The sequence below is a fragment of the Felis catus genome, chromosome D3 (genome assembly GCF_018350175.1).
Source record: "Felis catus isolate Fca126 chromosome D3, F.catus_Fca126_mat1.0, whole genome shotgun sequence".
Lineage (NCBI taxonomy): Eukaryota > Metazoa > Chordata > Mammalia > Carnivora > Felidae > Felis > Felis catus.
Window position 1 is genome coordinate 39,174,323 of NC_058379.1, and position 72,089 is coordinate 39,246,411.

Genomic DNA, 72,089 nt, shown 5'->3' on the forward strand with positions numbered 1-72,089 from the left:
TTTTGGAGTGGAAAAACAAAGAGAATGAGCCCAAAGCTAACTTAGCTTAAACGATGAGAAATTAATCTGCATAAAATGTCTAAGAATTATTAGTAGTAATGTCAACAAGAATTTTTTTTACTTTAAAATTTTTTTTTAAATGTTTGTTTATTTTTGTGAGAGACCGAGTGTGAATGGGGGAGGGACAGAGAGAGAGGGAGACACAGAATCCGAAGCAGGTTCCAGGCTCTGAGCTGTTAGCACAGAACCCCGTGCGGGCTCAAACTCACGAACCACGAGATCATGATCTAAGCCAAAGTTGGATGTTCAACCAACTGAGCCACCCAGGTGCCCTGAACAAGAATTTTAATTATCTACTTGTCTAAAGTGAGGATCAGTTTGTACTGTGTAGGTTGCGAAGAAAACTCATTTATTTTATTACAGACATAAGTTTTAAGGGTCAGGGAGATAAGCCAGCAATAAAAGAAAAACAAAAATTAACAAACACGAAAAACCCTGTATCTGATAATTCCATAACTGGAATGTTTATTTGTGATTGACAATTATGCATCTATACCTAGATGTTATTTAAAACTTCAGCCGTGGGGCAATTAGGTGAACATGTCGGAGAAGTAGGAAGATCCTTACTTCCCGCTTCTCTCAAACAAAGAAGCATAGAAGCCAAAGGACTTTGAACACCAGAGCCTTGTAGGAAAACAGACTGAATCTACCTGGAGGAAAATGGGAAAGCTGGAAAAAAGATAGGTGGGTGACTGCGAACTGGGAGAGAGAAAAAAAAAAAGGCTGCCTGGGCACGGAGGGGAGGGACCCCCTTCTACGGAGAGACAAAGGGAAGAGAAAGAGCGGCTAGGGAAGTGTAGGATTGTAACTGGATGGCAGAAAGACCCGGGACTGAGACTGAAAGGGATCTGATCTCTAACTGCAGGGCTTTCTTCAGCCTGGGGCCAGCTCCCTATTCGTGCACGTAGGGAGGAGGAAAGCCAGGAGCCTGGTTGCGTCAGTAGGTCAGAGGGTCAGTCCGCTTTTGGAAAAAGTGGTTCCCTCCCTGGAGGGCTGCGCGATAGTACAAAGCCTGCCTGCACCTGCCACCCCCCCCCCCCCCCCCCCCCCGGGGCGCGGTGGCTGGGCCGAAGTTGCAATGTGCAGGAGGAAAAGATGGGCGTCTCCCCGGAGTGCTGTGGGAAAAGTCAAGGCCTGCCTGGATCTGTCTGCATCTGTGAGGACGGCGGCTCAGTCCGCAGTAGGAGAAGGCGGTCCTCCCCGAAGTGCTGTGGCACAGACAAAGCCAGCCAGGACCACATATCGCCGCACTGAGAGGCGCTCCCCAGGGCCAGAGCTCATGGAGCAGGACTTTCAATCCTAGCCAAGCGCAGGGTCAGGGGAGTTGGCGGAGCCAGAAGGACCGACCCGAGGTCGACTCAAATGGAGTCCACTGGGTCCAGTCCTGTGGAGAAGAAACTGGGGGATCGCTGTCTCTCCCCCCCCAGACCGAGCCTCAGGGATCAGTCTCAGGGCCCATAGTGGGGGTGGGTCCAGACTACACCAAACCACGCCCCTTTGCACTGGGTAACTGCCTATCCACCTGAGCGGCACAGACCCTACGGACAGCTCCTCCCACAAGCAATGCAGCATTACTTGGATTAACTCTAGGTCAATTCCCGATGTATAGGTGTATTTCTCCCCCCCCCCCCCCTTCATTTCTCCTCCTTGTCTCTTCCCTCCCCTAGGCTGGCTACTCTGGTTATTGGTCTGTCTAAACGGACATATTTAATCCGTTGTCTTGACACATGTTCTGCACCTCCTTCTTCACACTCTTTTCTCTCTCTCTGGAATAATCAAGCCATGTGGTTTTTCTGTTTGGGTAACTTTATCTTCGTTTCGTTTTCCCCACCTCCTTCTTTGTTTTCCTTTCGCTTTCTGGATTAAGGCTTTTAGTCTCTCTGCCTGGTCAGTGTTTATTTTTTCTTTTCCCCCTGCTCCTGTCATTTCTCTCTTTGTACGTGCTCTTCCGTCAGCACCGCCTCCACCCTCTTCTTCACTTGTAGTCGGTGGTTTGGGGTTTTTTGTGTTTAGTCTTTAGTGTTTTTGTTGATTTGTTTGTGTGTTTGCGTGTTTTTCTCTCCTGTTTGTCCGTCTGGTTTCCTTTACAGGGCTGCTCCAAGGAACAAATCAAAGCACCCCGGGGTGGAGGGTCCAAAATATCACTACGAGTAGGGTAATAAAATAACCAGAGTTTCCGACTTCAGCGAGGTCACGATCTCGCGGTCCGTGAGTTCGAGCCCCACGTCGGGCTCTGGGCTGATGGCTCGGAGCCTGGAGCCTGTTTCCGATTCTGTGTCTCCCTCTCTCTCTGCCCCTCGCCCGTTCATGCTCTGTCTCTCTCTGTCCCAAGAATAAATAAACGTTGAAAAAAAATTAAAAAAAAAAAGATAACCAGAGTCACAACAACAGACAACAAGTAACAATCCCTGAAAAAACACCTCCTGAAGGGCCAGGCCCTGGACAGGCCCTCCTTTAATATAGCAGTGCTCACGGGTGCAGAGCACACAACAAGCTTTTAAAACACATAAGGGACAGAAAGGGACAGAAAACTAGCCAAAATAATGGAAGGGAAGAATTCTCCTCAAAAGAAATTCCAGGAAGTGGCGACAGGTAATGAATTGATCAAAACTGATTGAAGCAAGATAACACAACAAGAATTTAGAAAAATAGTCATAAAACTAATTGCTGGGCTTGAAAAAAGCATAGAGGAAGCAGAGAATCCATTGCTACAGAGATCAAGGGACTATAAAATAGTCATAATGAATTAAAAATGCTATAAATGAGGTGCAAAATAAATTGGAGGCAGCCACAGTGAGGATTGGAGAGGGAGAGGGGAGAATAGGTGAATTAGAAGATAAGATTATGGAAAAAGAGGAAGCCGAGAAAAAGAGAGAGAAAAAAATTCCAGGAGTATGAGGGGAGAATTAGAGAACTAAGTGATGCAATCAAATGGAACAATATCCATATCATAGGAATTCCAGAAGAAGAAGAGAGAGAAAGGGGCAGAAGGTGTACCTGAACAAATCATAGCTGATCAACTTCTCTGATCTGGCGAAGGAAACAGGCATTGAAATCCAAGAGGCACAGAGAACTCCCTTCAGACTTAACTTGAATCGATCTTCTGCATGACATATCATAGTAAAACTGGCAAAATACAAGGATAAAGAGAAATTTCTGAAAGCAGCTAGGGATAAACAGGCTCTAACTTACAAAGGTAGACACATAAGAATAGTAGTAGACCTATCTACTGAAACTTGGCAGGCCAGAAAGGAATGGCAGGAAATCTTCAATGTGAGGAACAGGAAAAATATGCAGCCAAGAATCCTTTACCCAGCAACTCTGTCATTTAAAATAGAAGGAGAGGGGCGCCTGGGTGGCACAGTTGGTTAAGCGTCCGACTTCAGCCAGGTCATGATCTCGCGGTCCGTGAGTTCGAGCCCCGCGTCGGGCTCTGGGCTGATGGCTCGGAGCCTGGAGCTTGTTTCCGATTCTGTGTCTCCTTCTCTCTCTGCCCCTTGCCCATTCATGCTCTGTCTCTCTCTGTCCCAAAAATAAATAAACGTTGAAAAAAAAATTTAAAATAGAAGGAGAGATAAAGGTCTTCCCAAACAGACAAAACTGAAGGAATTCATCACCACTAAACCAGCCCTACAAGAGATCCTAAGGGAGACTCTGTGAGTGAAAGGTTGCAAGGACCAGAAGGTACCAGAGACACCACTACAACCATGAAACCTACAGATAACATAATGACTTTAAATCCATATCTTTCAATACCACTGAATGTAAATGGACTAAATGCTCCAACCAAAGACATAGGGTATCAGAGTGGATAAAAAAAAAAAAAAAAACAAGACCCATCTATTTGCTGTCTACAAGAGACTCATTTTAGACCTGAGGACACCTTCAGATTGAAAGTGAGGGGATGGAGAACTATCTATCATGTTACTGGACATCAAAAGAAAGCTGGAGTAGCCATACTTATATCAGACAAACTAGACTTTAAATTAAAGGCTGTAACAAGAGATGAAGAGGGCATTATATAATAATTAGAGGGTCTATCCATCAGGAAGAGCTGACAATTATAAATGTCTATGCATCGAATTTGGTAGCACCCAAATACATAAAATAATTAATCACAAACATAAGCAGCATTATTGATAAGAATGTGGTCATTGCAGGGGACTTTAACACTCCACTGACAATAATGGATAGATCATCTACACACAGGATCAATAAAGAAACAAGGGCCCTGAATGATACATTGGATCAGATGGACTTGACAGATATATTTAGAACTCTGCATCCCAAAGCAATGGAATATACTTTCTTCTCGAGTGCACATGGAACATTCTCCAAGATAGATTACATACTGGGTGACAAAACAGCCCTTCATAAGTATACAAGAATTGAGATCATACCATGCACACTTTCAGACCTCAATGCTATGAAACTTGAAATCAACCACAGGAAAAAGTCTGGAAAACCTCCAAAAGCATGGAGGTTAAAGAGCATCCTATTAAAGAATGAATGGGTCAGCCAGGCAATTAGAGAAGAAATTAAAAAATATATGGAAACAATGAAAATGAAAATACAACAATCCAAACACTTTGGGATGCAGCAAAGGTGGTCCTGAGGCCTATCTCAAGAAACAAGAAAAATCCCCAAAACAAAATCTAACAGCACACCTAAAGGAAATAGAAGCAGAACAGCAAAGACACCCCAAACCCAGCAGAAGAAGACAAATAATAATGATCAGAGCAGAAATAATATAGAATATAAAAAAAAACAGTAGAGCAGATCAATGAAACCAAGAGTTGGTTTTTTGAAAAAATAAAACTAATAAACCTCTAGCCAGGCTTCTCAAAAAGAAAAGGGAGAGGACCCAAAGAGTTAAACTCATGAATGAAAATGGAATTATTACAACCAATCCCTCAGAAATACAAGCAATTATCAGGGAATACTATGAAAAATTATATGCCAACAAACTGGACAACCTGGAAGAAATGGACAAATTCCTAAGCACCCACACACTCCCAAAACTCAAATAGGAAGAAATAGAATCATAACCAGTGAAGAAATTGAATCAGTTATCAAAAATCTCCCAGCAAATAAGAGTCCAGGGCCAGATGGCTTCCCTGGGGAATTCTACCAGACATTTAAAGCAGAGATAATACCTATCATTCTCAAGCTGTTCCAAAAAATAGAAAGGGAAGGAAAACCTCCAGACTCATTCTGTGAATCCAGCATTACTTTGATTCCCAAACCAGACAGAGATCCAGAAAAAAAGGAGAACTACAGGCCAATATCCCTGATGAATATGGATGCAAAGATTCTCAACAAGATACTAGCAAATTGAAGTCAACAGCATATAAAAAGAATTATTCACCATGATCAAGTGGGATTCATTCCTGGGCTGCAGGGCTGGTTCAATATTCACAAATCAATCAATGTGATACATCACATTAATAAAAGAAAATATAAGAACCATATGATCCTGTCAATCGATGCAGAAAAAGCATTTGACAAAATTCAGCATCCTTTCTTAATAAAAGCCCTTGAGAAAGTTGGGATAGAAGGAACTACTTAAACATCATAAAAACCATTTATGAAAAGCCCACAGCCAATATCATCCTCAATGGGGAAAATCTGAGAGCTTTCCCCCCTGAGATCAGGAACATGACAGGAATGTCCACTCTCACTGCTGTTGTTTAACATAGTGTTGGAAGTTCTGGCATCAGTAATCAGACAACAAAAGGAAATCAAATGCATCAAAATTGGCAAAGATGAAGTCAAGCTTTCACTTTTTGCAGATGACATGATATTATACATGGAAAACCCAACAGACTTCACCAAAAGTCTGCTAGAACTGATACATGAATTCAGCAAAGTTGCAGGATACAAAATTAATGTACAGAAATCAGTTGCATATACACCAATAAGCAACAGAAAGAGAAATAAAGAATCTGATCCCATTCACAGTTGCACCAAGAAGCATAAAATACCTAGGAATAAACCTAACCAAAGATGTAAAAGACCTGTATGCTGAAAACTATAGAAAGCTTATGAAGGAAATTGAAGAAGATACAAAGAAATAGGAAAACATTCTGTGCTCATGGATTGGAAGAATAAATATTGTTAAAATGTCAATACTACCCAAAGCTATCTACACATTCAATGCAATCCCAATCAAAGTTGCACCAGCATTCTTCTCTAAGCTTGAGCAAGCAATCCTACAGTTGTATGGAACCACAAAAGACCCCAAATAGCCAAAGAAATATTGAAGAAGAAAACCAAAGCAGGAGGCATCACAATCCCAGACTTTAGCGTCTATTACAAAGCTGTAATCATTAAGACAGCATGGTATTGGCACAAAACCAGACACATAGACCAATGGAATAGAATAGAGACTCCAGAATTGGACCCACAAATGTATGGCCAATTAATCTTTGACAAAGCAGGAAAGAATATCCAATGGAAAAAAGACAGTCTCTTTAACAAATGGTGCTGGGAGAACTGGACAGCAGCATGCAGAAGAATGAAACTAGACCACTTTCTTACACCATTCACAAAAATAAACTCAAAATGGATAAGGGACCTGAATGTGAGACAGGAAACCATCAAAACCCAGAGGAGAAAGCAGGAGAAAACCTCTCTCACCTCAGCCGCAGCAGTTTCTTACTCCACACATCTCCAAAGGCAAGGGAATTAAAAGCAAAAATGAACTATTGGGACCTCATGAAGATAAAAAGCTTCTGCACTGCAAAGGAAACAATCAACAAAACTAAAAGGCAACTGACGGAATGGGAAAAGATATTTGCAAAAGACATATTGGATAAAGGCTAGTATTTAACATCTATAAAGAACTCACCAAACTCCACACCCAAAACACAGATAATCCAGTGAAGAAATGGGCAGAAGACATGAATAGACACTTTTCCAAAGAAGACATCCAGATGGCCAACAGGCACATGAAAAGATGCTCAGTGTTACTCCTCATCAGGGAAATACGAATCAAAACCACACTGAGATACTACTTCACGCCAGTCAGAGTGGCCAAAATGAACAAATCAGGAGACTATAGATGCTGGTGAGAATGTGGAGAAATGGAAACCCTCTTGCACTGTTATGGGAATGCAAACTGGTGTAGTCGCTCTGGAAGACAGTGTGGAGGTTCCTGAAAAAATCAAAAATAGATCTAGCCTATGACCCAGCAATAGCACTGCTAGAAATTTACCCAAGGGCTACAGGAGTGCTGATGCAGAGGGGCACTTGTACCCCAATGTTTGTAGCAGCACTTTGAACAATAGCCAAATTATGGAAAGAGCCTAAATGTGCATCAACTGATGAATGGATAAAGAAATTGTGGTTTATATATACAATGGAATACTATCTGGCAATGAGAAAGAATGAAATCTGGCCATTTGTAGCAACATGGATGGAACTGGAGGGTATTATGCTAAATGAAATAAGTCAGGCAGAGAAAGACAGATGTCATATGTTTTCACTCCTATGTGGATCCTGAGAAACTTAACCGAAGTCCATGGGTGGGGGGGGAGGGGAAATTACAGAGAGGGAAGGAGGCAAACCATAAGAGACTCTTAAATACTGAGAACAAACTGAGGGTTGATGGGGATGGGGGAGAGAGGAAAGTGGGTGATGGGCATTGAGGAGGGTACCAGTTGGGATGAGCACTGGCTGTTGTATGGAAACCAATTTGACAGTAAATTATGTATAATATAAAAAAATAAGGGCAATTAGGTTGCCAGGAGAAAAAATAAAATAAAACTTTAGCTGTGGAATGGAATGGCTAAGAATTATAGGCCGTATCGGGATTTACAAAATGATCTCAGCAGATATTTTATATTCTCTCACATTGGTGTAGGAAATCCAATTACTCTATGATTTATTTTGATTCCTAGAATTGTTGGAGGTGCACTTTACTAATTATCTTGGCCTGCCAACTCAGCACTTCTCCATGCTATGTATACCACTTTCTCCTGAATTATATATGTAGTAAAAAAAATTTTTTAAGTGCAATTAATTAATTAATTTAGAGAGCACAAGTAGGGGAGTAACAGAGAGAGAGGGAAAGAGAGAGAGCATCCCAAGCAGGCTCTGCACCATCAGCGCAGAGCCCAACGCAGGGCTAGAACTCACAAACTGTGAGATTATGACCTGAGCCAAAATCGAGAGTCAGGTGCCCAAACGACTGAGTCATGCAGGCGCCCCCTCATTTATACATTTCAAAAGCCTCACCCCAGGGACATGTGAACAACTTTCTCCTCCAAGTGTTGTAGACACTTCTTGGATATTGAATTCCAAAACGCAATTCTGATGAATCTAAAAGCAAATAAATTCTAATCATTTGAATTACACTTACAGTGTACTCTTTATATAATTTGCATCTCCTTTAAGGAACTTCTCACAATTGCTAGGCCAGGTTATTGTCTCCCGCATGTGGAAAAGAAACAAAAACAATTGTACCAGGAAACAAATAAATTTCTTAAGTGCTCATGTATTTACGTAGTATATACCCCCTAAAGGAAGGAGTGAATTTTCCTAAATGAAAAGACAAGTCAGAGTGGCTTCTGTACCACAGTGAAATTGTTTTTGGAACTCACATTTTAAACTAGTAACTCACTGGACAGAAACAGAAACCCCAGTCTTTGTTTATATCCTTTCTCTAAGCTGTAATGCTTCCCCCAAGTTTTTTGTTTTTGTTTTTCTTTTCCTATCAGTTGAATTCCTACCTAAACTTCAAGACCTGCCTTAAATGTTACCTCTTTGGCCAGTTTTCCCTGAGACCTCCTCAGTAGTTATTCATGCATCTGTATTCTATTAAAAAGATTTATGTTCTCCTTCACTGCCTCCTCTGAAGCATATGTACCTTCTCAGGGTTAACCCAGCCACAGATGAATGTCTTTCAGCTCAAGGTGAAGACGACTTCTTTATGGTCATGAACGAGAAACCCCAGATCCTAACATCATTCTAGGCAACTCATCTGTCCAAGCCTCTGTGACCATTGTAGACTCAAAATTCCTTGACTCACCCAATTCTGCTAACTGTTCCCTTTGTGGTGTTTCAGCCACCATCTCCCATGGCCATTCCCACACTCTTCTTGGAAGTACTAAACTTGTGTTTCTTGGTCACCAAAACTTTCCTTTTTGTCCTTTCCTTCCTTTATTTCCACTACATCTATACTTTGGTATCTTGAGAATTTATAGTTGTTGTTGGCTCAGTTCATTACTCCTCTCCTGGCTTCATTTCCCTAAGTAATAAAAATCCTGGTGAATTAGTCCTTTTCCTCTCTGGCCCCCACAGCTCCCATGCCTCCCTGTCTTTGATCTATATCCAGTGAGTACACTTAAGTGTGAGTCTGCAATTATTGAATATATTTTTGGTTACCCCATTTCCTGTTGCCCATAGAATTATTACTATCCTCTTGACCTATTCCGCTTTTGTCTAGCATATGACCCTTTCTCTTTCCTAGAAAATTTATGATATCGCAGAAGTAATATGAATGGAACATCTCATTGAGTACTTTTCATTATTAGTTTTTTTAATTGAGAATTATTCAGTAAAATATTAAATGATACAGAGGCTCTTTTCCACTCTAGAGAAACACTATGTTGTCTGTTTCTTGTGATCCTCTCAAATATATTTTATGTATATGTAAGTATAAGTGTATGCAGTCCTTCATCTCAAGTCACTTTCTCTATAGCATACTGCACTTCAGACATATGCTTAATGTAGCTCTCCATGTGCCATAGGAACTAAAGCCTCTATGGCTATGCACTTGATGTTCTCACTGGAATATTCTGCCTTGTCATCTTCCTCACAAAGTCTTTTCCTTGGGAAATCTGCCTTTATCATAACGCACTCACTGCTGAGCACATTACCTAGTCTATAGGAAGCACTTGATAAATGTTAGGTGTTATTATTTTATGTGATTATAGAGGAGTGGGTATTTTCTACCTTCAGTTCATCATTGGTAAAATTTAACCATTCATTTTTTTTCTTGATTAAGTGGATCCTCTTGGAGTTGTAGAGAATAATACTTAAGGATTTTCTAAAAGGATTATATGAAGTATGGAAAAATTCCAAGAGATTATTTTGTGCAATTTAGGTGGGAAAAGAATATGGAAAAAAAAAGAGTAAAGGAGAATGCTGGAAAGCAATATATATCTCACTGATGAAAAAAAATGTCCTAATTTAGGATCTATATCAGAGTACTGGGTCAATCAGACTGGATACCCATCTGTGTTTTGCCCTTGGATTTTCCAATGGGGTTTCAAAATTCTTTCATCAAAGATAAAACTTTACCTTTGTCTGTTACCATTAAAATCAGTACATTACAAATCCTTAACAGTGAACATGATGTCAGAAAATAAGAAAATATTCTGAGGTTAGCAAGTTTTCAGTGGCAGTTCTAGAACAGCTATTTAGGAAGCCAGGGGCAATTTGGTTGGAAGTGAGGGCAATGAGTTTTACTCAAAGGATAGGATAGGAAACATACTGTTTTTTTTTTTACTTCTTCAGGGTAGTTTTGGGAGGTTAATGATTTCACAGTTCTGGTTAGCCTTTAGAGCGACTCTGATGTCCAAAATCAAATCATAAAATCTATTCCTCAGGTCAGTTCTGATTTTTTTGTGTGCTATACCAATATCTTACAGAAATTTATTTACTAAAATTGTAATTAAACTATCTAGAACAGGAAAAAAGCTCTGGGGCATTATACCTAGGAAAAAGTTATCTGCACTTGCTTGTATTATCTTGTTTACAGTACCGCTATAATAAGGCACATTTTTTCTAATTTTTTGTTTTTATACCTAGGAGGAAATATTTTTTGTTATTATGAAGGAAATATTCAGGAGATGGGTGTAGTAAGCGTGCTATCTTGTTTACAATACCGCTATAATAAGGCACATTTTTTCTAATTTTTTGTTTTTATACCTAGGAGGAAATATTTTTTGTTATTATGAAGGAAATATTCAGGAGATGGGTGTAGTAAGCATGCTTCTCATATGTAGATGCAGGGCCTACAGTTTAAAATTCATCTCTCCAGGATGCATAGGTGCCAAGACTAATGAGTTTATTAATAATGAAAGTCCTGGATCACTTTGGTTGCAAAACAAATTAAAGAGTAGAGCACCTTTGGGACTTCTGTCCATGAATGTCAAGGGCAAGAACAGTATCTGCTATAGTGAGAGCTTCTCCCTACGTAATGGACATTCAGACACCTGATTTCCAGAAATACTTGCTAACCCTGCCTCTGACAGAGGCATGAAATATCCTACCCACTAAGGACTTCTTATTTTAGGTCAATAAATATGCTCACAGACGAAATATGACGGTAATTAAAGATATAGTTGGCAAAAATAAACAGAATTTTCCAATCAATAAGGTAAAACATAGTAAACACAAATGGCAAAAATTGCTTGAAATCATTGTGTTTTCTGAAAAGCAGTTTTTTGATATTATATTTAAATATATGTTATTTAGACCCAAAGCTAATCCTAGAAAACCATTCAGAGTTTTAGTACTTTCCTAATTTGATAGTAATTTCCCAACTGTGCCTCGGGGTTCTAGCAGGAAACTGGTTGCTTCTGCAGTCCTAACTCAACTAGAACAACACTATTTCTGTCTGTTTTACAAATTGAATCTTCCAGCAAAATTTCATTTGTGCATCATATTTTGTGGCTGAAAACAGTTTTGAACCAATGGTCTGCCTAATCCCGCCATTGACTTTATTTAATATCTTATCCTAATATAGTACATGGTGATTACCCTCCCATCAACTTAAAGTCGTAGGTGATTGTGTTATCTTTCCCATTCTTCTGATGAGGAAATTGAAACGGAGAGCTTGGATAATTGTTTTAAGGTTGCCCAGCGGGTAGGTGGCAACCCCTATTTCAACCCCTGATTGTGCCTTTGGATTTCATGGCCTTCGCTTTTTCTGGCGTTGCTGCATGCAGAGGAAAAACTACCACGTATTGAGTACCTAGTATGTGTGTGGCATTTCACATGCATTGTCTCCTTTAGCCCTCACATTATCATTCTTATATAAGTAAACTGTTTCGAGAAGTCAAATAACTTGTCCAGAGTCATATTACTAATACGTGAGGAGATTAATTGGAACTTAGGTCTTCTGATTCAAAACTCTCTATTGGATGCTGCCCCATAACTTTTGTGTGGCTGCTAAGGAGCAGATATACTCGTATTGGCCTAATGGGGACCGTGACAAAAGGTCTGTTTATTGGACAGCGATGAAAACTGAGGTACAGTCATAAATAGCAAGTAAATGACAAGCCAAGAAAGAGATGCTCAATCTTTTTGGCTTCGCATCTCTAGCAAAGCGCTTACGTTCAAGGTGGTGACCAGGAAGGGCAGTGAAACAAGGAGATGAGGTAGGGAGCAGGACAAGAATATTCTCCATACAGCGTTGAAAATGATTTTGCGGTTTGTCTACTCTATTTCAACTTTACCTGAATGAGCCACTTAAAAAAATTTTTTTTTTTTCAACACTTATTTATTTTTGGGACAGAGAGAGAGACAGAGCATGAACGGGGGAGGGGCAGAGAGAGAGGGAGACACAGAATCGGAAACAGGCTCCAGGCTCCGAGCCATCAGCCCAGAGCCCGACGCGGGGCTCGAACTCCCGGACCGCGAGATCGTGACCTGGCTGAAGTCGGACGCTTAACCGACTGCGCCACCCAGGCGCCCCCGAATGAGCCACTTTTATTAGGGAAACTCTTCTGTGACACCTTGAACTGTCACATATTTTACAATTGTCTTTTATTATTGCAGTACTCTGCTTTTTTCAAATGAACATATCGTTTACTTGAAATTTTCCACCCAATGAACAAAGTAAGTGATGAAAACCCCAGAGAAAAGCAAGGCCAGACATGTAGGCAAGAGGTCAGAGGTTTCAAAGAAAAGGTGACACTGGTTGGTATAGACGTTCAAAGGGAACTGGATACCAACTGTGTTTCATGCTTACTCATTTGGATGTCTCTGTATGGTGAAACCCGGTAGCTGGGAATAGGAGTGGGGAAAGGACGGTCACTTCCCCCTTTTGTATCCATTGAATTTTGAAAAATGTGAATGCATTGCCTAGTCAACGAATGGTTATTCCAAATTAATTTCTAATGGCAAAAATAGTAAAATGCTATATTCTAGAAAAGGCATTAAAATTCCTTTGAGAGAGACTGTTTTGTTGAAAGCCAAGCAGTGGACAATGAACTGGCAGTGAGAATGACTCTGGCTCCAGGTTCTAAAGGACCAAATGGCTAAGATAAGGAGTCAGTCAAGGAAAAGAATTCCCCCAGCTGGAGACGGGAGGACCCCTGAGGAGTCATATAGGAAATGTAGGGTGTGAAAAGTGATTTTTCCTCTTCTCCGTGTAAGAGGAAGTAATCAAAGTCTCGAGGGGTCAGAGCATGAATGGAAGTGGGGGGGGGGGGGGACAAGGTTGTATAAAGTCTCCAAAGATTTTCCCCCAGAATAGCAGGAAGCCAGACTCATAACTATGTTTCTAGGACCACTAAAACTACAGCACAAAGTTTAAAAAGAGGCAAAGGTATCATAGTGACTTAGTTAATTAAGCTGTTGAAAGATGTCAACAGGACCCAGAAGAGTGTAACTCCAGAAAAAGCAGCCACACGAGTTATGGGGCATCATAAGCATATGGAGCATATGGGGCAGTTATAAGTTTTCTTATTCTAGATATTTCATAAAATGGTCTTACAGTACGTGACCTCTTGAGTCTTAATGTAACGTTTCTAAGGTTCACTCATGTTGTAGCAATTTGTACTTCATTCCTTTTTATGCCTAGATGATATTCCACTGTATGGATATATCATATTTGGTCCATCCATTCATCAACTGATGGACATTTTAGTTGTTTCCACTTTATTTTTATGAATAATACTATTATAAATATTCATATGCAAGTCGTTATATGGACATATGCTTCATTTCTTTTGGGTAAATACTTAGGTATGGAATTGTTGGGTTATACATAACTGTATGCTTAACGTTTTTTAGGGACTGCCAAACTGTTTTCCATAGCTATGGTACCAGTTTATGTTCCTGTCACCAATATATAATGATGCTAATTTGTCTACATCATCACACGCTTATTATTATTTTTTTAATTACAGGTATCTTAGTGGGTATGAAGTGGTATCTGATTGTGGTTTTAATTTGCTTCTCTCGGATGGCTGATAATGTTGAGCATCTCTTTATATACTTACTGGCTATTTGTATATCTTCTTTGGAAAAACGTCTATTCAAATCCTTTAGCTATTTTTAAAATTGAGTGATTTGTTTTTTTATTGTTAAGTTATAAGAACTCTCTCCTGGAGAATGTTCCATGTGCACTTGAGAAGAATGTTTATTCTACTGTTGCTAAGTTTTCTATAGATGTGTAATAGATCTAGTTGGTTTATAATATTCAAGTCTTATTTCTATTATTATTATTTTTTAATTTTTTTTGAAAGAGAGAGATTCAGGGAGAGGTAGAGAGAGAGAGGGAGACAGAGGATCTGAAGCAGGCTCTATGCTGACAGCAGAGAGCCTGATGTGGAGCTCGAACTCATGAACTGTGAGATCATAACCCCAGCAGAAGTCAGACACTTAACCAAATGAGCCACCCAGGCACTCCTATAATGTTCAAGTTTTCCTTTTGCACATTGATCTGATAACTAGTTTTATCTACCATTGATAGCAGAATACTGAAGTCTTTTTTTTCAAATTGTCTATCTCTTCCTCAATTCTGTTACTTTTTACTTGTTGTATATTGGAGCTCTCTTGTTAAGTGTATATATGTTTATAATTGTTATCCTTGACAGATTGACCCTTTTTCATTTTTAAATGTCCTTCTTTGTGTCAGTTGATAAGTTAGAGTCTATTGTTTTGTCTAATTTTAGTATTGCTGCTGAAGCTCTCTTTTGCTTATGTTTATATTAGACACCTTCCCATCCTTTTATTTCAACCTGTTTGTGACCTTGCATCTAAAGTGTATCTCTTGTAGACATTCTATATTTTTAAAAAATTAGTCTGACAATCTTTTCCATTTTAAAGGAGGGTTCAACCATTTACCTTTAATAGTTTTTGATAAGATTTTTGTCTGCCATTTCCTCTTTGTTTTTTTTTAATGTCTTATTTTTTGTTCATCTCTTTCTTTATAATGATTTGTTTAAAAGAGATAGTTTACATTTTACCATTTTAATTCCTTTGTTTCTCTTACTAAATTTTTTTTTTAATTTTTTTTTCAACGTTTATTTATTTTGGGGACAGAGAGAGACAGAGCATGAATGGGGGAGGGGCAGAGAGAGAAGGAGACACAGAATTGGAAACAGGCTCCAGGCTCTGAGCCATCGGCCCAGAGCCTGACGCAGGGCTCGAACTCACGGACCGCGAGATCGTGACCTGGCTGAAGTCGGACGCTTAACCGACTGCGCCACCCAGGCGCCCTCTCTTACTACATTTTTAAAGATTATTTTCTTGGTGGCTGCCTTGGGCATTACAGTGAACAGATTACCTGTAATAATATAGTTTAGATTATTACTATAGTTCAACATTATGCAAAATTTTGTTCTTATGTAGCTTTGTTTCTCCCCTTCTTTTGTAACATTGTCATCTACACTTCATTTTTATATATTACAAGCCTATCAATACAGTTTCATAATTATTGCTTAGGCAGTTGTCTTTTAAATCAGCTAGAAGGAGGGAAGAGGTAAAAATAAAAATATATTTGTACTGCCTTTTATATTTACCTATATAATTATCTTTACCAGCTTTATTTTTTCATGTGGATTTGAGTTACTCTCTTGTGTTCTTTTATTTCAGCCTGAAAGAGTCTCTTTAGTGTTTCTTGTAGGATAGATTCACTAGTGGCAAATAACACTTTCCTTTTTTTTTTTTTATTCTTGGAAATTCTTAATTTCTCTTTTGTGTTTTAAGTTTAGTTTTGTTATATGGAACTCTTGGTTTACAGTCTCTTTCTTTTAGCCCTTGGAATGTTTCATGGTATACCTCTGGTCTTTATGGTTTCCATGTGAAATTAGCTATTAATCAATTTAAGGATCCCTTGTACCTGATAAGTCTGATCTCTTGCTGTTATTACCATTCTGACTTTGTCTTTCAACAGTTTACTTATGGTGTAGATCTTTTTGAGTTTATACTACTTGATATTGATTGAGTTCTTGGATGTATAAATTAATGTTTTTCATCAAGTTTGAGAAGCTTTAGGTTATTATCTCTTCAAATATTACTTCTGGCCCTTTGTGTCCTCTCCTATTGGAACAGTCATTATGCAAATGTTGGCTTGCTCAGTGGTGTCCCACAGGTGTCTCAGACTCTCCTCATTTTTTTTTCCTTCATTCTGTTTTCATCTATTCCTGAGGGTGGAAGATTTTAATTAATGCATTTTAAAGTTTGCTGATTTTTTAATTCTGCCTATGCTTCTCATGTGAGCATTTCAGGTTTCGTATCTCACAGTTACTAGTTTCTATTGTAGTAAAATATTACTTTTATGTCAAACACTTCTGTATTGTTTTAATGTTATGACAAATGTGTTTCTTTGGTAGTTCAGGAAAACAGTTAAAAAATGAACTATGCAAATGGGTTGCAATTGTTGAGTTTTCTTAGTGGACAGGCACTCCAGCTAGCATGTAAGAACTAATATAATTTATTATTTATAATTATAATAATTATAATAAATTTATAATGTATTATTAATCATGTTGGATGCACTTTTTATATTTATTTATTTATTTATTTTTAATATATGAAATTTATTGTCAAATGGGTTTCCGTACAACACCCAGTGCTCATCCCAAAAGATGTCCTCTTCAATACCCATCTGGATGTACTTTTTAAAATTCCAGCATAAAGAGAATGAAACTGGACCACTTTCTTACACCATACACAAAAAGAAGTTAGGAATGGATTAAAGACCTAACTTTGAGACAGGAAACCATCAAAATCCTAGAAGAGAGCACAGGCAGTAACCTCTTTGACACTGGCCATCGCAACTTCATATTAGATATGTCTCCTGTGGCAAGGGAAACAAAAGCAAAAATAACCTATTGGGACTTCATCAAAATTAAAGTTTCTGTGCAGTGAAGGAAACAATCAACAAAACTAAAAGGCAAGCTATTGAATGAGAGAAGATATTTGCAAATGCCATATCTGATGAAGGATTAATATGCAGAATGTATAAAGAACTTATAAAACTCAACACCCAAAAAACAAATAATTCAGTTAAAAAATGGGGGGAAGACATGAGTAGACTTTTTTCCAAAGAAGACATACAGATGGCCAATGGACACATGAAAAGATGCTCCCTATCACTCATCACCAGGGAATTACAAATCAAAACTACAATGAAATATCACCTCATGCTGGTCTGAATGGCTAACGTTAACAACACAGGACACAACATGTGTTGATGAGAATGCAGAGCAAAGGAACCCTCTTACACTGTTCATGGGATGCAAGTTGGTATAGCCAGTGCAGAATATAGTATGGAGATTCCTCAAAAAGTTAAAAATAGAACTACCCTACAATCTAGCAATTGCACTATTAGGCATTTACCCACAGGATACAAAAATACTGATTTGAAGAAATACATGCACCTTGATGTTTATAGCAGCACTATCAACAATAGCCAAACTATAGAAAAAAACCCAAATGTCCATCAACTGATGAATGGGTAAGATGTGGTGTGTGTGTGTGTGTGTGTGTGTGTGTGTGTTTATGTATGTACACACACAGCCATAAAAAATAATGAAATTTTGCCATTTTCAGTGATGTGGATGGAGCTAGAATGTATTATGCAAAGTGAAATAAGCGAGAGAAAGACAAATAACATGATTTCACTCATAGGTGGAACTAAAGAAACAAAACAAATGAACACAGAGGGAAAAAAAGAGAGGAAAGCCAAAAAACAGATTTTTAACTATAGGGAACAAACTAATGATGACTAGAAAGGAGGTCAGTAGAGGGATGGGTTAAATAGATGTTGGGTGTTAAGGAGGCACTTGTGATGAGCACTGGGTGTAAGTGATGAATCACTAAATTCTACACCTGAAGGTAATATTACACTGCATGTTAACTGGAATTTAAACAAAAATTAAAAAAATAAAACATCAGATAGTAAGTAGTGTTTATTACTAAATTTGGAAACTTAGCATTCACATGCCATGTGTTCATTCTGGGCATACAACGTCTGTCATAAATTCTAATTCCAGAAGTGAATGATATAAGGCACTATGAGTCTAATGAGTTCATAGTAAATGCAAAACAACATATTCTGCAAACAGCAGTGGTGAAAGAAGCATGATGATATTTCATTCCTTTCATCCAGAGATCATGAATCTTTTCTCCATCATTTTTATAATTTACTTGTGATTTCTTTCTTTTATGATTATATCACTTTCTACATTGTTATGTAGGTATCTGTGTACATCTTTTATCTTTAAAGCTTGCCTTGGAGTTTATTGTGAGCTGGAATTATCTATTATTTATCTTCACATCCCAGCACTTAGAATACACCCCAGTAGATCAAACAAGGCACCAGAAGATGGGGAATTTTACAGAAAAAATCAATTCCCAGTGTTGGTTTTGTTTGCTTATTTATTTATTTATTTATTTATTTATTTATTTATTTATTTATTTATTTTTTCAACGTTTATTTATTTTTGGGACAGAGAGAGACAGAGCATGAACGGGGGAGGGGCAGAGAGAGAGGGAGACACAGAATCGGAAACAGGCTCCAGGCTCCGAGCCATCAGCCCAGAGCCCGACGCGGGGCTCGAACTCCCGGACCGCGAGATCGTGACCTGGCTGAAGTCGGACGCTTAACCGACTGCGCCATCCAGGCGCCCCATGTTTGCTTATTTATTAATTCATATTTAATCTGCCTTGGGGAAGGAGGGTATATAGATAGAACATGCATTGCTTTATTTCATTTAGATCGTTCCAAGTGTATATGATATAATACCAGACACTTTAGATTACTGTTTTACAATTATTTTTACTTGCTTTTGACTAAAGTTAATTCACTTTAACTTAGGACAGTTAAATAGTTTAAATTTGCTTCCAGCAAAATTTTGTTACTATAACTCCTGCCCCCGTTTTAATTATCCTTCTATTTTCCCCATTTTTAATAAGTCATAAAATTTAGAGTAAAATAATTTTTCTAAGTAACAATTTTAGTATGCCTGTTGTTTCAATCAATGTTTTATAAATTTTGTGTGTGTGGTGGAAAAATCAGTTAGTAAAATGAACTGTCTTATTTTCCTGTTGGCTAAATTTTATGAAAAAAATACAGAAGCCAGGTGAAATATTTTTCTCTTCCTAATGCCCATCCAGAAACCAGGTTGAGTATCAATGACCTAAATTTATTGTGTGTGAGGGCAAGGAGAATGAAGCCACGTCTTAAATTGTCCCAATAAGATTGTGTAGTGACCAGGTTAATGGTCACATCGAAAGGCACAAAGGACTTCTCAAATTTGGGGATTGTTTGGGACCCTGGAACATTTTTATAACCAAAGGGAAAAGAAAAACCTCCTCAGAAATTACTGATACTGGGTAGCTTGCCATATTTAATGAGTGGCAACAGGGGTCTGGGTTTTAGTTGAGTTGGAAAAAGTTTTGCTAAAACATTTGAAAGCAAGTGTATATATCCTGCAATGATGAATTATGTCCATCTGTAAGACTATAGGAGTGTCATTTCCCCCACAACCTAAGAGGAAGTGTGTGGCAGCTAGGCAAAGAAGAAGAGGAAGGGCCTCCTCAGTGTAAGCGTAGTCAGTACAGAGCAAAATAATGAAAAAAGAAATGAACTAAGGAGTTTTCATCAACCCAATTCAAGAGCACTGGGGGAAGCAATTATGGGGAGGATTCATGCTTTAATGGATTCATCATCTTCTGAATACTTATTATGGGTTAGGTATTTTGCTTTGTGCAAGGCTTTGCAAATAGCTTCAGATGGAGACAGGAGCATAGAGGGAATGAGGATAGGAATAGGTTTGCACAACAGGAAGTGGAGAGAAGAGATTGTCGGAAAAATTTCATCGTAGAAGACCTCGGAGGAAATCTTGCAGGAGGTTTTTATCAAGTAGAAAAGGGTTGAATGGACATTCCAGGATGAAGGAATGACCTGAACTGTTTATGTAGTTTATGTCACACAGTCATGTAGTTTAACTGCTACCATAAGACACTCCAAAATTTCAGTGGGTTAAAGCAACAAAAGTGATTGCTCACTTACACATTTGTTCTGCACAGTGTTCCTGGCTAACTAATTCTCCTAGTCAAGTGTCCTCCAGGACCAATAACTTAGAGACTCAGGTTCCTTTCACAGCATCGCTCTGTTCTCTGTATTATCTAGAATCCTCTCCATTCTTCTTGAAGTATGCTGGATGCTGTTAAGGGGCCACGCCTGGAGGAGACATGTATCACTTCCACCTCCCCCCCCCCCCATTGTCCATAACTCAATCATGTAGTTAGGTAATTGCAAGAAAGGCTAGGAAAAGTAGGCTAGCTGTATGCCCAGGAGGAAATAAAAAAAGAGGATTTGGTGAGTGCATTGTAGGAGCCATAGTGAGCGAAGGAAGGGTATGTTAAAACAAGATGAGAAGGGTTAATTCAAGAAGATTATTGTAGCTGGTGCGGAACATGCATGAGATGATAACATGAGAGATAGGACTAAAGAGGTGTGAAGGACCCCATTCAAGAAGAATACACATGAATCGTAAATACAGGTAGGCCTGAGTTCCTAAATACTGTAAATTAGAAGTTGTATGCTTAAATTTCACATGGGATGAGTATGAATGAATATGACAATTGCATACCCTCTCCATGCCAGGCATGTAGGCCGGAAATGAACATCTAAAGACATTCCCTACCTGTGAAGAACTCAAAATCTGTGACAAAGACTGATTGGTAGATCAACAGTTATATCACAGAAGGAAAAGGGCTGTATTGGGGCAAGCTCAGAGATCAAGGACAGGATCTGATCAAATCACTCCAGGGTAAAGAGAATACTGGGGAGACCAGGCTTCTCTTGATTCTGTAACTTGGCCCTGGTCACTACTCTCTCTAGGATTCAAGTTCTTTATTGACAAAGAGGATGAATTAACAAAAAATTTTAAAGAGCCTCCAAATCTAATCCTCTTAATCAATGAATAGGTGGCAAGCAAATAATACCTATTAGTAATTGTCATTATCAGTAGTAAATATTGAGTAGATACTTGCTTAAGAATTTGAGCAGGAAGAGTGAAGAAGGCAAAGCTTCATAGATTGTCCATCTCAGTATTTTTTTTTGAAAATCCAGCACAATATAGAGGAATTAAAGCTTTTTTCCTAGTGTTGGTTTTTTAAATAGGACATTATGTTTTGAGTTCATTTTACTTCGCGAATTTTCTCTAATTCCTTATTCTGTTCTGGGCAGTTTCTATGGACATATTTTCCCATATGTTTTTGGGTAGTATTAATCTCTTTGCTCTTGTGATGTGTCTTTCCTCTCCTTCTACTATCCCTACTTGCAAGAGACACATTCCACATTTCTAAGCAAAGGAGAAACTTGATCCAGACTATTCACAGAAAAGGATCACAGGGTGTTCCTTTGAGTCGTTAAATGTCTGATTTATTACAGTAATAAAACTTCCAATTTAGTCATTACATCACTCACTCAGTAAAAACTTATCTTGAGCAAAGTTAGATATCTTGCATCCCACATTTCTTTGCAAAGCAGTAAATTGTTTTTGAATAATTCGTTTTCTTGCCTAAGACACACCACCTGATTGAGTTTACAGACGTTCTTCAATGAGATATAGGTTAGGAGCTAATGTATTGCCTTGTGCTTTCAATATGAAAAACTAAGAGCTAGACCCAGTTGAGATGCTCTAGGAAGCAATATTATGAGGCAAATGTGAGCCCATATAGAGCTGAGAGACACAGATATCTTTTAAATGTTTGTTTATTTATTTTGAGAGAGAGAGAGAGAGAGAGAGAGAGAGAGAGAGAGAGAGAGAGAGAGGATGGCATGTGTGAGAGGGGGAGGGTCAGAAAAAGAGGGGGAGAGGGAATCCCAAGCAGGCTCCATAGGAGTCCCATGTGAGGCTCAGTCTTATCAGCCATGAGATCGTGACCTGAGCTGAATCAAGTGTCAGATGCTTAACTGACTGAGCCACCCCTGCACCCATCAAAATATTACTCTTGAACATGAATGGACTTATTGGATCTCTAAAATTACTCAACAATTATCCTTTGCCTCAGAGTAGACTTTTTCTTTCTGGGATTTTCAAAGAATTAATGTTTTGAGAGCTTAACTGAAATTTGTTTGGGGTAGATTTTTTTTTTTTATGGTAGGAAGAGGAGAGAAAAAGAGATTGAAATTGGGTGTTGTCAATAAAGAATTTGTAAGAAATAAAAGAACACCTAAATAAGAGTGTAAGCAACATATTATTACTTGCAGGTTTTTTGGAAACAGCTTCAGGATCCTGTGTGGGGATGGTGGTGTGTGTGTGTATGTGTGTGTGTGTGTGTGTGTGTGTGTGTGTGTGTGTGTGTGTGTGTAAAGGAGGATGGGAGCTAAAAGAGCTGAGAGACAGAAGAAAGGTGAAGTGATCATTTTGTTATTCTACTTTCCTAATAACCCTCTTTGGAGAGTTTGAAGGAGGTCTGGACCCTGTCTGTGACCTTGATGTGTGATCTGCCTCCTCTACCCCTTCCCCCCCGCACCCCCCACACTGTGTTCTTCCTAACCAAGCAGTCCTATACGTGAAATGATTTATCATCATGGCTGAGTACTTTAGGCAAGTATCAGGGTAAATGGAACTATTTGAGTCCTTTCAGCCATTAATTTCTAATTAGATTCTGGCTGACACTCTGAAAGCAGGGTGTCATTGTTTTTGATTTTGTGCTGTCCAGCCTAATTAATGAACAGACATTTTCATAAGTAGATTAATGGAAGTGGTCTCATTACCCAACGTTATTTCAGGCATGGCGACATTGCACCTCATTAGAGAAGCATGAATTGAGGCAGCTTTCAATTAGAAGACAAAAGACATGTATGGTATGGGCCGCATTATTTTTAGAATAGCTTGCTTTTCTCATGTTTCCAAAAGGATTCTTAGCTTTTATCCCTCTTACCTACGTTCTCATCCAGGATAAAAGAGCGTTTAAAGAAAATTGGTGCTGATTTTCTATGAGATTTGTAATCAAATGATTTTGTGCATCCCTAGATGTGTCACTTAATACATGTGCAATTTTAGCGAATTTACTTAAAGTCTTTGAGCACTTTTCACTTGCAAACTGTTAAGTATCTTGATTATTTACCTTATACCATTGAGAAAATGTGAACAAAAGAACCTAACGGTCTCCAGTGTCCTCGTCTTTTTCACATGCACATCCCTTTCTCTTGATACTCTCTCTTTTCCAAGATACCCTTCTATCCAGGTCCTTCTTCCTACTAGTGTTGCTTCTTAATTTCAGTGTTTGAATCAGCAGTCTATTCTTGAATTATTCAATTCCAGTGAGATATACCTCATGGGTTTCTTCCCTAGAAACTCTTACTTTCATTATTACGTCTTCTGACCAGAACCTCTTATTTCTTATTTCTTATTTCTCCATCTTACTATTCCTTCATCTGTTTAATTCGGCATTTAAAAATTTTGCACGTATGTATTGATTAATAGAGAAATTACCACCTTCTAACCATCTCACCTGTTAGGTTGATATTTAGACTTGTGCGAAGGAAAGGGAATTTTTATTCAATTAAATTAAGCAAATAATCTCAGAAACACCAAGATAGCTAATGCTCCAGAGTAAAGTCTTCAACCTTGTGGTATTTAGGTGGCTCCCAGGGTAACTTCCTCTCCTTGCAGTCTTTTTTTTTTTTAATGTTTTTATTTATTTTTGAAGGAGAGAGAGACAGAGCATGAATGGGGGAGGAGCAGAGAAAGAGGGAGACATAGAATTTGAAGCAGTCTCCAGGCTCTAAGCTATCAACACAGAGCCTGATGTGGGGCTCGAACTCACGAACTGTGAGATCATGACCTGAACCGAAGTCGGAAGTTTAACTGACTGAGTCACCCAGGTGCCTCTCTCCTTGCAGTCTTTTTGAAACATTCATTCTTTGACTCTGTTGCTTACTTTTCAATTGACTCATTTTTAAAAAAATTAATTTCTGTTATATATTTTTTAATTTTTTAATGTTTGCTTATTTTTGAGAAAGAGACAGAGTGCAACAGCAGAGGGGCAGAAAGAGAGAGAGAGAGAGAGAGAGAGAGAGAGAGAGAGAGAGAGAGAATCTGCAGCAGGTTCCAGGCTCTGAGCTGTCAGCACAGAGCTCCATGCAGGGCTTGAACCCAAACCGTGAGATCATAACCTGAGCTGAAGCCAGAAACAACCAACTGAGCCACCCAGGCGCCCCAATTTCTGTTACTAAAGTAACAAGGGGTGCCTGGGTGACTCAGTTGGTTAAGTGCCGGACTCTTGATCTCAGCTCAGGTCGTGATCTCATGGTTTGTGATATTGAACCCCGCATAAAGCTCTGTGCTGACAGCAAATAACACAAATTTGATTTGATAACAAATAATACCATAAAACTTTGTGGAGGCAGAATTTAGACCCCTGTGGTCTATGTCCTTTGTGGTTATTCCCATGAATTGTATTGTCTTGTAGAAGAGAAATTATCCTGGTGGGTCTAATCTAATCAAATAACTTCTTTAAAAGCGGAGAGCTTTTATTGCCAAGACCATTGTCCTGACTTTTTCTATATGTTCTCTTCTAAAATTTATACAGTTTGGGGTCTAAAGTTTAGGTTTTTCAATCTATTTTGAATTGATTTTTCTTTTTAAGAAAGCAAGAGAGCGAACAGGGAAAAGAGGCAGTGGGAAAGAGAGAGAGAGTGAGAGAGAGCGAGAGCGAGAGAGAATATTAAGCAGGCTCTGAACTTGATCCCATGACTCTGGGACCATGACCCACGCTGAAATCAACTGAGCCACCCAGACGCCCCTATTTGGAGTTGATTTTTATGTGTGGTGTAGGTTAAGGGTCTAATCTCATGTGCATGTGCATGTGGATGCCCAGTTCTCTCAGCATGATTTGTTGAAGAGACTATCATTTCCCACTATGTATTTTTGGCATCCTTGTTGAACTTCAGTTGATCATACATGTGGGGATTATTTCTGGGATCCCTTTTCTGTTCCAATGGTCTATATGTCTGTCTTTATGCCAATACCGTACTTTTTTTTTATTAGTGTTGTTTGTAATCTATTTTGAAATCAGGATGTGTGATGCCTCTGGCTTTGTTATTTGTCAGGACTGATTTGTCTGATCATGGTCTTTTGTGGTTACATGTGAATTACAGAATTTTTTTCCTATTTCTATAAAAAATACCATTGGAATTTTGGCAACGATTTCATGGATATGACACCCAAAGCACAAACAACAAAAGCAAAAATAAACAATTGGGACTACATAAAGCTTAAAGATTTCTGTACAGCACAGAAAACCATCACCGAAAACAAGGCACCCTGTAGAGTGGGAGAAAATGTTTGCAAACCATACATATAATAAGGGGGTAATGTCTGAAATATATGAGAATTTGTTGAACTGAATAGCAAAAAAATAACCCAATTAAAAATTAAGAAAGGATATAAGTAGACATTTCCCCAAAGAAAACATACAGATGGCCAATAGGTATGTAAGAAATGCTCAACACCACCAACCATCAGAGAGATGCTGTTATCAAAAGAAAAAAAAGGATAAAGGTTGACAAAGATGTGGGTGACACAGATAAAGGTGACAAAGAATTGGGATGTCTGCACACTGTTGGTGGGAATGAAAAATTGTACAGCTTCTATGGAAAACAGTATGGAGTTTCTTCCAAAAATTTAAAAAATGGAGCAGTTATATTGTCCAGCAATCCTTCTTCTGGGTATTTATCCAAAATAATTGACATCAGGATCCTTAAGAGATATTATACCCTTGTATTTATTGCAGCACTATTCCTAATATTGGAGATGTGGAAGCAAACTAAATGTCCCTTGGCAGATGAATGGATAAAGAAAAGGTGGTACATCATACAAAGAAATCCTATTCAGCCTTTAAAGTGAAGGAAATCCTTCAATATACAACCACATGGATAAATCTCGAGGACGTTATGTTCGGTAAAAGAAATTGGTTATAGAAAAACAGATACTGCATGATTCTAATTACATGAGGTATCTCAAACAGTCAAACTCATGGACAGTGAGATCATGACGTAAGCCAAAGTCGGATGCCCAACCGACTGAGCCACCCAGGAGCCCCAGAACTGTATAATTTTGAGTAAACAATGAACTAGACAAAATGAGAGCCTTTCTTCCTCAGTCACTTAGAAATATAACATAAAAGAACTATACATAGAGTGAAAAATCTGCTTACTTTCTAGGATTAGTATTAAGAATCTTAATTGTCCTGGTCTGGGGTTAGGAGGCAAATAGAATGTCTCCTGGGAATTTCTAATGAAGGTCCTATGCGATAACACACTACATAAGATAGTGGAAATAGTAAGTAGACAAATTAACAGACCCCAAGACTGCAATGCGGGGTCTTAGGCAAAAAGCAAGTGCAAAACGTCTCTATAATGTACAGCCTTACCTTAAGGTATATAGAGTTCCTATCTATTAGGAGACACTGAAGGTGAGTTTATTATCCTAAATTATCAAAGGCATTAAATAGCATGATTCAGAGTCAGCAATGTAACAACACATGGGCTTAAGCCACAGAAAAGTTCAGATACAAGCTAGGAAACAAGGATTAACTAAACAATTAAAGCTATAAAAGAAAATGAACAATCTAAAGTAACCAGACACTACAAAAATTGCGGATCAGAAAATAATACTCCAAAGGAATTTCTATAAATAACAAAATATTGCCACTCCAGTAGAACATCCACGGATGGATTAAATAGCAGATCAGAAATACCTAGAGAGTATTAGGAAACTGACAGATAAAAATAAAGTTAGCCATAATGCAGCACATAGGTTAAGACATGGAAAAGGCATGGAGGTAGTTAATACACATGGTGGAAAGGGTGACAAATTTCACTTGAATTATGGAGAGTTACAGAAGAAAAGAAATGAGCAATTGTGGAAGAGGTAACATAGTGTTACCATTGTGATAATGGCTATGATTTTTTCAGAATTAACAAAAGACATGAATTCTCGGATGAAAGAAATGCTACTTGTTCAAATCAGGATCCAAAAAGTCCTATATTATGGGTTAGGTTTTTGTTTCTTAAGTCTCTTTTATATCATCACAATTATCCCCTCTTGCCCTTTTCTTTCTTTACTTTTTTGAGATTTATTTTTTTGTTAAAATTTTTTTTAAGTTTATTTATTTTGAGAGACAGAGAGCAGAGGAGGGGCAGAGAGAGAGAGAGAGAGGGAGAGAGAGAGAGATAAAATCCCAGACAGGCTCCATGTTGTCAGCATGGGTCCTGGTGTAGGGCTCAAACTCTCGAACCCTGAGATCATGACCTGAGCCGAAACCAAGAGGTGGATGCTTAACCGACTGAGCCACCCAGGTGCCCTGATTTATTTTTATTTTTAAATGTTTATTTAGTGTGTGTGTGTGTGTGTGTGTGTGTGTGTGTGTATGAGAGAGAGAGAGAGAGAGAGAGAGAGAGAGAGAGAGAGAGAGAGAATGAACGAGTGGGGGGAGGAACAGAGAGAGAGGCAGAGAGAATCCTAAGCAGGCTCTGCACTGTCACCATAGAGCCTGATGAGGGGCTTGATGTCACGAACCATGAGATCACGACCTGAGCCAAAATCAAAAGCCAGGTGCTTAACCGACTGAGCCACCCAGGTGCCCTGAGTTGTTTTCTTTTTAATCTAATCCCATTAGTTTGTTGTGGGGAACTAAGTAACTTGCCTTGCATTCTGGGATTGGTTAATTGCTTTCTAGTGCTGCCATTTAACTTGTCTATTCTCTGTATGTCTTATAAATTGATAGTTAGATCTAATGATTTTATGAGATTCATATTTAATTTTTTAGGCCAAAATATTTCAAAGGTGATGTGTAATGTCTAGTGCATGATGTTGTAAAGCATGTAATTAATGTCCGGCTTTCTTGATTTTACTGATACAGATATTGGTCAAGAGTTTTTAGAGATTTCTTTATTTTTGAGAGAGAGAGTGTGCAAGCAGGGGAGAGGCAGAGAGAGAGGGAGACAGAGGATCTGAAACAGGCTCTGTACTGACAGCAGAGAGCCTGATGTGGAGGCTGCACTCAGGAGCTATGAGATCATGACCTGAGCCAAAGTCAGACACTCAACTGACTGAGCCACCCAGGTGCCCCTGATATTGATTAAGAGTTTTAAGTGGTGGCGATGTGATGTTTCTGAACGAATGTAGTTTTTGAAAACATTTAAAAAACAGTAATATATGTTTTTGTGTATCATAATATAGAAATTACATTTTCATTCATAAACATTTCCTTTGTATATCAGTTAATCTGTATTTAGCACAATAAAAGTGTTTCTATCAAATGTTACTGTTACTTTTTTTTTTTAAATTTTTTAACATTTATTTATTTTTGAGACAGAGAGAGAGAGAGCATGAACGGGGGAGGGGCAGAGAGAGAGGGAGACACAGAATCGGAAACAGGCTCCAGGCTCTGAGCCATCAGCCCAGAGCCCGACACGGGGCTCAAACTCACGGACCGCGAGATCGTGACCTGGCTGAAGTCGGACGCTTAACCGACTGCGCCACCCAGGCGTCCCTGTTACTGTTACTTTTAAACCAGCAAGGTATTTACAAGTTCACTTTCTCAATCACGTCAATTCAATGAAGATATATTTCATACATTTCAACATTGCTCATTGCATATATTGTGTAATAATTTTCTTAAATGTGTTCAGTGCTCAAAAATGACACAATCATAATGCAAATCTTATTGAGGTTGTTTAAGCCGCCCTATGATGAGAGCACAGGAGGGACAGAGAGAGAGAGGGAGAGAAAGAGGCAACATAGAGCCTGATGTGGGGCTCCATCCCATGAACCGTGAGATCATGACCTGAGCCTAAAATAAGAGTCGGAAGCTTAAATGACTGAGCCACCCAGGCTCCCCAAGATAAATGTACTCATCCCCTTTTATCTTTTTTGCACCTACCCCTACCCATCTCCCCTCTGGTATCCACCAGTTTGTTCTCTGTATTTAAGAGTTAATTCTAATTTTAGAATTATTTGTTCTATTGGTGTGATCCCAATCTCTGTATTTAAGAGTCTGTTTTTTTGTCTCTCTCTCTCTCTCTCTCTCTCTCTCTCTCTCTCTCTCTCTCTCTTCCACTTGCTTTGTTTGTTAAATGATACATACGAGCAAAATCATTTTTCTTTCTCTGAATCATTTCACTTAGCGTTATATCCTCTAGGTCCATCTATGTTCTTGCAAATGGCAAGATTTCATTCTTTTTTATGGCTAATACTCCATTCCATATGTATATCTTCTTTATCTAATCATCTATGGATAGACAACTGGGTTGCTTCCGTATCTTGTCTGTTATAAATAGTATTGCCATAAATATAGGGGTGCATGTATCTTTTCAAATTAGTTTTCACTTTCTTTGAGTAAATTCCCAGGAGTAGAGTTACTGGATCGTGTAATAGTCCTATTTTTAATTTTTTGAGAAACTTTCATACTATTTTGCACAGTGGCAGCACCAATTTACATTCCCATCAACAGTGCTTGAGGGTTCCTTTTTCTCCACATTCTCACTAACCCTTGTTATTTCTCATCTTTTCTATTCTAGCTGTTTTGACAGGTGTAAAGTCGTTTTGATTTGCATCTTCCTGATGATTAGTGATGTTGAGCATCTTTTCACGGGTCTGTTGGCCACTTGTATGTCTCCTTTGGAAAAATGTCTGTCAGGTCCTCTACTCATTTTTAAATTGAATATTTACCACTACTGCTACTACACTACTATTGTGTTGAGATGTATAAGTTCTTTATATGTTTTGGATATTAATCCCTTATCAGATATATCATTTGCAAATATCTTCTCCAATTCAGTAGGTTGCTTTTTTGTTTTACTGATAGCTTCTTTTGTTCGGAAAGAGCTTTGTATTTTGGTGTAATCCCAATAATTTAATTTTCCTTTTGTTTCCCTTGCCTGTAGGAGACATATCTAGAAAACTGTTTGTATGTCTGACGTCAGAGAGACTACTATCTATGACTTATTCTAGGAGATTTATGATTTCAGGTTTCACATTGAAGTCTTTGAACAATTTTGAGTTGTTTTTGTAGTTGGTGTAAGAAAATAGTCTGGTTTCTTTCTTTTACATGTGCTTGTCCAGTTTTCTCAGTACTGTTTGTTGAAGAGACTATCTTCCCCATTGTATATTCTTGCTTCCTTTGTCATAAATTAATTGGCCATATAGGCATGAGTTTATTTATGGGCTCTCTATTCTGTTCTATTGATCTATGTGTATATTTTTTGTGCCAGTACCATACTGTTTTGATTACTACAACTTTTTGGTATATTTTGAAATCCAGAATTGTGATACTTCCAGATCTTTTTCTCAAGATCACTTTGGCTATTGAGGTTCTGTTTTGATTCTTTGATAGGGATTGCATTGAAACTATAGATTACTTTGAGTAGTGTGAACATTTAAAAAATATTAATTCTTCTAATCCATGAGCATGGAATATCTTTCCATTCACTTATGTCATCGTCAATTTCTTTTATCATTGTTTTATAGTTTTTGGCTATAGGCCTTTCACCTTCTTGGTTAAGTTTATGCCTAGGTATTTTATTCTTTTTAGTGTAATTGTAAATGGAATTGTTTCCTCAATTTCTTTCTGCTACTTTTTAAGTCAGCATATAGAAACATAACCAATTTGTGTGTATTAATTTTATATCCTATAAATTTACTGAATTTATGTATTCTAATAGTGTTTTTGGTGGGCTTTAGGATTTTCTATGTATAGTATTGTCATATGCAAATTGTGACAGTTCTACTTCTTCCTTTGCAATATGGATGTCTTTTATTTTGTTTCCTTGTCTGATTGCTATGGCTAGGACTTCCAGTGCTATGTTGAATAAAAGTGGTGAGAGGCTACATTCTTGTCTTATTCCTGATCTTAGAGGAAAAGGTCACAGTTTTTCACCATTGATGTTAGCTGTGGGTTTGTCATATATGATCTTTATTATGTTGAGCTATGTTTCCTCTAAACCCACTTTGTTGAGAGTTTTTCTCATGAATGGATGTTGAATTTTTTTTTAAATGCCTTTTGTGCATCTATTAAGTTGATCACATAATTTTTATCATTTGTTTTGTTAATGTGGGGTATCATATTAATTGATTTGCAAATATTGAACTATCCTTCCATCCTTCCCCAGAATACCACTTGATCATGGTGAGTGGTCATTTTAAGGTATTATTAAATGTGGTTTGCTAACATTTTGTTGAGAAATTTTTGTTGTGGTGGTTGTTGAGAATTTTTAAATCTATGTTCATCAGGAATATTGGCCTGTAGTTTTCTTCTTCTTCTTCTTTTTTTTTGCGGTGTCTTTGGTTTGGTATGAGGATAATTCTGGCTTCAATGAATGTATTTGGAAACTTGTTCCTCTTCTAATTTTTGGAATAGATTGACAAAAATTAGTATTAATTCTTCTTTAAATGCTTGGTAAAATTTACCTGTGAATACATCTGGTCTCAGACTTTTGTTTATTGGGAGCTTTTGATTACCAATTAAATTCTTTTTTTTTTTAAATTTTTTTTAACGTTTATTTATTTTTGAGACAGAGAGAGAGCATGAACGGGGGAGGGGCAGAGAGAGAGGGAGACACAAAATCCGAAGCAGGCTCCAGGCTGTGAGCCATCATCTCAGAGCCCGACGCGGGGCTCGAACTCACGGACCGCGAGATCGTGACCTGAGTTGAAGTCGGACGCTTAACCGACTGAGCCACCCAGGGGCCCCAATTACCAATTAAATTCTGTTACTGTAATTTGATCAGATTTTCTATTGCTTCCTGATACAGTTTTGGAAGACTGTATATTTCTAGGAATTTATCCATTTCTTCTAGGTTGTCTAATTTGATGGCCTATGATTTTTTGGAGTAGTTTCTTATAATCCTTATTATTGCTGTGATGTCAGTTGTATTTCTTTTTTATTTCTGATTTTATGTATTTGGGTTCTTTCTCTCTTTTTCTTTCTTTTGATGAGTCTAGCTAAAGGTTTTTCAATTTTGTTTGTCTTTTCAAAGTCCCAGCTTTTGGTTTCATTGATTTTTTTTTCCATTTTTTAAAAAAAGTCTCTATTTCATTTATTCCTTCTCTGATCTTTATTATTTCCTTCCTTCTACTTACCTTGGGGTTTGTTCTCATTTTTCTAGTCCCTTTCTATACCTTTCTAGGTATAAGGTTAGGTCGTTTGAAGTTTTTCTTATTTCTTGAGGTAGGTCTGTAAATTTTCCTCTTAAAACTTTTTTTCTGTGTCCCTATGATTTTTAGCCTTTGTGTTTTCATTTCCATTTGTCTCCATGTATTTTTTAATTTGTTTAATTTCTTCATTAACTCATTGATTATTTAATAGCATGTTGTTTAGTTTCCATGAGTTTGAGTTTTTTTCCATTTTTTTCTTATGACTGACTTCTAGTTTCATATCATTCTGGGCTAATTCCTTTTTATTCTAATTACTCTCTTAAACCATGGCTTTTTTTCTTTCTATGCCCTGAGCTATCTGGGGCTCATGTGGGCTTGGTGCCCAGAGCTTGCTGAGGCAGCAGGCCAGCTATGGTGTCCAGACTGCTCTCATCTGTGTCATCAAGGAGAAGAGAAAGTGTAGAAGGTGGTATTCTCCAGCATCTCTGACCCAGAGAGAGTTCTAGCAGTTCCCTCTGCTAATTGATGGAGTCTCTAGGACTTGATCTTTTATATACGAGTTATTCTTTTAAATTGTAGCTTTTCCCCCCTTTTATCCACATCTGGGATATGGGCCAGGTACCTGGGGCTTGCCAAGATGACGCACTGACTGTGGCACCTGGACCCTTCTCCCAACTGCAGTATCAGTGTGGAGGGGAAATATAAACCATGGCACTTGCCAGTCCCTCCAACTCAGAGAGTTCCAACAGCATCCCCACAATTGGGCAGGATTCTAGTTGCCCTTTTAAACTGTGGCTTTTTTTCCTGGGCCCCAGCGCAGATGAACCTGTTCACAGTTCCTCAAAACTCCCACTGCAGTTCACAGCACTGGGAATGGAAGTTCCTTTCGTCACCATGTCTCCATCTGTCTTGCTCTTCTCTGTGTGGTCTCTCTATCTTTTGTTGTGTAGAAGCTGTCCAGTTAGTCCTTAGTTCTTCTCCTGGAGCCATTGTTCTATAAGTAGATACGGATTTGGTATGTCTGTGGAGAAGGGGAGTTCAGGATCTTCCAACATGGCCATCTTGGACCAGACAAAATTAACATACTCTCAATGACATTAATTTTCCTTGTCCTAGATCAGTTGTCTCTTAATGGCTTTCTTCTTTTTGTTTAGGTATCATTATTTTGTCAAGCTTACAAGTTTGAATCATTGCCATGTAGAAAGAATGCCAATACGATATACAGTGTGGTAAGTTTTGAGGAGCCTGTAGAATAGTCTGGATAAGAGATTAAATACCATCAATCCATTAAAATATTTTTCACCATTTTATCCTGTCTCCCTCAGTACCATAGTAACAAGTATTCCTTTATAAGTATTAGGTATCTTTTCAGAAAATATAAGGTGAGTAAAGTGGATTGACAAATACTTCTAATTAATAAAATTTCCCCTAGAGGACTCAAGTGCACACACACACACACACACACACACACACATACACACGTTTCTTTTGGATTTGATACAAATATATCACCTATTATGTGGTTTGAAGAAGGATCCAGAATTAACTAAGGCATGTGTCAAGATCACAGACCCCAGAAATGTGGTTTAGTTCTATGAGTGTCCTCTTCAATGTCTAGTATCAATGATTAAATAATACCTATATCCCACCATTCATCTATATCACATAATGGAAATGTAAAGGATTCCAGCTTTACTATTGTAAAATTAAGGTGAAACCAAATGTAAGTTATCACCAAATGTTCTTTTCTAATTAACAAATAAATTAAATCTGTAAAACTTCTTTATCTAGATAAGCAGAAAAAGTACTGAAAATATGCAGTGGTTTCAAATCTCTGCCCTTGAACCTGAGTATCCCATATAGCTTACCTGAATTCTAAATACACGATCCTCTCATTAAAAGTTAACTTGCCAACAAAATATTTTTACCACTTTATCACTTATAATATTAGCTTCTTTAGGGAATTCTATTGTCTAATCTTTGTTATGATCTGCAACACCTAGAGTATAACTAGGCGTATCATGATAGTAGGATCCTTTGCAGCACATGACATTTAGAGGTCCTAAACCCAACCCCATGTCTTCATGAAGAACTTTCTAATTCAGAACTTTTCTCAGTGCTGCAAACCACCATTCATGTGATTGCAGATTGAAATAAATCCTAAGATTAGACAATGTAAACAAGACCAACTGTCCCAACTCATCCTCCAGTTTCTCATAATTACTTTCTTAGTATTCATTAAAATGTTCTCAAACATCACAAAGAACATCTGGGCTATACCTATATTTTCACACCACAACTAACAGCTATTGCTAATGACTACTAAGAAAGTAACCACACAGACACATGCACAGACTATAATTTACAAATGACCATTAATGTAGCATCTAAAAAGTGTTTTTGGTTGGATAGTCATGAGACAATTTACCAATAATCATTCCTTCTATCCCAGTAGAAATGCAGAAGTCAAGTGACTTAATTTGGATACATAAGTTGAAAGAAAATATTTTAGCATTGTATTATCTGTGGATCATTGACCATCTTTTAAGAGTTATGAATTTATTTACCTTATGAAACTTGAGTTTCATCCTTTAACTATTTAGGATTAGTAACTAGGATTATTTTATAATCAGTAAAAATCATAAAATATTTATTGCTCTACTATGAAATGTAGGGTCACATTAAGATTTTTAGAAAGACATCCTGAACATTAGATGAGGTCCTCACTAGAGCTGATAATCTAATAAGAAGGGTGATTATAAATTATTTTTCTTTTTTTTTAATTTTTTTTAACGTTTATTTATTTTTGAGAAAGAGAGAGACAGAGCATGAATGGGGGAGGGGCAGAGAGAGAGGGAGACATAGAATCTGAAGCAGGCTCCAGGCTCTGAGCCATCAGCACAGAGCCCCACGCAGGGTTGGAACCCACGAACTGGGAGATTGTGACCTGAGCCGAAGTCGGACACTCAACCGACTGAGCCACCCAGGCGCCCCAAATTACTTTTCTTTTAAAAATATGGTTTATTTTTGGGAGAGCACAAGCTGGGGAGTGGCAGAGAGAAGGGGACAGAGGATCCGAATCGGGCTCTGCACTGACAGGCTGACAGCAGCGAGCCTGATGTGTGATGTGTGGCTCCAACTTGAACCGGGAGATCCTGACATAAGCCAAAGTTGGACGCTCAACTGACTGAGCCACTCAGACGCCCTTCTAAATTACTTTTCAATAAATAGGAATACATCTGTCAAAGTGATTATGCATTAGACATGAGTCACCCAGTTAACTATTTTTTTTTTAATTTAAATTCAAGTTAGTTAACACACAGTGTAGTCTTGGCTTCAAGAGTAGAACCCACTGATTCATTTCTTTTTCTTTTTTTTTTAATTAAAAAATTTTTTTTAACGTTTACTTATTTTTGAGACAGAGAGAGACACAGCATGAATGGGGGAGGATCAGAGAGAGAGGGAGACACAGAATCTGAAACAGGCTCCAGGCTCTGAGCGGTCAGCACAGAGCCCGATGAGGGGCTCGAACTCACGGACCGCGAGATCATGTGACCTGACGCTTAACCGACTGAGCCACCCAGGCGCCCCCCACTGATTCATTTCTTACATTTGGCACCCAGTGCTTATCTCAAAAAGTGCCCTTCTTAATGCCCACCACCCATTTAGCTCATCCCTCTCCCCACCTCCCCTCCAGCAACCCAGCTAACTATTTACAGATTTTCTCAACAACACAATATAGACTTTTAAAAATGATACAACATTTAAAATTATCAGGAAAATAATTAATGAAGAATTCAAAAGTCATACAAATGAGGGCTCTTCTGAGAGAAGTCTGTGAAAAGAGCTTCTCATATTAATTTGACACTCAAAACATCTTTCGCGGGATGCATTCCGTGTCTGATATCACACACATTGGGGTCCCCAAAACATGCTTCCATAGAATGAGGATGTATTATCACAGAAACACTATAATCACAGAAGTCACAGGCTCCTTGAGAAACCTGATGTTAGCCATAAGCCCTTCGCCTTGAAATGTATGCAGACATGTACACAAAGTTTTTCATATAATTAAGTCCCTTCACCAGTTTGTGGTCTCCCATTGGCTCAACAGTCAACAAGAACACCTCAACTTCAGGGAACCTTAGCAACTTCCTGTGAAAAAAAGCATTTGATGGTCACAAAAACATAAACTTAATAACCCAAGTTCACATATCTGTGTTTTTAACTTTACGTTTTTGTAATTTTTTGTAACTTTTAATTTAATTTTTTTGATGTTTGTTTTTGAGACAGAGAGAGGGAGAGGGAGGGAGAGAGAGAGAGAAAGAGAGAGAGAGAGGGAATAAGCAGGGGAGGGGCAGAGGGAGAGGGAGACACAGAATCCAAAGCAGGCTCCAGGCTCTGAGCGGTCAGCACATAGGCCGACGCAGGGCTTGAACTCATGAATCCCGAGATCATGACCTGAGCCAAAGTCAGATGCTTCATTGACTGAACCACCCAGGTGCCCCTGTTTTTTTTTTTTTTAAATAAAGACATCATCAGAAACAACCACCTGTCTATGCCAAATGAGTTACAGATTAACAAACCACCCCGAGGATGCCAGCTGTGGCCACTGTCATAGGTAGGCCTCATAAACATTCACTGATGATGATTAATGAGGAACTGATCCCTCAGGGAGTAGTGTTTAGACTTCACTTTGTTGGCGCTGGACGAGTCTGGTAGGAGGAGACCAAATTATCTCTAATTGACTCATCGTTTTTGACCTCCTCACAGCCCTTTTAACATGTAAACCAGCCCTCAACACATCGATTGAATTTGAAATACTCATCTTCAAGAAACATCCATCAAAAGTCATTTCTTTAATACTTATAAAAATTACATAAAGTTAGGATGTTGGAATGCCTAAGTAAAGATCATTTGCATCCATTTGCATTCATTAGTTTCACATTGTGTAAGACTGTTTACATGTTATCTCCTTATATCCTAATACTATATTCTTATAATACTTCTGCAAGTAATGTAGTAGAGAACCATTGTTTCTTTCCATGAAAAGAAAAGACACAGAGATGTCAAATGATCTGCTCAAGGTTATACAGCAAGGTATGAGGCAGAGCTGAGGTAATCATCCAGATTTTCCTTTTAATTCTCTCAGACATCAAGTTTATTGTGCACATCAAGTTAAGGGGCCACAGTAATATACATTATGAAAGCAGAAAGCCTCGTTAAAAAATATCCACACTAAAAACAGCAAATTTGCGTATTGCTTATATTGTATTTTCTTCTATTTGGGGAATGTCTTCATTAAGATAAAAACATATGATAAACAGACAAAATCAGCATGAACTTAGTTTTCTGAATTTTTTTTTAAAGATCATATCTGGCTATAATGGAAAAGAGAAAGAAATGGTGATTTTATGAAAAATGTGTGTTGTATCAGTGAAGACTATATTTGGTTCATGGAAACACATCCAAGAATTCTCAATCCCTGTGGAAATCTTTGTATTTATTATAAATCACATCTTAGGCCTCTATGAGACTTTTCTATTGCAATCACCGTTTGTCAGGTTATGCAACAGAAAATTCCATTCTATAAATTGTATTTACTCCCTACAAGCAAACTTTATCAACTAGAAAATGAGCAAGTTCAGGAAGCATAGAATCAGAATTCAGATATTCATGAAAACTAAGTATTTTCCTCTATTTTCTTTTAATCTTATAGATCTATTCAAGCAGAACAATAACAATGGTTCAGGGCAAACAAAAACATCTTCTGTTCAGTATTTCTCAAAGTGATTTTTTTTCTTTTTGAAGAAATACAAACTCAGTTAGTACCTAATCTATCGAAAACTATTTGGGAAGACCTCCATGTCTGGCTTATTTTAGGGGTGACGTGATGTGGTGTGAAACAAGCACAGAGTATAAGTCATTCCCGAAGGATCACTTGAGCTTGTTTAGAAGAAAAAAGCAAATTTAAATGCAGTAATTAGAAAATGATAAATATCATCACATACGGGGCCACCATTGTAAGTAGTAAGTTAAGAAAGAGAGATATGCCTTTCAACACTCTTGGGGTGGTCCTGTAAGAATGGGTAGCTTATGATGCTAGAGATAAAAAAGGGAGTATCTCATACGAGAAAACAGTGGATCAGTATGTGTTTAGGGCAGAGGGTATGAACTAGATCAGGCCAACCAGGGAGGAGGGACCAATTCACCCAAAATGTAGTGAAACGTTGGCCTGGCAAGAAGAATACTTTGGGTCTTAAATTGTGGTTAGCTTTGGAAATTGAAAGCATGTGCTAAAATCTAGAATAGATCTATTTTCTTTTTAAAACTCCTTGACCTGAGGCAAATTTTGCTTACTTTAGAGAAAGTCATCTTTGAAGATATCACTAATTTTATACAGTAGGTGTTGAGCAACTATTGTGTACTGGCAGTGTCATGGTCATTGTTGGTAGATAGGACACAAAGCGGAATAATGGGATTCCTTCTCATCAGCAGAGTAGTATCTCATGGAAGAAAGAGCCGTGTACATATTAGTTATAGTATAATTTGGTAGGTACTATCATAGTGATACAGATAGAAATGCTCAGGAGAGAGGGAACATCGCATGCAAAGGCACAAAGACACGAGAAAGTTTGTCATGTTTGAGGAAGGATACATCCATAGTCATGCATAATAAAACATTGTGGGTGCAATAGCAGAATGCTTATAGAAGAAGGCAGAGAAAAGATTATGAAGAGACGGGCGTACCACAGGGTGTGGAGAGTTCATCCCATAGGCAATAGAAGTTGAGGAGGAAAGTTGATCAGGAAACAAATGCAATGGTTCTGAGATTGGGGTTAAACCAAGAACTTTGCTAGAGGATAAAAGATGGGTTGGGGAGGAAAAATTTGGACGCAAGTAATTTGGACAAGATATATTTGAATCATTCAGCTAAGATATGAGGGCTTTGTCAAAGATACCTCAATAAAGCTGTTAATAATTAATTCATTACAATAGCTGATAAAAAAGACATTAACAGTGGAGGAAAGGAAAAGATATGAGAGATGAGATCACTAATAGGGTTAGAAACTCGAAAACCTAATAAATGTGACACTGGAATTTTGTCACTAACATGGCAATTGCCAGTTCCTATTCTCATCTAAATTACTCGGTCAAAACTTCTAATTTAAAACTAGCAATAAAAGAATTATTACGTCCCTACTAACCACCGCTTAGACTGTTAACATGAGTAAGATATGAAGTTAATTGAAATCAGACTTAATCCGTTGGTATTTTTAAATAGATGCAACCTACTTTAACTTGAGAATGATATCAAAATTGTTGAGGTCACGTATCAAATTTGCTATCTCTGGAAGCTTCATTATTTAGAAGTGGTTTATAATTTTTAACACCTTTAAGTTCACACACAATTTTTCATTATTTTTTTGATAGAGTGAGCGAGCAGGGGAGGGTAGAGGAAGAGGGGGAGAGAGAATCTTAAGCAGGCTTCACATCCAGCATGGAGCCTGACTTGGGGCTCTATCCCATGACCATGAGATCATGACCTGAGGGGAAATCAAGAGTCAAACCCTTACCTGACTGAGCCACCCAGGTGCCCCTACACGTTTTGAATTATTATCCTAGCACATACAAATGGTAAAGGTTATTTTATCATGTCCTCTGATAATATTCAGCAGATTTGGGGGAAATAAACCCACTAGGTATCCTTCTGTCAATCTAAGAGCAGCTGGCAAATTTTTATGATGATTTTGCAAATATCATAGTTCATTTTTGTGGGGTTTTGGGAATAGTAATTTAGAGTGCTCATCCAGCAAACACCCTGAAATAGGAATACTATTTATACATATTCTGGGAAAAAAAAGTTTATTTTTTTTGTTGGGTTTGATGTTATTATTTTTAATAATAATTATTTTTTTTTTTGAGAGAGAGACAGGGAGAGAGCGTGAACAGGGGAGGGGCAGAGAGAGAGGGAGGCACAGAATCTGAAACAGGCTCCAGGCTCCGAGCTGTCAGGCAGAGCCTGGAGTGGGGCTCGAACTCATAGACCGCGAGATCATGACCTGGGCCAAAGTTGGACGCTTAACGCTCCAACCAAAGTTGGAACCACCCCGGGTTTGATGTTATGGTTTCAAAGATGAGCAATGATGTTATTAAAAACAGTAGGCAAAATTATAATCATTTGAGGGACATTACTTTTCTGAAAGGTGTTAGCGCTATCCTTGGGACATTTGAGGGACATTACTTTTCTGAAAGGTGTTAGCGCTATGCTAATGGGAGGCTATCAGACACCGAAAACCCATGGTACATTATCACTGCAGAGATAATATCCAATAAAATATATTTAAGAAAGATACAAATGTAATCCTCCAAATTTGATGGATACCCACTGAAGATACAACCATCAAAGATAAAAATGTAATTTTATAAATTACATGAATGGCTTTGCTTTGGTACTGGTTTTTAAAAACTGTATTAAGGTATAAAAAAAAATCAGTATCCTGTAGTATCCCGTGGTATCAATTTGTGAGAATCGTCATGTTACCCATAAAAATTCATATTTAATCACACAAAGTTAGAATCTGTTCAAGATTATTTAGCTAAGGCCAGCTTTAACTTTCAGGAATTTTTTTTTTCTCATTGTGAGTCAGTAGGTGTATTAGTCAATAATCTCTGAAGAAACAGAACAAATAGGATGGAGTATATCTATATCTATCTATATAATTTTTATCTATATCATCTGTCATCTATATCTATATATCTGTATATCTGTAGATAATTGACTTATGTGATTGTACAGGCTGGTAAGTTTAAAATCTGTAGAGCAAGCAGGCAGGGTAGAAATTCAGGTTAGTTGATGTTTCAGTCTTGACTCCAAAGTTTGCAGGCTGGATACTTAGCTGAATTTTCCATAGTGCAGTTTTGAGGCAGAATTATTTCTTCTCCTCCTTCTCCTCCTCTTCTTTTTCTTCTTTCCAGTTTTATTGGGATATGATTGACATTTGATTACCACGGTAATGTTAGTTAACATGCCCCTCATCTCGTAGAGTTACCATTTCTCTGTGTGTGCTAAGAACTTTTGAAATCTACTCTCTTAGCAACTTTCACTTTTACAACACAGTATTGCCACACTATACGTTACATCCCCAGAATTTATTATCTTATACCTGGAAGTTTGCACACTTTGACCATCTTTACCCATTTCTTCCATTTCCAACCCCCTGTCCCCGGCAACAACCCATCTGTTTTTTGTTTCTGTTATTTTTTTTCCTATTTAGAACATGTGCACTGACACTCAGTTCACACACAATTTGTTTTTTTTTTAGATTTCACTTTCCACCTCTGAATATATATCAGAAAAAAATTACTCTCTTCAAAAGACATCTGCACTCCTGTATTCACTGTAGCATTATTTCCAGAATTACTTCTTATTTAGAAAACCTGAGCCTTTGCTTTAAGGGTTTCATCTGAATGATTGAGACACATTCATGTGGAAAGTCATCTGCTTTACTCAGAGTCTACTGACTTTAATGTTAGTGATCTCTAAGAATATTTTTGGGGCACCTGGGTGGTTCAGTCGGTTAAGCATCTGACTTCACCTCAGGTCATGATCTCACATGATCTCATGTATATCGCCTCAGATCATGATCTCAGGTTCGTGGGTCTGAGCCCTGCATCGGGTTCTGTGCTGACAGCTCAGAGCCTGGAGCCTGGTTCCAATTCTGTGTCTCTCTCTCTCTCTCTGCCCCTTCCCCGCTCATGCTCTCTCTCTGCTTGAAAAATAAAGAAAACATTAAAAATATTTTCACAACAACACCTAGATCTGTATTAGAACAAACCATTGGGCACTATATCAAGGGGACACATCAAATTCACCATCACAGTAGATACAATAAAAAGAAATTTGTATTTGGTACATAAGGGAGAAAGTTTTGTTTAAAATCCCATCATAAGGATTTGTGTTTTAGTTTGCTATAGAAACACTCTATCTGAATGTTCAACTTGAATTCTAGTTGAGTGTTTTGAATTATTCACATTTGGGTTGAAAGAAACATTATAAATTTATTTTCTAAAATCAGAAAATGTAAACTTCGTGTAGACTTTAGCAGAGAACTTAGATATTTGTATAACTTTAAGGAAGCAAATTCAAATGTGATGACTCATTCAGTTAACACATGTTACCTGTAATCATTTTAGTGATAATTTCATGTACTAATGGGTCAATGCAACTCCCTCACACATGTATCACATATACGATAGGTGACATTTACCTTCTTCAAAGTTAGTGTTGTATTTGAAAATGGTAGAGCTAAAAGCAGACTTTCCAGGAACTTCCTTCATAATTAGAGGGAGGAAAAAGGGGAATGGGATTTACTATGGAGCATCCTATTTGTGGGTACTTAACATATGCTGACTCACTTAAATCTTAAATCTCGTTACATTATTCCCATCTTACAGACAGAGAAATGGCAACAGAGAGATTAAGCAACGAATTCATATCACATATCTAATATGTGGTCAAGCTAGAATTCAAATCTTTGTTTACATGGCTGCTATAGGAGACTGTGTCTCAAAGTAGGAACCCTCGACCTACTTCTAAAAAATAGGAAGTGGGGCGCCTGGGTGGCGCAGTCGGTGAAGCGTCCGACTTCAGCCAGGTCACGATCTCGCGGTCCGGGAGTTCGAGCCCCGCGTCGGGCTCTGGGCTGATGGCTCGGAGCCTGGAGCCTGTTTCCGATTCTGTGGCTCCCTCTCTCTCTGCCCCTCCCCCGTTCATGCTCTGTTTCTCTCTGTCCCCAAAATAAATAAACGTTGAAAAAAAAAATTAAAAAAAAAAAAAGGAAGTTAAAGTTAAATAATGATCTCATTTGCATATCCAAATAGCACAGGAATGTTCCCTGCCCAGTACTGGCTTTGCTCTGGGGGTAATCAGCTCTGTCTGCCTAACGCCTGGCTTGAGCACTTTGGAGAGTGTCTTCTGGTCCCATCTGACCGGAAGGGCTCACAACAACACCTGGGAGCATGCAGTCCAATAGCGCTCAAGCTGACTTGAACAATGCTATAGACCAAATGTACCTACGAGACATATACAGAACATTCTCTTCAACAGGAGCATAAAGCTATAGTCATCAAAACAGCATGAACATGACATAAAAATACATAAATAGGTTAGTGGGAAAAAATTGAAAACCCAGAAGTAAACCTAAATATATAGGGTCAAATTTGACAAGGAAGCCAAGAGTAACCAACAGAGAAAAGACAGTCTCTTCAATAAATCATGTTGGGATAGTTGTGCATTCACTTGGAGAAGAATAAAACTGGACCCATAGAAAAATCGGCTCAAAATGGATTAAAGAATTCCAATGGAATATTGATCTTCAACTTTACTGATTATTACAAAAATACCTTCCAAGGTGGCTCTATCACCATATCAGCAGTAGATGAGTGACCCCTTTGCTACATATTCTTTCAACAACTGATACTATATTTTTTTTTTCACTTTTGCTCATGTGGGCTTAAGATGGTATCATTTTCACTTTTTCATAGTTAGATATTAAAGTAAGTTATGCATAAAAGTAAGCATTTTTTGTTTTCTTTTTTGAGCTTTGGGGCGCCTGGGTGGCGCAGTCGGTTAAGCGTCCGACTTCAGCCAGGTCACGATCTTGCGGTCGGTGAGTTCGAGCCCCGCGTCAGGCTCTGGGCTGATGGCTCGGAGCCTGGAGCCTGTTTCCGATTCTGTGTCTCCCTCTCTCTCTGCCCCTCCCCCGTTCATGCTCTGTCTCTCTCTGTCCCAAAAATAAATAAACGTTGAAAAAAAAATTTAAAAAAAAATAAAAAAAAATATACATTATGGGGGTGCCTGGGTGGCTCAGTCAATTGAGCATCTGACTCTTGATTTCAGTTCAGGTCATGATCCCAGGGTCATGGGATCAAGCCATGCTCAGCAGGGAGCCTGGTTAAGACACTTTCCCTCTCTCCTCAGTCTCCTCTCTTTCCTCCTTCTCCCTCTCCCTTTTTTTTCTCTCTCCCCGCCCCCCCTTCTCTCCCCTCCCTCTGCCCCTCTCCTCCTCCCATGTGCTCTCTCTCTCTAAAATATAAAGAAAATACATTATGAATAGTAGCACTTTTTCTGGTTAGTGTGGAAGCTAACAGTTCTTCATTTTTTTTGTCTTGTCCTTGAACCTTTTAATACCATCTTTAAATAACTGCATGTTCTAAATTATTATGTAGCTGCATTTTACTATTCCTTTGCAATTTATTCTTGCTAGATTAATTACGAAATTCTTTACTAACCCCAGTTTAGGTAAAATAGTCTTACTTTTTTTCTATATGCTTCAAGCCCTGCTGTTCACAGAACGTAATCCACCTGAAATTTGTTGCCATGTACAATTTATTGCAGAGATTTCTATTTATTCCCTCTTTCCATATGGCTAATCTACTGCCCAGTAACATTAAAAAATTTCCTCCTTTTCCCATGATCTGTCATGATAGCACTGAAATGGAATAGGTTTTAATTTATGCATGGATCTAATTTTAGACTCTTATCTGTACAGTTCGCTCATTTGTCTATTTATGTGCTTAGACCACATTATGTTATACAAAGGCTCAACTTGTTGTAGGACAGGCATCTCACTTCAGTCTTTCTCAAGAATGCTTTCCTACTTATATACTTGACCATTTATTCTCTTATGTGTATCTTAGAAACAGCTTGCTAAATTGCATAAACTATCTTATTGGCGTTTTGTTTGACATTGCTTTGAACTTACAGGTTCTTTTCATTTAAGTCTATATTATTATAATAGTAAATCTCCTTGTTCATAAAAATAGCATGTCTTACTTACCTAGGGATTTTTGACATTTTTATGATTTTCTTCACAGTGTGACTCTGATGTTTTTAGGCGTGGTTTTCTTTATATTTCTCTTGTTGGAAGGCTGCAGGGATTCTTAATCTTCAGTTTTGAAAAATCCTGGACAGTTATCTTCAGCTTTGAAATATTTTGGACATTGATCTCCTCAAGTTTTATTTCTGTTTACGCTCTGCCTCACGTCTGGAGCTCCTTTTGCATGTACGCCAGAACTTTCCACCATGTTTTATGTGGTTTTTTTACACTCTTTTCTATGTATTTTTAATGTGTTGTGCTTTCTTTGCTTCAAGCTGGAGGTTTTTACTCACTTAACACCACTTCATTAGTTATCTCCTATGCTGTCCAATCTGATGGGAATTCCAACTACTTCTTTTTTTTTTTTTTTCAACGTTTATTTATTTATTTTTGGGACAGAGAGAGACAGAGCATGAACGGGGAAGGGGCAGAGAGAGAGGGAGACACAGAATCCGAAACAGTCTCCAGGCTCTGAGCCATCAGCCCAGAGCCCAACGCGGGGCTCGAACTCTCAGACCGCGAGATCGTGACCTGGCTGAAGTCGGACACTTAACCGACTGAGCCACGCAGGCGCCCCGTTACTTCTTAATTTCAATTGTTGCATTTTTCAAATCTAAAAAATCTAAAATACCTACTTGATTTTTTTTTGGGGGGGGGGATTCCAGTTCTCTAGCGAAATCTTAAAGTTGTCATCTAGTTTTGAATAGCTATTTAAAACTTCATGTCTGATAATTTAAGTAACTGTGTCTCCTGTATGGGTTCTTGTTGCCCGCCTTTTTCACTTTGCTTCTAGATAGTTTTATAATTTACAACTGAATACTGGATACTGAAAAATCCTAAAGGGTGTAGGTAATGCTATCTCTTTCCAGAGAGGGTTCACTACAGATTAATATGATCAGGATTTCAGCTGATTAAATGTGTGTTGCGATTTTTGTAAGGCATTGATAACCAATGGTACATGTTTGCTTAGTTTCTCCAGTCTTTGAAAATGCCATTTCTTCATTCAATGTTTTACCATCCTTGTCAAAAATCAACAGACCATATATGCAGAGGTTTCGTTTTTTGGATCTCTATTCTGTTCCATTGGTCTGCATATCTGTCTTTATGTCAGTACGACATTGCTTCAATTACTCTAACTTTGTAGTAAGTTTTATACAGAAAGTGTGAATTCCCCAACTTTGTTCTTCTTTTGCAAAATTGCTTTGGCTATTTGGTGAGACTTTAAGTACCATAAAAATTTTAGATTGGATTTTTCCTTTTTAATTTTAATTCTTTTTAAATTAAGGAATAATTATATTAGTTTCAGGTATATAACATAATGATTCAATATTGGCATATATGCAAAATGATCACAGTAAGTCTAGTTAACATTTGTCACCACACTTGGCCTCAGAATTTTTTTTCTTGTGGTAAGAACTTTTAAGATTTACTCTCTTAGCAACTTTCAAAAGCACAATGTAGTATTATTAACTACAGTCATCATGCTAAATATATCCCTATGGATTATTTATTTTATAACCCCTACCCTCTGCCTCTGACAACTACTAATCTGTTTTCTGTACCTATGAGCTTGGTTTCTTTTTTTTTTTTTTCCTTTTTAGATTTCACAGATAAGTGAGATCATAAGGCATTCATCTTTGACCTACTTTACTTGTCATAATGCCCTTAGAGGGCATTCATGTTATCATAAATGGCAAGTTTTCATTGTTTTTTATGGCTGAATAATATTTCATTGCGTATATAGACCACATTTTCTTTACCTGTTCATCTGACAGTGGACACTTAGGTTGCTTTCATATCTTCACTATTATAGATAATGCTGCAGCAGTTTTGGGTGTGCATATATCTTTTTGAATTAATATTTTTATTTTGGAGTTGATGGATCTTATGGTAGTTTTATTTTTATTTATTTAAATTTTTTAGATGTTTATTTATTTTTGAGAGAGATGGAGTGTGAGCAGGGGAAGGACAGAGAGAGAGGGAGGCACAGAATCCAAAGCAGGCTCTAGGCTCTGAGCTATCAGCACAGAGCCCGATGTGGGGCTTGAACCCATGAACTGTGAGACCATGACCTGAGGCGAAGTTGGATGCTTAACCTACTGAGCCACCCAGGTGACCCTATTTTTAATTTGTTAAGGAATCTCCATAGTGTTTTCCATAGTGGCTACACCAATTTACATTTCCACCAGCAGTACACAAGGGTTCTCTTTTCTCGAGAACCCCATCAATGGTTGCTCCTATCTTTTGATAAGATAATCATTCTAATAGGAGTGAGGTGATATTTCAACTCAATTATCACTGATGGTGAACATCTTCTCATGTGCCTGTTGGCCATCTGTGTCTTCTTTGGAAAATGTCTTTTCAGATTTTCTGCCCTTAAAGTTATATGATGTATATGTATTTTTGCTGTTGAGTTGTATGAGTTCTTCATATGTATTAGATATTAACCCCTTATCAAATATATGATTCACAAAAATTTTCTTCCACTCAGTAGGTTGCTTTTCATTTTGTTAAAGATTTCCTTTGATGTGCAGAAACACACCACCTACTCACATGATCATGGTGTATATTCCTTTTAATGAGTTCACGAATTCAGTTTGATAGTATTTTGTTGAGGATTTTCATATCATTATTCATAAGGGATATTTGTTTGTAGTTTTCTTGAAGTATCTTTGTTTGGCTTTAATATCAGGGCAATGCTGGGATCACAGAATGAGTTAGAAAGGATTTATATTCAGTTTTTTGGAAGAGTTTCAGGAGGATTTATTTTTTTAATTTGTGAGATCTTTTATTTTTTAAATTTAATTTATTTATTTTCAATTTTATTTTTTATTTTTAAAATTTACATCCAAGTTAGCATATAGTGCAACAATGATTTCAAGAGTAGATTCCTTAAGTGTCCCTTACCCATTTAGCCCATCCCCTCTCCCACGACCCCTCCAGCAACCCTCAGTTTGTTCTCCATATTTATGAGTCTCTTCTGTTTTGTCCCCTCCCTGTTTTTATATTATTTTTGTTTCCCTTCCCTTATGTTCATCTGTTTTGTCTCTTATTTTTTTTTATTTTTTTATATGAAATTTATTGACAAATTGGTTTCCATACAACACCCAGTGCTCATCCCAAAAGGTGCCCTCCTCAATACCCATCACCCACCCTCTCCTCCCTCCCACCCCCCATCAACCCTCAGTTCTCAGTTTTTAACAGTCTCTTATGCTTTGGCTCTCTCCCACTCTAACCTGTTTTTTTTTTTTCCTTCCCCTCCCCCATGGGTTCCTGTTAAGTTTCTCAGGGTCCACATAAGAGTGAAACCATATGGTACCTGTCTTTCTCTGTATGGCTTATTTCACTTAGCATCACACTCTCCAGTTCCATCCACGTTGCTACAAAAGGCCATATTTCATTTTTTCTCATTGCCACATAATATTCCATTGTGTATATAAACCACAATTTCTTTATCCATTCATCAGTTGATGGACATTTAAGCTCTTTCCATAATTTGGCTATTGTTGAGAGTGCTGCTATGAACATTGGGGTACAAGTGCCCCTATGCATCAGTACTCCTGTATCCCTTGGATAAATTCCTAGCAGTGCTATTGCTGGGTCATAGGGTAGGTCTATTTTTAATTTTCTGAGGAACCTCCACACTGCTTTCCAGAGCGGCTGCACCAATTTGCATTCCCACCAACAGTGCAAGAGGGTTCCCGTTTCTCCACATCCTCTCCAGCATCTATAGTCTCCTGATTTGTTCATTTTGGCCACTCTGACTGGCGTGAGGTGATACCTGAGTGTGGTTTTGATTTGTATTTCCCTGATAAGGAGCGACGCTGAACATCTTTTCATGTGCCTGTTGGCCATCCGGATGTCTTCTTTAGAGAAGTGTCTATTCATGTTTTCTGCCCATTTCTTCCCTGGGTTATTTGTTTTTCGGGTGTGGAGTTTGGTGAGCTCTTTATAGATTTTGGATACTAGCCCTTTGTCCGATATGTCATTTGCGAATATCTTTTCCCATTCCGTTGGTTGCCTTTTCGTTTTGTTGGTTGTTTCCTTTGCTGTGCAGAAGCTTTTTATCTTCATAAGGTCCCAGTAATTCACTTTTGCTTTTAATTCCCTTGCCTTTGGGGATGTGTCGAGTAAGAGATTGCTACGGCTGAGGTCAGAGAGGTCTTTTCCTGCTTTCTCCTCTAAGGTTTTGATGGTTTCCTGTCTCACATTTAGGTCCTTTATCCATTTTGAGTTTATTTTTGTGAATGGTGTGAGAAAGTGGTCTAGTTTCAACCTTCTGCATGTTGCTGTCCAGTTCTCCCAGCACCATTTGTTAAAGAGGCTGTCTTTTTTCCATTGGATGTTCTTTCCTGCTTTGTCAAAGATGAGTTGGCCATACGTTTGTGGGTCTAGTTCTGGGGTTTCTATTCTGTTCCATTGGTCTATGTGTCTGTTTTTGTGCCAATACCATGCTGTCTTGATGATGACAACTTTGTAGTAGAGGCTAAAGTCTGGGATTGTGATGCCTCCTGCTTTGGTCTTCTTCTTCAAAATTCCTTTGGCTATTCGGGGCCTTTTGTGGTTCCATATTAATTTTAGGATTGCTTGTTCTAGTTTCGAGAAGAATGCTAGTGCAATTTTGATTGGGATTGCATTGAATGTGTAGATAGCTTTGGGTAGTATTGACATTTTGACAATATTTATTCTTCCAATCCATGAGCAGGGAATGTCTTTCCATTTCTTTAAATCTTCTTCAATTTCCTTCATAAGCTTTCTATAGTTTTCAGCATACAGATCCTTTACATCTTTGGTTAGATTTATTCCTAGGTATTTTATGCTTCTTGGTGCAATTGTGAATGGGATCAGTTTCTTTATTTGTCTTTCTGTTGCTTCATTGTTAGTGTATAAGAATGCAACTGATTTCTGTACATTGATTTTGTATCCTGCAACTTTGCTGAATTCATGTATCAGTTCTAGCAGACTTTTGGTGGAGTCTATCGGATTTTCCATGTATAATATCATGTCATCTGCAAAAAGCGAGAGCTTGACTTCATCTTTGCCAATTTTGATGTCTTTGATTTCCTTTTGTTGTCTGATTGCTGATGCTAGAACTTCCAGCACTATGTTAAACAGCAGCGGTGAGAGTGGGCATCCTTGTCGTGTTCCTGATCTCAGGGAAAAAGCTCTCAGTTTTTCCCCGTTGAGGATGATGTTAGGGGCTTTTCATAAATGGCTTTTATGATCTTTAAGTATGTTCCTTCTATCCCGACTTTCTCAAGGGTTTTTATTAAGAAAGGGTGCTGGATTTTGTCAAAGGCCTTTTCTGCATCGATTGACAGGATCATATGGTTCTTCTCTTTTTTTTTGTTAATGTGATGTATCACGTTGATTGATTTGCGAATGTTGAACCAGCCCTGCATCCCAGGAATGAATCCCACTTGATCATGGTGAAGAATTCTTTTTATATGCCGTTGAATTCGATTTGCTAGTATCTTATTGAGAATTTTTGCATCCATATTCATCAGGGATATTGGCCTGTAGTTCTCTTTTTTTACTGGGTCTCTGTCTGGTTTAGGAATCAAAGTAATACTGGCTTCATAGAATGAGTCTGGAAGTTTTCCTTCCCTTTCTATTTCTTGAAATAGCTTGAGAAAGATAGGTATTATCTCTGCTTTAAACGTCTGGTAGAACTCCCCTGGGAAGCCATTTGGTCCTGGACTCTTATTTGTTGGGAGATTTTTGATAACTGATTCAATTTCTTCGCTGGTTATGGGTCTGTTCAAGCTTTCTATTTCTTCCTGATTGAGTTTTGGAAGAGTGTGGGTGTTCAGGAATTTGTCCATTTCTTCCAGGTTGTCCAATTTGTTGGCATATAATTTTTCATAGTATTCCCTGATAATTGTTTGTATCTCTGAGGGATTGGTTGTAATAATTCCATTATCATTCATGATTTTATCTATTTGGGTCATCTCCCTTTTCTTTTTGAGAAGCTTGGCTAGAGGTTTGTCAATTTTGTTTATTTTTTCAAAAAACCAACTCTTGGTTTCGTTGATCTGCTCTACAGTTTTTTTTTAGATTCTATATTGTTTATTTCTGCTCTGATCTTTATTATTTCTCTTCTTCTGCTGGGTTTAGGCTGCCTTTGCTGTTCTGCTTCTAGTTCCTTTAGGTGTGCTGTTAGATTTTCTATTTGGGATTTTTCTTGTTTCTTGAGATAGGCCTGGATTGCAATGTATTTTCCTCTCAGGACTGCCTTCACTGCGTCCCAAAGCGTTTGGATTGTTGTATTTTCATTTTCGCTTGTTTCCATATATTTTTTAATTTCTTCTCTAATTGCCTGGTTGACCCACTCATTCGTTAGTAGGGTGTTCTTTAACCTCCATGCCTTTGGAGGTTTTCCAGACTTTTTTCTGTGGTTGATTTCAAGCTTCATAGCATTGTGGTCTGAAAGTATGCATGGTATGATTTCAATTCTTGTAAACTTATGAAGGGCTGTTTTGTGACCCAGTATATGATCTATCTTGGAGAATGTTCCATGTGCACTCGAGAAGAAAGTATATTCTGTTGCTTTGGGATGCAGAGTTCTAAATATATCTGTCAAGTCCATCTGATCCAATGTCTCATTCAGGGCCCTTGTTTCTTTATTGACCGTGTGTCTAGATGATCTATCCATTTCTGTAAGTGGAGTGTTAAAGTCCCCTGCAATTACCACATTCTTATCGATAAGGTTGCTTATGTTTATGAGTAATTGTTTTATATATTTGGGGGCTCCGGTATTTGGCGCATAGACATTTATAATTGTTACCTCTTCCTGATGGATAGACCCTGTAACTATTATATAATGTCCTTCTTCATCTCTTGTTACAGCCTTTAATTTAAAGTCTAGTTTGTCTGATATAAGTATGGCTACTCCAGCTTTCTTTTGGCTTCCAGTCACATGATAAATAGTTCTCCATCCCCTCACTCTCAATCTAAAGGTGACCTCAGGTCTAAAATGAGTCTCTTGTAGACAGCAAATAGATGGGTCTTGTTTTTTTATCCATTCTGATACCCTATGTCTTTTGGTTGGCGCATTTAATCCATTTACATTCAGTGTTATTATAGAAAGATATGGGTTTAGAGTCATTGTGATGTCTGTATGTTTTATGCTTGTAGTGATGTCTCTGGGACTTTGTCTCACAGGGTCCCCCTTAGGATCTCTTGTAGGGCTGGTTTAGTGGTGACAAATTCCTTCAGTTTTTGTTTGTTTGGGAAGACCTTTATCTCTCCTTCTATTCTAAGTGACAGACTTGCTGGATAAAGGATTCTCGGCTGCATATTTTTTCTGTCTAGCACCCTGAAAATCTCGTGCCAATTCTTTCTGGCCTGCCAAGTTTCAAAAGAGAGATCAGTCACGAGTCTTATAGGTCTCCCTTTATATGTGAGGGCACGTTTACCCCTTGCTGCTTTCAGAATTTTCTCTTTATCCTTGTATTTTGCCAGTTTCACTATGATATGTCGTGCAGAAGATCGATTCAAGTTACTTCTGAAGGGAGTTCTCTGTGCCTCTTGGATTTCAATGCCTTTTTCCTTCCCCAGTTCAGGGAAGTTCTCAGCTATAATTTCTTCAAGTACCCCTTCAGCACCTTTCCCTCTCTCTTCCTCCTCTGGGATACCAATTATGCGTATATTATTTCTTTTTAGTGTATCACTTAGTTCTCTAATTTTCCCCTCATACTCCTGGATTTTTTTGTCTCTCTTTTTCTCAGCTTCCTCTTTTTCCATAACTTTATTTTCTAGTTCACCTATTCTCTCCTCTGCCTCTTCAAGCCGAGCTGTGGTGGTTTCCATTTTGTTATGCATTTCGTTTAAAGCGTTTTTCAGCTCCTCGTGACTGTTCCTTAGTCCCTTGATCTCTGTAGCAAGAGATTCTCTGCTGTCCTGTATACTGTTTTCAAGCCCAGCGATTAATTTTATGACTGTTATTCTAAATTCACTTTCTGTTATATTATTTAAATCCTTTTTGATCAGCTCATTAGCTATTGTTATTTCCTGGAGATTCTTCTGAGGGGAATTCTTCCGCTTGGTCATTTTGGATAGTCCCTGGCGTGGTGAGGACCTGCAGGGCACTTCCCCTGTGCTGTGGTGTATAACTGGAGTTGGTGGGCGGGGCCGCAGTCAGACCTGATGTCTGCCCCCAGCCCACCGCTGGGGCCACAGTCAGGCTGGTGTGTGCCTTCTCTTCCCCTCTCCTAGGGGCGGGATTCACTGTGGGGTGGTGTGGCCCATCTGGGCTACTTGCACACTGCCAGGCTTGTGATGCTGGGGATCTGTCCTATTAGCTGGGGTGGATAGGCAAGGTGCACAGGGGCAGGAGGGGCAGGCTTAGCTCGCTTCTCCTTAGGTGATCCACTTCAGGAGGGGCCCTGTGGCAGCGGGAGGGAGTCAGATCCGCTGCCGGAGGTTTGGCTCCGCAGAAGCACAGAGTTGGGTGTTTGCACGGAGCGAGCAAGTTCCCTGGCAGGAACTGGTTCTCTTTGGGATTTTGGCTGGGGGATGGGCGGGGGAGATGGCGCTGGCGAGCGCCTTTGTTCCCCACCAAACTGAGCTCTGTTGTCAGGGGGCTCAGCAGCTCTCCCTCCCTTTGTCCTCCAGCCTTCCCGCTTTCCGAGCAGAGCTGTTAACTTATGACCTCCCAAACGCTAAGTCGCGCTTGCTGTCGGAACACAGTCCGTCAGGCCCCTCCGCTTTTGCCAGCCAGACTCGGGGGCTCTGCTTGGCCGGTGAGCCGCCCCTCCGCCCCGGCTCCCTCCCGCCAGTCCGTGGAGCGCGCACCGCCTCGCCACCCTTCCTACCCTCTTCCGTGGGCCTCTCGTCTGCGTTTGGCTCCGGCAACTCCGTTCTGCTAACCCTCTGGCGGTTTTCTGGGTTATTTAGGCAGGTGTAGGTGGAATCTAAGTGATCAGCAGGACGCGCGGTGAGCCCAGCGTCCTCCTAAGCCGCCATCTTGCCGCTTCTGTTTTGTCTCTTAAAGTCCTCACATGAGTGAAGTCCTATGATTTTTGTCTTTCTCTGACTGACTGATTTCACTTAGCATAATACCCTCCAGTTCCATCCACGTAGTTGCAAATGGCAAGATTTCATTCTTTTTGATTGCTGAGTAATACTCCATTGTATATATATATACCACATCTTCTTTATCCATTCATCAATTGACGGACATTTGGGCTCTTTCCATACTTTGGCTATTGTTGATAGTGCTGCTATAAACATGGGGGTGCATGTGTCCCTTCAAAACAGCACACCTGTATCCTGTGGATAAATGCCTTGTAGTGCAATTGCTGGGTCATAGGGTAGTTCTATTTTTAGTTTTTTGAGGAAACTCCATACTGTTTTCCAGAGTGGCTGCACCAGCTTGCATTTCCAGAGGATTTAAATGTTTAGTAAAATTTAGTAGAAGCAGTCTGGTACTTTCTCTTTCTTTCTTTCTTTCTTTCTTTCTTTCTTTCTTTCTTTCTTTCTTGTTTAATATGAAACTTATCGTCAAACTGGTTTCCATACAACACCCAGTGCTCATCCCAACAGGTGCCCTCCCCAATGCCCATCACCCACTTTCCCCTCCCTCCCATCCACCTTCACCCCTCAGTTTATTCCCAATTTTTAAGAGTCTCTTATGGTTTGCTTCCTTCTCTCTCTGTAACTTTTCTTCCCCCTTCCCCTCCCCCCGGTCTTCTGCTAACTTTCTCAGGATCCACATAAGAGTGAAAACATATGGTATCTGTCTTTCTCTGTATGACTTACTTCACTTAGCATAACACTCTCCAGTTCCATCCACGTTGCTACAAAAGGCCAGATTTCATTCTTTCTCATTGCCAAGCAGTATTCCATTGTGTATATAAACCACAATTTCTTTATCCATTCGTCAGTTGATGGACATTTAGGCTCTTTCCATAATTTGGCTATTGTTGAAAGTGCTGCTATAAACATTGGGGTACAAGTGCCCCTCTGCATCAGCACTCCTGTATCCCTTGGGTAAATTCCTAGCAGTACTATTGCTGGGTCCTAGGGTAGATCTATTTTTCATTTTTTGAGGAACCTAAAGGGCTCCTGTTAGCATTTCTCACAAGAAGTTGTAGAACTGCCTCAGCTTTTGTTTATCTGGAGAGGCATTAATTTCTCTCTCATTTTTGAAGGATGGTTTTGTTAAATATAGGATTGTTGGTTGATGGGGCTTCGCTGCCCCTCCTCCCCCAGGAATTTAAATATATCATCTCACTGCCTCCTCGCGTCTGTTTATGATGCGAAATCAGTTGAGAATCATCTGGAGAATCCCTTCTCAAGAGATCCTTCTGAGGGAGAATTGTCAGCTGACTGATGAGCTTCTGCACGGCAGAAGATAGAATGGCAAAGGGAACAGCAAGAGAGACCGAGACATATGGTAAAGAAGGAAACCGCCAATCCCAATGCTGTGAATGGTAGTGGGAAAGGATAGTACTGAGGGACCAGGAAAGGATTCCCCTGGTAAACAAACCAAACCAGGAAAAACAAAACCAACCAACCAGATGAAGCAGCTGGTATATAAAAGAACCAGTACTAGAATTCTGCCAAATGGTGGAGGAGCTATAGGAATACCCTCTAGGTCAGAGGAACTGGAGAATGACAGTTCCCCTTCCCCCTCGAGAGTGTAGACCAGAGCAGGAGCAGATTGCCATATGTGGCTTGCTGCCTCAGTGAACCCTGAGCCGCAAACCCATATGAGCTCTGGTTGCATTGGAGCACAGAGTAAAAGCTGTGGTTTAACAGGACAACTAGCATGGGGCACACGGATGGCTGAGTCGCTTGAGTGTCTGACTCTTGATATGGCCTCAGGTCATGATCCCAGGGTCATGGGATTGAGCCCCACGTTCGGCTTCATACTGAGTGTGGAGACTGCTTAAGATTCTCTCTCTCTCCCCACCTCCGCCTCACTCCTTGGCTTGTGAATGCATGCTCTCTCTCTCTCTCTCTCTCTCTAAACATTATTATTATTATATTAGTTATTACATATTATATTAATAAAAAATTAAAGAAAACCTAGCATACAAAAGAGCTAGCCCTAGAATTCTGCCAAACATCAGGGGAAGCTGCAGGAACACCCTCCAGGTGAGAAGGGCTAATGGACACCATTACACCATCTACAATACCCCCTCAACCTTGAAAGCACAGAGCAATGCACGATTCTGGCACCGTAATGGGTCTGGCACCCTAATGGGCCTGCCACCTCAATGAGCACTGACCCCTTAGCCCACACTAGCCTTACCCATACCTTCAAGGCAGCAAAGGGCAGTGTACAACAGGACCTCTGGTTAGCATTCACTACAGCCCAGCCTTTGCACCAAGGTGACACAGATGTAAAGCATCTCAGAGCACTCCAGGGTCGTGCCAGTTCAACTTTAGATGGCTTACTAGGGCACCCCCAGCAGAGAGTGCCCCAGAGCCTCCTGGCTGACATCCCCAGATCCAGACACCCTGCTGGGGTGCCTCCTGTGGAGAACCCTTTGGGAATCCTAGGCCCATACCTGTATTTGTTTCAACTACTCCGCCCAGGGAACCACATGCACGGAGTGCCCCCAAACACCCCCACTCATCTCGCTCTTAGCACTACGACCTAGCCAAGGCAGCCCTCATGCAAAACGCCATGGGATACTCCAGCTTGCACCAAATTCAGCTTCAGCTGACCTGCCAGATCTCTCTTAGTGTAGAGAACTGTAGGACAACTTGGTTTGCAGTCACTTCAGCCTTAGCTTTTCTGTCGGGGCACCCCCTTGAGTGGAGAGCTCTGGGAACCCCAAGCCACACCAGCCACAGCTCCAGTCAGCAAAAGTCACCAAGCATACACAGTGTAGATAGAGTCACCAAGCATACACCAAGCATTTCACAGTGTTGAAAGTCACCATTCCTTTCAAACTGAGAAGTAGTTGTCCTGCCTAATGCTAGCGACAAACAGAGAAAGTCAAGCAAAACGGGGACACAGAGGAATATGCTTCAAAAGAAGGAATAAGACAAAACCTCAGAAAAGGAACTAAAAGAAATGGAGATGAGCAAAATGCCTGAGAAATAATTTAGTGATCCTAAGGATGCTCATCATCAGGCTAGAGAGAAGAGTGCAGGAACTCAGTGAGAACTTAATAAAGAGATAGAAAATATAAAAAGGAATTAGAGCTAAAGAGGACAATAGCTGAAATTGAAAAAAAAAAACACACCAGAGGAAATCTACAGTAGATTAGCAGATGCAGAAGAACATACCAACAATCTAGAGCACAGAGTAATGGAAAACAAGCTGAACAGCAAAAAGAGAAAAGACTTTTAAAAAATAAGGATATGTTAAGGGATCTCTTAGACAACATCAAGCATACAAACATTCACATTATAGGGATACAAGAAGGAGAAGGAGAAGGAGAAGGAGAAGAAAGAAGAAAGAAGAAGAAGAAGAAGAGAGGCAGAAAGCCTATTTGAAGAAATAATAGCTCAAAACCTTCTGAATCTAGGGAAGGAAATTGACATATATGCTAAACAAATACAGAGAGTTCCAAACAACATAAACTAAGGAGGGCTACATCATGACACATAAAAATTAAAATGTTAAAAGTTAAAGAGAAAACTCTTAAAGCACAAGGGAAAAGTAAAAATTACCTACAAGGGAAATCCTATAAAACTGTCTGCGGATTTTTTAGCAGAAATTTTGTAGGCTAGAAGGGAGTGGCATGATATATTCAAAGCACTGAAAGGAAATAAACCTACACCCAAGAGTATTCTACCCAAAATGATTATCATTCAGGTTTGAAGGAGAGAGAGTTTCCAAGGCAGGAAAAAAAAAAAGACACAAAGGAATTTATCACTACTAAACCAGCCTTAAAGAAATGTTAAAGGGATTTCTTTAAGTGGAAAAGAAATGGCCATAATTAGATGTGAGAAAATTATGAATAACAAGATGCAAAATATGATGGCATATACATAAAATGTGGAGGAGGAAGTAAAAAATAAGAAAGAAGCTTGTTTTTTAGAATGTGTTTGAACTTAAATGACCATCAAGTTAATATAGACTTCTATATACTTAGGATGTTATATAAGAACCTCATAGTAACCAAAAACTAAAAACCTACAGTAGATACATGAAAAAATAAAGAGAAAGGAAGCCAAACATAGTACTGTAGGAACACATCAGTCACAGAGAAGGAGAACAAGAAAAGAAAGGAACAGAGAAGAACTTTAAAGAAAAAAAATATCAGAGCAAATGGAAATAAGTACTATCACTAATTACTTTATTTTTTATTTATTTATTTTGTTTTTGTTTTTATTCTTTAAAATATAATTGTCTAACAGTGTATACAGTGAGCTCTTGGTTTTGGGGGTAGATTCCTGTGATACATTGCTTACATACAACACCCAGTGCTCATCCCAGCAAGTGCCCTCCTCAGTGCCCATCACCCATTTTCCCCTCTCCTCCATTCCCCCCACCCAGCATCAACCCTCAGTTTGTTTTCTGTATTTAAGAGTCTCTTATAGTTTGCCTTCCTCTCTGTTTGAAACTATTTTTCCCCTTCCCGTCCCCCATAGTCTTCTGTTAGGTTTCTCAAGTTCCACATATGAGTGAAAATATATATCTGTTCTTCTCTGACTCACTTATTTTACTTAGGATAATATCCTCCAGTTCCATCCACATTGCTGCAAATGGAAGGATTTCATTCTTTCTCATTGCCAAGTAGTATTCCATTGTATATATAAGCCACATCGTCTTTATCCATTCATCATTTGATGGACATTTGGGCTATTTCCATAATTTGGCTATTGTTGAAAGTGCTACTGTAAACATTGGGGTACATGTGCCCTATCCATCAGCACTCCTGTATCCTTTGGATAGATTCTTAGTAGTGCTGGGCTGTAGGGTAGTTCTATTTTTAATTTTTTGAGGAACCTCCATAGTGTTTTACAGAGTGGCTGCACCAGTTTGCATTCCCACCAACAGTGCCAGAGGTTTCCCATTTCTCCACATCCTTGCCAGCATCTGTTGTTTCCTGAATTGTTAATTTTAGCCACTCTGACCAGTGTGAGGTGGTATCTCAATGTGGTTTTGACTTGTATTTCCCAGATGATGAGTGATGTTGAGCATCATTTCATGTGTCTGTTCACCATTTGTATGTCTTCTTTGGAAAAACGTCTATTCATGTCTTTTGCTCATTTCTTCACTGTATTGTTTGTTTTTTGGGTGTTGAGTTTAGTAAGTTTTTTAAAATGGATTTTGGATACTAGCCCTTTATCTGATATGTCATTTGCAAATATCTTCTCCCATTCCATTGGTTGCCTTTTAGTTTTGTCGATTGTTTCCTTTGCAGTGCAGACGCTTTTATCTTCATGAGGTCCCAATAGTTCATTTTTGCTTTTATTTCTCTTGCCTTCAGAGACATGTTGAGCAAGAAATTGCTGTGGCTGAGGTCAAGGAGGTTGTTGCCTGTTTTCTCCTCTTAGGATTTTGGTGGTTTCGTGTCTCACATTTAGGTCTTTCGTCCATTTTGAGTTTATTTTTGAGTATGGTATAAGCATATCACTAACTAAATGTAAATGGCCTAAATGTTCTAACCAAAAGACACGTAGTGACAGAATGGATAAAAGCCAAGACGCATCTGTATCCTGCCTACAAGAGATTCATTTCAGACCTAAAGACACAAACAGACTGACTGTGAAGAGATGAAAAAATATTTTTCATGCAAATGATAGTGAAAACTGCCAAGGTAGCAATACTTCCATCAGACAACGTAGACTTTAAACGAAGACTGTAACAAGAGACAAAGAAGGGCATTACATAATTATAAAAGGATCAGTCCAACAGGAGGATACAGTAAGTATCTATGCGCCCAACACTGGAGCAACTAAATACATAAGGTAAATATCAATAGATATAAAGAGGGAAATCGATGACAATACAATAATAATAGAGGACAGTAATACCCCACTACATCAGTGGAAGCACCACCCAGGCAGAAAATCAATCAGAAATTATTTCTTTGAATAAAACATTAGACCAGGTGAACATAAGAAGTATGTACAAAACATTCCATCCAAAAGCAACAGAATGCACATTCTTTTCAAGTACACAGAATAGATCACATCATAGGCCACAAAAGAAGCCTAAATAAATTTAAGAATATTGAAATCATACCATACATCTTTTTCAACCACAACAGAATGAAACCAGAAATGAATCACGAGAAAAAAAAAAACTAAAAAAAAAAAACCCACCAACATGTATAAGCTAAACAACATAATATTATACCAATGGGTCAAAGAAGCAATCAACGAAGAAATAAAAATACATAGAGACAGATGAAAATAAAAACAATAGATCAAAGTCTTTGGGAAACAATAAAGCAGTTCTAAGAGGTAAATATATAGTGATACAGGTCTACCTTAAAAATCAAGAAAAAGCTCAAACAATCTAACTTTATATCTAAAGGAACTAGGAAAAGAAGAACAAAGCCCAAGTTGAGCAAAAGGAAGGAAATTATACATATCAGAGAAGAAATAAATGACATAGAGACTAAAAAAAAAAAAGAAAAACAGAAAATATATCAATAAAACTAAGCTAGTTCTTTGAAAAGATAAACAAAATTGATAAACCTTTAGCCAGATTCATGAAGAAAAAAGAGAAAGTACTCAAAATCAGAAAAAATAGAGAAGTAAACTGACACCACAGAAATACAAAAAATTGTAAGAGAACGCTACAAAAAAGTATATGTCAACGAACTGGACAACCTAGAAGAAATGGGTAAATTCCTATATCTTCCAAACATACAACATACAATACATACAACATACAATATACAGTCTTCCAAAACTGAATCAGGAAGAAACAGAAAATCTGAACAGACTAATTACTAGTAACAAAATTAAATCAATTAAAAAAAAACTATCAAAAAATAACGGTCTGGGATCTGATGGATTCACAGGTGAATTCTACCAAACATTCAGAGAAGAGATAATACTGTTCTAAAACTATTCCAAAAATAGGAGAGGAAGGAAAGCTCACAAATAAACTCTACAGCCAGAATTACCCTGATACCAAGACCAGACAGAGACACCATAAAAAAGGAAAACTGTAGGCAAATATTCCTAATGAGCATAGATGCAAAAATCCTCAGCAAAATATTAGGAAACAACATTCAATAATGCATTACAGGGATTGTTGATGAGTAAATGGTATGTATTTATTTCAAGGATGCAAGAATGGTTCAATATTTGCAAATTCATCAACATGATACATGACATCGACAAAACAAAGAATAAAAATTATATGTTCAACTCAAAAGATGCAGAAAAAGCATCCGATGAAATTTAACATCATTCATGATAAAAGCACTAAAAAAGTAGAATTAGATGGAACATACTTCAACATAATAAAAGCCACATATGAAAAACCACAGCTGATATCACACTGAGTGGTGGAAAACTGAGAGGTTTTCATATAGGATCAGAAAGAGGGCAAGGATATCCACTCTCACCACTTTTATTAAATGTAGCCACAGCAATCAGACAAAATAAGGAAATAAACAGCATTTATATTGATAAAGGGGTTAAACTGTCCCAATTTGCAGATGACATATACATAGAAAAGCCTAAAGGCTCCACCAAGAAATTACTACAACTGATAAATGAATTCAGTAAAGTGCAGGATACAAAATTAATACACATAAATTGGTGGTGTTTCTACACACTAACAATAAAATAGAATGAGAAATAAAGGAAACAATTGCATTCAAAATTTCGCCAAGAAGAATAAAATACCTAGGAATAAACTTAGCTAAGAAGGTGAAAGATGTGCACTCTGAAAACTGTAAAACGCTGATAAAAGAAATTGACAACACAAAGGGATGGGCAGATATCCCATGCTTATGGATTAGAAGAATTAATATTGTTAAAATGTCTATACTACCCAAAGTAATTGATTGATTCATTGCAATCTCTATCAAAATACCAAGAGTAGTTTTTCACACAACTAGAGCAAATAATACTAAAATTTGTATGGAACCACAAATGACTACAAATAGATAAAACAATCTTGAGAAAAAAGAACAAAACTGGAGGTATCACAATCCCAGATCTCCAGATATAGTATAAAGCTTCAGTAATCAAAACAGTATGATATTGGTGCAAAAATAGACACAGAGATCAATGGAACAGAATACAAAACCCACAATAAACCTACACTTACATGGTCAATTAATCCCCATGACAAAGGAGGCAAGACAATGGGGAACACTCTCTTCAATAAATGGTACTGGGAAAATTGGACAACTACACATAAAGGAATGAAACTGTAATACTTTCTTACACCATACATATACCAAAATAAACTCAAAATGGATTGCACAGCTAAATGTGAGACCTGAAATAATAAATATCCTAGCAGAGAACAAGCAGTAATTTCTCTGAGATCCGCTGTACGAACTCTTTTCTAGATAATACTCTGAGGCAAGGAAAACAAAAGCAAAAATAAACTATTGGGGCTACATCAAAATAAAAACCTTTTGCACAGTGAAAGAAACCATCAACAATACAAAAAGGCAGCCTGCCAAATGGGAGAAGATATTTGCAAATGATATATCCAATAAGGGGTTAATATCCAAAATACACAAAGAACTCATACAACTCAACACCAAAATGAATCTGATTTAAAAATGGGCAGAGGACCTGAATAGATATTTTTCCAAGGAAGATATACAAATGGCAAACAGACCCATGAAAAGATGTCCAACATCACTAATCATCAGGGAAATGCAAATCAACACCACAATGAGATATTATCTTATACCTTTCAGAATGGATAAACTCAAGAACCCAAGAAATAGCAAGTATTAACTAGAATGTGGGGAAAAAAAGGAATCCTTGTGCACTGGCGGTGGGTATGCAAATTGGCACAGCCACTGTGGAAAACAGTATGGAGGTTCCTCAAAATACTTAAAAATACAAATATCATATGATCCAGGGGCGCCTGGGTGGCTCAGTCGGTTAAGTATCTGACTGGCTCAGGTCATGATCTCGGGGTCGTGAGTTTGAGCCCTGCATCAGGCTCCGTGCTGACAGCTCAGGGCCTGGAGTCTGCTTGGGATTTGTGTCTCCCTGTCTCTCTCTGCCCCTCCCCCACTCGCACTCTGCCCCTTTCAGTCTCTCAAGAATAAATGAACATTAAAAAAAAAATTAAATATCATGTGATCCAATGATTCTGTTACTTGATATTTACCCAAAGATTTGAAAAGATACACGCACCCCTGTTGTTATTACAACATTATTTACAATAGCCAAGATAGGGAAGAAACTTAAGTGTATGACAATAGACACACAGATAAGGAAGATGTTTTACACACACACACACACACACACACACACACACACACACACACTGGAATATTGCTCGGTCATAAAATTGATGAGATTGTGCCATTTGCAACAACATGGATGGACCTGAAGGGTATTAATAAGTGAAGGCAGTCAGACTGAAAAAGACAAACGCCATATGATTTCACTCATATGTGGAATCTGAAAAAAGAAATGAGTAAATAAACAGAAAGCAGAATCAGACCTATACATACAGAGAACAATCTGAGTATAAACTCTCCGGCTGCCGGAAGAGAGAGGGCCAGGAGACCTGGGCAAAATGGGTGAAAGGGAATTGGAGATACAGGCTTCCTTTTCTGGAATGATAAATCACAAGAACAAAAGGCATAGCAGAAGGAATATTGTCAGTGACATTGTAATAGTGTTGTCTGGCGACAGAGGGGAGCTACATTTGTGAGCACAGCGTGGTGTATAAACTTATTGAATCACTATGTCATGTAACTGAAACTGATGTAACATTACGTGTCCACTACACTCAAAAATAAAAAAATTAAACAATAAATTTAAAAATCTATTGCCACAGTTGATGTCTCTAAATTGGTATATTGACACTTAATAAAATTATTAATAGTTTCAGATTCAGGTGTATCATTTTATTATTGTAGGGTTTTTTTGCACTCTTTTGTGATTGCTCTGTTTTCCCCTTCTTGCCTTCTTTTGGGTTAAACATTTTTGTAGGGTTTATTTTAACATATCTACTGTAATTTTAACTCTACCTATCTGGTTTATATGGTGGTTGTTCTAGGGATTATAATATATATACTTAATTTTTATAGTCTACTTAGAATCAATAGCTTTCCACTTAATTAGGAAGCATTATCACAATAGTTCCCTTTACCCTCTCTTCTTTATGTTATAGTTGTTACATATTTTATTTATATATGTTAAAAAACTTGGGGTGCCTGGGTGGCTCAGTAAGTTAAGCGTCTGACTTCGGCTGGGTTCATGATCTCACAGTTTGGGAGCTCAAGCCCCATGTCGGGCTCTGTGCTGACAGCTTGGAGTTCAGAGCCTGGAGCCTGCCTTGCATTCTATGTCTCCCTCTCTCTCTGCCTCTCCCTCACTCATGCTCTCTCTTCTCTCTCTCCCAGAAATGAATGAACACTAAAATAATTTTTTTCAATTACCTTGTATGTATATATTTAAATATTAAATGTATATATTTTATATATACATTTAAATATTATATATACATTTATATGTACATATATATTAAATATATATTTTACATATATATTTAAATATTAAATGTATACATTTATGAATATGTGTGTTTAATATACATATACACATAAATACATATAAAAATATATATATAAAATACATTTGACATATGTTGGGATGAACACTGGGTGTTATATGTAAGTGATGAGTCACCAAATTCTACTCCTGAAACCATTATTTCACTGTATTTTAACTAACTTGGATTTAAACAAAATAAAAAAAAATACATTTGGCATATACATATTTGTCAAATGTATTTTATTTAAAAAATTTTTTTTTAACGTTTATTTTTGAGACAGAGAGAGACAGAGCATGAACGGGGGAGAGGCAGAGAGAGAGGGAGACACAGAATCTGAAACAGGCTCCAGGCTCTGCGCAGTCAGCACAGAGCCTGACGCGGGGCTTGAACTCACGGACCGCGAAATCATGACCTGAGCAGAAGTCCGAAGCTTAACCGACTGAGCCACCCAGGTGCCCCGTCAAATGTATTTTACAGAACTAAAGAGGAGAGGAATCGTCCTTTATGTTTACTCAGTTATTTATGATTTCTACGGTTGGTCCTTCATTCCTGATATCCCAAGTTTCCTTCTGGTGTTGTTTACCTTTTGTCTGAACAACTTCTTTAGCCATTCTTTTAGAGTGGGTCTAACAAGAAATTCTCTTAGTTTTGTCTTTTCTGAAAATGATTTGTTGATCTGCATCACCTCCCATCCCCAAATCAAAAGATATATTGGAATCCTAACCTGCAGCAGATCAGAATGTATCCTCATGAAGACAGCGTCTTTACAAAGATAATCAAGTTAAAATGAGGTCATTAGGTGAACTTTAATCCAATATGACTGATGTTCTTATAAAAATGAGAAATCTAAATAGAGGCATTATCTCCTCTATTAAGAGCGGAGGTAATGTAAAGAAACACACAGAGAGCATGACCTTCTCATGCCAAAGGGACAGGCCTGGAGTAGACCCTTCCCTCACAGCTTTCGAAAGGAATCCACCCTGCAGACACCTTGATTCCAGACTTCTAGCCTCTAGAATCATGAGAAGAGTTTTTTGTTGTTGTTTAAGACACCCAGCTCGTAGGACATTGTTACAGCAGCCCGAGCGAGCTAACGCAGTCTTTATTTCACCTTTATTTTAAAAGATTTTTCACTGGAAATAAAATTCTGGGTTGGTCATTGTCTGGCAGAATTTAAAAAAATGGTATGCTAATTCTTCTGACCTCCACGCTTTCTTATAAGAAATCCACAGTAATTCAAGTTGCTGTTCTTATAAAGTTAATTATCTCTGGCTTCTTGCAATGATTACATTATGGTTTTAGTTTTTGGTAGTTGGATTGTGATTTGTCCGGACCTGGATTTCTGTGGTATTAACCTGTTTGGGGTTCACTGAGCTTCCTGCGGGGTTTTGTCTTGCTTTATACATGGGATGTCCTCAGCCATTATTTCCTCATATAGTCATTCTTCTCCTTTTTAAAAAATTTCTTCTCCTTCTAGGACTACATAATTTGTATGTTGGTCCACTGTAAGGTTTTATTGTCCTGCTTTATGTATGGACTGTTTTCAGTCATTATTATATCTATGTATATCAGAACCACAGTTTCTCTCCTGATTTTAATGGTATCTGGTGGCTTGATTATGAGACATATGTTACTGTCCTACAGGTCCTTGAAGTTCTATTTATTTTAAAATCTTTTTCTCTCTTGTTTAAATTGGATAATTTTGGATAATTTTCATTGATCTCTCTTCAAGTTCACTGACTGTTCTGTTGTTGTCAACTCTCGATTGAGACCATCCAGTGAATTTTTCAATTTTGGTTTTTGTAAGTCGCTAGTTTTTTTTTTCTTTTTTAAATGTAATTTAAAAAATTTTCTTTTTTATTGAAATATAATTAACACACAGTGCTGTATTAATTTCTTATATACAATATAATGATTCAATAATCTTACTTGTTACCCAGTGCTCCCCAAGACAAGTGTACTCTTAATCCCCTTTGTCTATTTCACCCAAATCCCTCCCCACCATCTTTGCCTCCTCTCTGGGAACCACGAGTTTGTTCTCTGCTTTTTGTTTGTCTCTTTTTTTCTTTGTTTGTTTTGTTTCTTAAACTCCACATATGACTGAAATCACTTTGTATTTGTCTTTTTCTGTCTGACTTATTTAAATTACTATTATATCCTTTAGGCCCATCTATGTTCTAGCAAATGGTAAGATGTCATCCTTTTTTATGGCTGAGTTATATTCCATTGTGTGAGTGCGCATGCATGAGTATATCACATACATACATAGCACCCCCATATCACATCTTCTGCTGGAAATGCAAACTGGTTCATCTACTGTGGAAAACAGTATGAAGGTTTCTTAAAAAATTAAAAATAGCATTACCAGGGTGCCTGAGTGGCTCAGTTGGTTAAGCGTCCAACTCTTGATTTCAGCTCAGGTCATGATCTTGTGGTTCATGAGTTCAAGCCTCGTGTTGGGCTCTGTACCGACAGTGTGGAGTCTAATAAGGATTCTTTCTCTCTCCCTCTCTATCTGCACTTTCCCCACTCTCTCTCTGTCTCTGAAAATAATAATAAACTTTAAAAAATAAAATAAGTAAAAATTGGAATTACCACATGACCCAGCAATTCCACTGCTGGGTATTTGCCCAAAGAAAATGAAAACACTAATTTGAAAAGATACATGTACCCCTAATTGTTTATTGCAGCATTGTTTATTTAAAAAAATTTTTTTTAATGTTTATTTATTTTTGAGACAGAGAGAGACACAGCATGAACGGGGGAGGGGCAGAGAGAGAGGGAGACACAGAATCGGAAGTAGGTTCCAGGCTCTGAGCCATCAGCCCAGAGCCCGACGCGGTGCTCGAACTCGCAGACCGCAAGATCGTGACCTGAGCCGAAGTCGGACGCTTAACCGACTGAGCCACCCAGGCGCCCCATATTGCAGCATTGTTTATAACAGCCAAGCTATGGAAGCAACCCAAGAGTTGAACAGATATTTATTTTTTTCTATATCTTCTATTTCTTTCCTAAGGTTCTCTATTTTTTTCATTTATTTCAAGAGTGTTTATGATTGATTGTTAAAGCACTTGTATAGCTGTAAAAGCTATCGAATCTTTGTTAGATAATTCCAACATGTGTATCATCTCAGTTTGGGTTTCTGTTGCCTTTTCCCAAGTGAATTTAGATTTTTCTGGTTCTTCATATGCTGATTTTACTGTAGACATTTTGAATATGATATCATGAGATGCTGTTTCTTTTTTTTTTTAAGATTTGTGAAGTATATTTTTATTTTTTGATAATTGTTGAAATATATTTTAAGACTGTGCTTCCACTGAATGAAAAAACAACACAGTAAACATTGGTACAGAGAGGTTTATGATACCCTGTTTTTTTTTAATGATACCCTGTTAAATGAAAAGAGCACAGCTGCAAAACAGCAAAAAAGCATAGAACGACTCACATGTTCTAAACACATATACTATGCATATGTATATTTTTACAAAAATCGTAAGTGCAAATGTCTGTCCCACCCCATTTTGTGAAACTTACTATTTTTTAATTAATTAATTATTTTTAAAGTTTATTTATTTTGAGAGAGAGAGAGAGAGCATGAACAGGGGAGGGACAAAAGAGAGAATCCCAAGCCTGATCCAGGGCTCGATATCATGAACTGTGAGATCGTGACCTGAGCTAAAATCAAGTGGCAGATGCTTAACGGACTGAGCCACCCAAGGGCCCCTTTTTAATTGCAGTATAGTTGCCACACATCATGATGCTCTTCTTTTAGAATCCTACTGAACAGGATAATGTATAATGGGCAATCAACTTGGTTAGATCCATACCACAAGTGTGTGCCTTCTGTGCACTATTATTCAATGTCAGTTCAGTTTTCAAAACATTTGTAGTGTGAGTTGAATCTGTCTCATATGTGTTCCACTAAAGGCAGTTCTATAACTTAAATGGTGTTCTAGTTAATTCAGTTCTCAAAGACTTTGGAATGTTGACGAGGCTCACATCTATTTATTGTGGGTGACACTGAGTTTATAAACAACTTTATGGTATTATCTTTTAAAATTCCTCCCTTTTCAGGGCACCTGGGTGGTTCAGTTGGTTGAGCTCAGATTTGGGGACCCTTTGTTTGGCTCAGATCATGATCTCGTGGTTCGTGGGATTGAGCCACACCACGGACTCTGCTCTGACCGCATGAAGCCTGCTTGGAATTCTCTCTCTCTCTCTTTCTCTCCCTCTCTCTCTCTGCCCCTCACCCCCTATGTCTCTCTTTCTCTCTCAAAATAAATAAACTTAAATAAAACTTCTCCCTTTCCATGATCTTCTATATTTTCTGCTTATCTAGGGTTTCCCTTGTCAGTTAACTAGCCAGAAAGTTGAAAATTTAGTTATCATGCTCTGCCATGCCATTTTATTACTGTTCCCAAGTGACGTGAGTAAAACCAGTGGGAGAGCAGAGAACTTGGGGGAAAAAAAAACAATGGTGGTCGTTCCTGCCATCTTGGGATCATAGCTCTATCAGAGCGGAGTGTTCCCCTTTCTCTTTTGTTTCCTGTTGACTCTCACTGGGGCCTCAACTACCACCATCAGAGGATGGCTGGGGGCTGATTGTGAAAGAATGAAGAAAAGAAAAACAGCCAAGACGTTTTGTCATTCTACTTGAATATTAGGAGCTCCCTTTCCAGATATTTGAGCCAGAACTAGAGGGTCTCTCCTTGATATTCAGCTAATTACCACTTCCAAATTTCAGGCTGTGATGAAGATTTGAGGATACAAGAATAAGGTAAATGGTAGAACTCGCTGCTGATTCAGTGGTACTTTAAATTCTTTCTTAAAAAAATGTTTTTAATGTTTATTTTTTTTGAAATGGAGAAAGCGTGTGAGTGCGTGGGGGGTGGGGGTGCAGAGGGAGCGGGAGACACAGAATCCAAAGCAGGCTAGAGGCTCTGAGCTGTTAACACAGAACCCGATGCGGGGCTCAAACTCATGAACTGTGGGATCATGACTTGAGCCGAAGTCAGACGCTTAACCGACTGAGCCACCCAGGCGCCCCCAAATTCTGATTTCCCCATATCTGCCTTTTCAGAGGCCTCACATAGCTGCTTCATACCGTTTGTCCAGCTTTTATAATTATATTCAGTGGTAAACACTGGGTGCTTACTCTGTTTTACCCAGTATTGGAATTATGTGAAATCTTTTTTGATTATTTTCCTTTTATTCAAATTGCCAATATTGGCAATCTCGCCTTCTCTCCCCCTTTCCTTCTCCCTCACTATCTCATACCTCCCTCTTGGTCCCTATTTATTTCTATTTCTTTCTCTCTTAAATTTCTCTCTGTTTTCTGTCCATCTCTCAGTATAGCCAGAGGATAACTAGTTTTATTAATTTTTTTTAAGTACTTAGCTTTTTGTTTTATTTATTTTTATTTTTATTTTTTTCTTTTCTATTTCATGGATTTGTATTTCTATCTTTATTATTTTTATTCCTATTATTTTGTGTTTGTTACTCTTAAGATGGATGCTTAATTCATGGATTGATGTTTGAAAAATTGTATTATGGTAAAGTTCTAATTTTGTATTTTCTTTCTATAAACACTTATTATTTTTCTCTTAGAGATGGCTTATCTTGAATTTTACAAATTTTGATATGTTAAATATTCATTTTTATTAAATTTAAAATATGTTGTACACTGTCATGTAATTTATTTTTTAAACCATGTGCTACTTAGAAGTATACAGTTTAATATAAATATTTGGACTTGTTAAAGATATTTTAATTTTTATTATTTTAAGTTGCTTAAAATATGATCCAGGAACATATTCTATATTATCTCAGTCTTTTTAAATTTATTTCTCTTTTCCTGTTCTTTATATTTAAATTTTCTGCATTTTTTGTTATATGCATATGACTTTTAAATAGGACTTATGCTCAATTATATATTTTTTTCTAAATGAGTACAACAAAAGTCTTTTAAAATAGAATTTCTTTAAATATATGATCCATCTATATAGTTAAAAAAATATAACAACTCTATTTTAATTTGTATATTTTTAATTTCTCCCACTTCTTTTTCCCAACTATGTTTTTCTATCATTCTTGACTCCTTTCTCTGCAAAATAGATAGCTATTATTATAATTTCCTTGGGTATTCTTCTAGAAGTTTTTTACATAACAAATAGAAATACATATTCTTAATCTTATTATTTTGTAACACACGTTTGCATAATATACCTAATGTATTGTTTTTACAATAAAAATCTTTGAACACTTTCGCATTAGCATATAGAGAACTTCATTTACTTTACTGCTATATGATATTTATTCTATAAATTCCATCTAAGCTGATAACATTTATAGATCTCTAAATTTCTCTCTTTCTTTTGTCATTAATGATAAAGTGAAAAATATTATACTTATTTATTTTGCACATGTGCAAATGTATTTTTAATTTTTTTTTAATGTTTATTCATCTTTGAGAGAGAGAGACAGAGTGTTAGCAGGTAAGGGGCAGAGAGAGAGGGAGACACAGAATCTGAAGCAGGCTCCAGGCTCCAGCTGTCAGCATAGAACCCGATGCAGGTCTCCATCCCATGAACCATGAGATCATGACCTGAGATGAAGCTGGATGCCTAACTGATTGAGCTACCCAGGCACCCCTGGGCAAATGCATTTTTTTAAAATAAAGTCCCAGAAATAATAGTAAAGGGTTAAAAGTTATATATCTTTTAAATATTAATAGCTTTGCCAAATTTTCCTCAACAGGAATGGTACCAATTTACATGTCCATGAGCAATGTATGAGAGTGCCCACTTTTGCCTAAACTTACAAAAAGTTTGTTTTGGATAACTTTTGGATATTGTCAAATGGCTGAAACTTTTGGATGTTTATCAAATGGCTGAAAATTGTTCTAATTTTCTTTATTACAATAGTTAAACGTCTCTCACATTTAAGGGTTATTTGTATTCCCTGTCCTGTCAGTTAATTTTTCATATCCTTGGTCCAATTCCATGTTGGGTTGTTCATCTTTTTCTTAATGATTTCTAAGAAATTTTTAACATAGGAGAAAGTTTTATTTCTCTTTGTCTCTGGTATATATTACACATGTTTTTCCTCAATATTTTATGTGTTTTTTTGACTTCCCACCAAACAGCATTT